This window comes from Pinus tabuliformis, chromosome 8 (assembly GCF_031772625.1).
Source record: "Pinus tabuliformis cultivar Carrire ecotype Pingquan chromosome 8, CPIR1, whole genome shotgun sequence".
NCBI lineage: Eukaryota > Viridiplantae > Streptophyta > Pinopsida > Pinales > Pinaceae > Pinus > Pinus tabuliformis.
Window position 1 is genome coordinate 2,071,140,520 of NC_142294.1, and position 72,089 is coordinate 2,071,212,608.

General features: G+C 39.3%; 1 protein-coding gene across 3 annotated transcripts; it reads right to left on the bottom strand.

Annotated features, from left to right (window-relative positions):
- Positions 1 to 17,751: 17,751 nt before the first annotated feature.
- Positions 17,752 to 52,488, bottom strand: LOC149244788 (thiamine phosphate phosphatase-like protein). 3 transcript variants are annotated; one of them, XM_089375001.1, is made up of 7 exons: positions 52,057 to 52,488; positions 51,756 to 51,877; positions 24,627 to 24,828; positions 24,062 to 24,198; positions 23,837 to 23,952; positions 18,258 to 18,303; positions 17,752 to 18,041 (listed from the first exon to the last, which is right to left on the bottom strand). In XM_089375001.1, exons 1-5 carry the CDS (start codon positions 52,474 to 52,476, stop codon positions 23,838 to 23,840), a joined length of 996 nt encoding a protein of 331 aa, XP_089231127.1. In that variant the 5' UTR covers positions 52,477 to 52,488; the 3' UTR covers positions 17,752 to 18,041; positions 18,258 to 18,303; position 23,837. The 3 variants fall into 3 exon arrangements, with proteins under 3 accessions (XP_089231127.1, XP_089231128.1, XP_089231126.1); XM_089375002.1 differs by lacking the exons at positions 17,752 to 18,041; positions 18,258 to 18,303 and adding an exon at positions 21,603 to 21,621; XM_089375000.1 differs by lacking the exons at positions 17,752 to 18,041; positions 18,258 to 18,303 and having other exon boundaries at positions 23,329 to 23,952; positions 52,057 to 52,484.
- Positions 52,489 to 72,089: the final 19,601 nt, after the last annotated feature.

Below are 72,089 nucleotides of genomic sequence, written 5' to 3' on the forward strand. Positions count from 1 at the left end.
GAAATCTCTCGTAATTGTTGGTTTCTTCCTTTGCTGATAGGAGTCTTTTGAAGTGTTGAAAGACCTCTTCCTTAATTTCTTCTTCATATTGATGAATAGTTTGTTGAAGAAGTCGTTGACTCCACGGGTGCTTTTGCTTCAGCGAATATTTGGTATCTTAACAGTTTGAGACATACATTAACTAGAACAAAAGAAGACAAGATTGTCGAACTTGAAACTCTTTTGGGCCAACAACAATCACAATTTGAAGAGTAATTACACTAAAGAACTATTGATATACAACAACAACATAAAAAATGGAGGACTTAGAGAAAAAAATGAAAAATGAAAAATGAAATGGAGAAAATTCAACAGGTTTCTGCTAGTACCATAATAGGGACAAATGATCAAATTGAGTAATTGAAGTTGCAAGTCAGAGAACTCTAACGGAACAATATTGATATCAATATTTTTAAAGAAGTAGCTCTTAACGTTATTGAACAACTTCAGCTTGCTCAAGAAAGACACAAAATTTGTTGGCCATTTTTGGAGAACCCTATGGAAAAAGTTACAAACCAATCTCAATTTCAGTTTAGCATACAAACAAATGGGAAAACAGAGGTGGTAAACAAGAGTCTTGGAAATATCTTGAGAAGTTTGGTAAGTGAATATCCCAAGTAGTGGCATCAGGTACTTGCACAAGTTGCATTTGCATATAATGATTTACCTAATCCAAGCATATGCTTAATTCCATTCCATAATATATATGGAACGCATCCTAAAGGATTTTATGAGTTGAGGAATTTGGGAAAGCATGAGATGAGAAGTGCAGATGGTGAGGATTTTGTAATAGCTATATACGAATTACATGACAAATTCAAGTAGCAACTCTAAGAAAGTAGTAGCAAGTACAAAAAGAGAGCATACATGAAGAGAAGAGAGTTGAATTTTGAAGTTGAGGATTTGATATTGACACACCTAAGGAAAGAAATATTTTCCAGGGGAGAGCAAACCAAACTAGAGCTTAAAAAGATTGGACCATGTAAAATTTTGAAGAATTTTTCTTCTAATGCATATGAAATGGAGCTTTCAAGTAATATTGGAATCTCTACAATTTTTAATGTTTCATATTTATAACCTTTTAGGGGAGTAAATGTAATTTCGATAGATGCACCTAAAAATGATGAAATTCAGATTATAGAATACGAGAAAAAACTACCTAAAGCACCTCAAAGATGGATTGAATCAATCTTCGATGAAAAGGTAGTAAAGAAGACAAGGGGCAAGGAATACTTTCAATACATCATCTGGAAGGATACTTAATCAAGTGGAAGGATCAACCACTTGAATATGCTATGTGGATGACTTAAGAAAAAATTTCTCAATATGATAATGGTATTGAAGAAATCATGAGCAACATCCCATGAATAATTCGTTTATCCCTTGTAGTTTGATGTAGAAGCATCATTTTTAATTGTAATTTTCCTAAATTTATAATAGTTCTAAAAGTTTCTAATGTGTTTACAAAGAGAGAAATTGGTTTCTCTCATAGTTATGTAATGAAATCAAATATGATTATTTCAGTATGTAGTTAGAAAAGTTTTTTAATTTTAGGGGTAGATAGGAGATTTGTTGTATTTTTATAAATTTAAAGGATATGAGTCAATCATCCTAGGGGTCGAATCGGCTCCTCATGTATTTGTATGAATAAAACATTTTTAGATTGAAAACACCGATAAGGAGAAGGGGATGTTAAGGAGGTTGTGTATGTAGATGTGACATTCTTTAGATTGTAGACTCCTTTTTGTGTGAAAATTATCCTTTCCGATTCAATTACAGTTTATCTCTATACAAACAACGTAGACTATGTCCATGTGTTTTAGTATGAATTCCTTTCGAAAAGTCCCTAAGTTGTATGCATTTGGGCTGAATTGTTGAGTAAAGTTACATGTGGAGGAGTTAATTGAATGGATCAAAGAGTAGATCAAAGGTAAAGAGATCAAACTATGGAAGCACAAAACCCCTAGATATCCATTTTCTTTAGCATTTGGTTGATAAAAATCCCCAATCCATTCAAAACTTGATATTTAATCTAGACCATAAATTGTATCGATATCAATAACTATCTAGTAGAAAATTCAATATCCAAAAATCTGAAACTATTTGTCTAGGCTTTTTATTAAAGTTTTTCCAGAGTTCTAGACATCCAGATCGTGGTCCCCATGTTGCTAGCTCATCATAATTGATGTGGAAGGTGACATGGACATGATGTGGAAGCTAATTTGGCAAGTGAAGCGGAATGTGACATGTCACAAGTGACATGGAATATAGATTCCACTTTTCCATAAAGTTGATTTATTAAGAAATCATAGATTTCTACTAGTTCTAGATTGGAGGTTGCATATCGAAAGCTTTGGAAAAGCTTATGAATCTAGATACCAAACTTTTTCAAAGCATTTTAAATCATTTCCAAACTTTTGAATATGGATAAATAGAGGACCTTTGAATCCTCTAGTTTCTACCTCCAAGTTCCGCCAAAGAGTTAATGAATGGGAAAAATCCAAATTCAAATTTCTTAGCCTCAAACTATGTGTTTTCCAACATTTGAAAAAAGTAAGATTCTAGTGTATAGACCCAATTTTCTAACATTAGGTTAATTTTCCAACATCTAAATGTTTTAAATCTTCGACATCCAGATCTAGGATTTTTCCAAGTCACAAATGAAATAATTTTTGGATTCTAGATCCTTTGGACTTCCATATTTTATTAAAATATGGGAAACAACCTACTAAATGACAAACAATGAAAAGGATATGAAATTGGTGTGATTACTTGATGGATCTGACCATGTGGATTTTATTAATCAATGGAAAAGGCCAAACATAAAGAAAAAAGGAGAAAATGAAGAAATTTGGTATTTAATGGATCTGTAGGTTGCATGACAAGGAAAATATTAGAGATTAGGGAATTTGAATTGGCTTGATTCTAATTGGGTTTTTATCACTAGATGCCTAATAAAAGCAAAGATTCCAAACCACCTAAGAAGAGCATAGGTTCTTGGTTGGCACACGAGAAGATGTGGTTAAAAGTATCATGCCCCAATCATTCATTGGAAAATGAAATTGAAGTGGTTGCATCTTTGTCCATTGAATTTTATTTTCATCTTAGTAGATGTAATGTAACTAGCCATCCCTCAATTGGGTCACACTACTATCTAGTCAACTCTAACCATATAGATGGTGAATTTCCTCATATAAATTGGCCCTCATGACCATAATAATACAATGAGCCCATTATTTATCCATGTCATGAGGGAACAATACAACCTGCTATTGTATGCAACATACACATAACCAAGAAAACAATATACATAGGCATAAACAAATATAAACCATGGACAACATGCATATATGGAAGAGAAAATAATAGAGTATATGAAAGAGGTATTTACAAAAATACTTATCTTCTGGTAGCAGACCTCAAACAGACCCCAAACACTTTTCCCAATTATAGACTCCATTGATTAGCTCTCTTAGAAGTGGGTCACCTCCAAGTTAGGGCAATGACTGTTGCTTTGCAGCTCGGGGAAAAATTACCTCATTTGGACAACCTTCCTCATCCAAGGAAGACCTCTTTTCCCTTGGAAGAATTTAATTTGGTCAAGCAAAAATATTATTTTTAATGGAAGACCCACAAGTACAAAAATATGCTAGCAACATAGCATCACATCAACACATCTTCTATTCATGTACTGGTTCGTACAAGACTGAAATTGCAGGTCTATCTTCACATGTGCGAAGGAGAAGAAGGGTCTTTCTGTTGACCGAACTTATCTTCTATTTTGGGACATTGACCAATGTTGACTTCTCAATCTTGGAGCTCGTTTGACTTCATTTCATCTGGGAATTTCTTTGTTTTGGAAGGCCAAGTTGTTTGACAATGAGAGCGAAGTTTTCTGGGCTACTTTGATTGTTGTTGAATGTTGACTTTGATCACAAAAATCTGTAGTTGACCACAAGGATTCTCTCTCCTTTGACCGAGTTGTTTTGGAATTGTTTTGCCTTGACTTTTACCAGCAAAGGAGGTTGAGTTCCTTGAATGTTGACTGAGATGCTTTCGAGGCACTTTGACTATTGAACGTTGACTGGTTAGGGCATCTTTGACTGTTGTTGATTACTGTTGACTTTGACCAAAAATTGCAAAATTTGACTGTGGATCATATTTGACTTTTTTACTCATCTCTCATTGGATATTGGTTAGTTTAATTGACTAGTTAAAGTTGTTTTCCTTTAACTCATTGATTTTGGAATATTGTATCAATTTGTTGAACATTTGATGACAATCTAATAGAAGAAGGATTTTAAAGGGTTTTCCCCCTTGTGAGGTTTTCCCCTGGTCTTTGACCAAATCTTATGTCCCTTGTCATTGATCTTAATTGTATTCTATTGCATCTTGGATTCGTTGTTCTATCTACAATTGCTCATTGTTATTGGAAGATTAAATTTGTTTAAAAGTGATTTCTAATTTAAGAAATAATTGAGATAAGTGATTGTACTAAGCATATAACATTGGAAAATTAACAAACTCCATTAGGGAAAAGGCTTAACAAAAGCCAACTATGGCCCGTAGTTAGTACCAAACATGGTCAAGGCCATGGTACCAATCCCTAGCAACACTCCAACCTATAGTCCCTCATTCCCCATCAATGTATGTAGCCCAAGGTAGTGTTCCCCTTCTCTACCTTTACAATCCCGTAGGCTACACCACTACCATTCTAAGGCTCTATCACAAATCGGCCAAGAAGTATTAGGGTCTTGTGAACCCAGAAGATCCAACTTTCCTTAGGGGTCTCCAAGAACCCTCTAGACCCCAGACATAGATACCTATCCCTACACTTCTCCCTCAAAGGCTCTATCCTACCCCAAGGCAACCCAAAGAGAAGTGCACTCGTATCCAAAGCCACTCAAGATCCTTACGGTATAGAAGCCAGACACTCTCTGGATCTCCTTAGATCAAGCCCAGTGGTCACACTAATAGAAAAATCCAATTCCTTGAATGGAAGAGGGGTAGTTAATTATAAGCATGGTACCCTTTGACACACGAAACCCATTAAGGCCCCCATTTCCCCTCTTTAAAACTTAGGATTAAACATCCTTATAGTTTTATGGAATTATGATAAGAATGCATTTTAACATTAACCCACTTTACCTTTATAACTTAGGATAGGAATAAAATAATATTTTCTTGACTTATCTCCCTTGCTAAGCCTAACTCACTCACCTTTCCCTCTCATGGAGTCCTAGCCCCCATACTCTTTTCATCCCCTAGTTTGTATTTGTGGTGTTATTGTTATTAATCTAAGTATGTTTACGTAATACATCTACTAGACTTGTTGGCCTTTTAACACATAGGTTATCCGACCAAACCACACATGCACTCTAGCCTCAAAGCACATGTATACACTAAGTTGCAAGCCCAACACACTTATACACACAGGCATGCAAGCTTCAACACAACCTAGCTTACTAGCCTAAGTATCATGTGTACATATACACTTACAATTCAATGATGAAGTCAGAGGTATTAAAATGAAAACAAATGGATTTGCCACAAATGAATTATTCATGCAGCTATCAACAAAAATAACCCTACTTTGATACCAATGCCACACAAAGGATTGAATAACTCCATGGATTAAAATTGTTTATCAATGTGAGCCATATATAAATGCATTGAGAGATAACTCTTAGTTTCATCTTCTAAAAGGTCTAATGACTCTTGATATTCACCTATGACTCTTCATATTCCTAAATTAATATTTATAAGATACCATAATCCCAAGGATTAGTTAGATCCTATGAGACCCTATATGACCTTAAAAAAATGATACAACCATTAAAAAAATAAATTCATTTTAAAAGTTGAGGCCAACTAAACCAAATATTATTTACGCTTGAAAAACAAGTTAAGTAATTTTCAGACTTATATTAGCTTAGAAATGTCATTTCAACAATATTTCACAACAAAAAGACATTAATGCCTGTTAAAATGTAAATGTAATTGTCCACAATTTAGAGAAATGGTGTTGAGACTGGTTAAAATGTTATCGTTGTATGATATTTTTCATTAACTTAGAAGTACCTTGAAATCAATAAAATGTTTCAAGTTGGACCAAGAGCGAAGGAATTGAACTATTAAAGAATGATAGGAAAATCACATGATGGAGAAAATATTTGGTAATATCACCTTTAAAGAATGGTAGGATATTCTCGTGATGAAGATAATATTTGGTAATATAACTCTTAATTGTTGAATAACTACCAAGTATCTACAACTTTTAGTTATGGAACTCTCTTGATTGTAATGAAACATTTGAAAATGTAGCTTTAAAAAGGCACATAGAGGAAAAAAAAATTGGCATGTTTGAAAGACTTATAGAATTAGTTACTCATGCAGGAGCATTAGGCTCAGAGATATCATTGTATTTTAGTAGACATAAGGGGTCTCTTGTTTTAAGGAAGTTGGCTTCCTGAGTACTAAATTAATGTAGTTTTAATTTTTTCAAGTAAGTTTGTGAGAGAAGCTAGAATAGGATTTAATTGAGTATTGTGAGGCATATTTGTAAATGTTCTCGAATGTTGGAGAACATGAGAGAATTAGGATGGTTGAGAGACTGAGAGATTTGAGAATTAATTGTAAAAACTTAGATTAGGAATTAACTGATGATTTTGTGGATTAGAGATGATCCTTAGAGATAAGAAGAGATTTTAGGACTTTGTTGAGAAGGTTATGGATCTAAACCAAGAATTGGTTATAGAATCCTTTTGTATAAATGTAAGCCTAAAAGGCATAGAAAAGGGTTAGCTAGTTAGGAATAAGTGCGAGATTTAGATAGGTTTGATTGTAAGCCTACAGACAGGAAAGGGAATTGGCCACTGATACAGAAGATCAGGGCAGAGAAGGAACTTCTATGTAAATAATTGAGTGTTAATACAGAGAACAGATCCTAAATTTATATGGTGTGTGAATGTGCATTGATTGACTAGTGATTTATAGATTATGTATGAATCAGATTAAAATTGTGTAACAAAGAGTTGCAGGTATAAGATCAATGAGAAGACAGTATTGGAGAACACCTAATATACAAAAGAAAAAAGAGAGGACAGTGCACAGAGGAGGAAAACAATAACTGGAAGTGATTGAACAAGTCCAGGAAGGATAAACGCACAAGAATGATATAGGCGAGTGTTGGGTGAATAGACCAGAACACTGGAAAAGTCGCATAAAGATGAAGTAAAGGGAAGGACGAAGAAATTAAGTATACATGCACATGAGCCGTTGGATCTATAAGATCAATGGACAAGGTCGTGTGCAATGGACGACCAAGATTAAGTCGTGCAACATAAAGTTAAAAGATGAACGACGAAGATTAAAACCAAGTGTTAGCGGAAGGACGGAGCAATTTTCGTAAGGGGAAGTGGTTTCTCACACAGCCTCAAAGCCATAAGCAGTATTCCCAAAGATGGACCCAAGAAAGTTATAGACAGTGATCTAATCCAGTTGAAGTCTGGATAGATCACAGTCGTCCATTTAATGGCAATCAAATAGATATCGCGTGGTTAAAGTGCACGGGATTTAAATTGAAAACCGGGCACGATGAAGTTTTATACAACAAGGTTAAGAGCTCATTGAGTTTCGGCAATCAGGACCGTTTGTCGAGGGATGGATCGGACATGTGCGTGGTTTAACTTTCCTGGTGGACCTGATGGGTTAATTAAAAATAGTTTAACTTCTTTGAGTTCCGCGGAAAATGAGTTAGAGTTGGTGATACAACGCGATAACCGTTGATCTAAAGAAGCGGAAATTGATGGTGGTGGTTGAATGTGATAAGGAGAACCTCGATATGTGTGCAAAGGTTTGTGAAAAGGCGGAAAGGTAAGGTTAAGTGTGGTTTAAGTGTATTTCTATTATACAAAGGTTATAATAGAAATAAAGCGGGGTTAATGTATTAGGGGTTAAGTTGAGTTAACCAAAGTCTAAGACGTGGTATGGTGAATATGCGCGGGTAAACAGACTTAACCAAAGCTTATGAAAGGTTATGAAGGGTTGTGCTCAAAGGTTTATTAAAATCTAACCTTGAGTGTGTTTATGAAATATTTCCACTTAAGACTTAAACTTTGATAAAGTGGGTTTTCATATGATGAAACGATTCCGCTTAAACATTTAATTAAGGGGCCTTAAACCTTTAAATGTGAAGGTTTTCACCATGGATCTGGTGATTAATTCTTGGGACCAGTGACATGCAATTGTATTTGTATAATGTGGGTATTGTTAGCTTAGGCTGGCATCAATTGGTATCAGAGCAGAATAAGGAATTATGTATGAAAGAATTCTTTGAGAAACTTAAACAAAGTTATGTTTGAAGGTATGTATGCAGACATGAGGTGATCAGATATAAATCTGATAAACAGTAGGCACACAGAGATAAAGTGTAGCAGAATGTTGGAAGAATTTGTAGATGCAAAGAAACAAAGAACAATCCATTCAAAGTGCAGGTGAATGGTAGAACAATATCATGCAAAGGTCTTGAAGATAGAAGGTGAGAAGATTGCAACAACCTAGATCAAGGAGTGCTCAATTGGTTCCAAAGGAAAGAACCAGAGAGATGCCAAAAGACTGAGCTCAAAGGAGAGAAGCTTAGTGAGGTATCATGTAGCAAGAGGGAGACTTGTTACTGCAGAGGTATTGTTGCAACTCACAAGAAGATCATAAAGGCAATTACAAAGGAAATCTTGGTGAGGTAAGTGGCAGTAGGAAGGACTTGCTGTTGCAGAGGCTTTAGTATAACTCATAGTGAATGAGTGAGGAGCTCATGAAGATAGAGATGACTACTGATAGTCATAACAAAGGTAAACAATGTAAACTTTGAAATGGAAATTATCAACTCAAAATAGGAACTTTGGCCAAAAACCCCGTAAAAACATATAAAATAGTGTTAAAAATGAAAAGTGGGAACTTTGGCCAAAAACCCCGTAAAAACATATAAAATAGTGTTAAAAATGAAAAGTGTGTATACTGGAACGATGGTTTTCTTTTTTAGGGTCAATTTTGAACATGTTTTAAAAATGGCAGTGAAAACAAAATTTTCGTGCAAAAAACACCCTCAAAACGAAAAGTGTTGACACTGGAATGATGGTTTTTTTTTTAAGGTCAATTTTCAACATTTTTAAAAAATGTTAGTAAAATTGAATTTTTATGTGCAAAAAAAAAGTTGTGTATGAGGAAAAAAAAACACACTAATGTTTTTGGTAGAACAACAATTTTCTTTCTTAAGTATAAATTCAAAATGTTTTAGAAATGACCATAAAGATAAAATAATAGCATCTGAAATACATTAAAATTCCCGCCACCCCCATACGTCATTAAGCTGTCGGGGTGGGGTGGAGGGCTATCCGGAATCGCCCCGCCACCCCCACACGTCATTAGGCCACCAGGGTGGGGCAGAGGGCTATCCGGAATCGCCCCGCCACCCCCTGCCTCCGCCCCACCCCGGCGGCCAACGGCCCGCAGGGTTGGCGAGGCAATTACGGGAATCACCCCACCACCCCCGCAGGCCATTGGGTCGTCAGAGTGGGGCGACGGCGAGGTGATTCCCGGAATCACCCCGCCACGCCTGCGAGCCGTTATGCCACCGATGTGGGGTGGAGGTTGTCTGCAGCCCTCCGCTCCACCCCAATAGCCCAATGGCCCACGGGGATGGCGGAATGATTCTTGGAATCGCCCTGCCACCCTTGTGGGCCGTTGGGCCACTAGGGTGGGGAGGAGGCTATCCACAGCCCTTCGCCCCACCCCGACGGCCCGCGGGGATGATGGGGCGATTCTCGGAATCGCCCTGCCACCCCCGCAGGCCGTCAAGACGTCGGGGTGGGGCAGAGGCTGTCTGCAGCCCTCCGCCCCAACCCGGCGGCCCAACGGCTCGCGGGGGTGGGGTGGATGCGCTGTTGGGCTGTCGAGTTGGGGAAAAGGATGTTCGCAACCCTCCACCCCAGTCTGGTGGCCCAACGGCCCGTTGGGGTGATTCCCCGCCACCCCCGCGGGCTGTCGGGCCATCGGGGTGGGGCGGTGATTCCTAGAATCGCCCCGCCACCCCCGCGGGCTGTTGGGCCGCCGGGGTGGGGGGGTGATTCCCGGAATCGCCCCGCCACCCCCGTGGGCCGTTAAGCGGTCGGGGTGGGGCAGAGGTTGTCCACAACCCCCCGCCCCACCCCAGTGGCCCAAAGCCCCGCGGGGGTGGCAGGGTGATTCCCGGAATCACCCCGCCAGCCCCACGAGCTTTTGGGCCATTGAGGTGGGGTGGAGGTTGCCCGCAACCCTCCACACAACCCCGGCGACCCAATAGCCCACGGGAATGGCGGAGTGATTCCCGGAATCGCCCTACCACACCTGCAGGCCATTGGGCTACTGGAGTGGGGCGGAGGTTATCTGCAACCCTCCACCCCACCCTAGCGGCCCAACGGCTTGTAGGGGTCGTGGGGTGATTGAATCACCCCGCCACCCCCACAGGCTATTGGGCCGCCGGGGTGGGGCAGAGGTTGTCTGTAGCCCTTCGCCCCAGCCTAGCCGCCCAATGGCCCGTGGGGGTGGCGGGGTGATTCCCGGAATCGCCCTGCCACCCCCACATGCCGTTGGGCCGCCGGGGTGGGGCAGAGGGTTGTCCGCAGCCCTCCGCCCCACCCTAGCTACCCAACGACACGTGGCGGTGGTGGGGCGATTCTCGGAATCACCCCGCCAATCCTCCAAGTCGTTGGACCACTGGGTGGGGCGGATGGCTGCGGACAGCCCTCTACCCCACCCTAGCGGCCCAACAGCTCACGAGGGTGGCGGGGTGATTCCCGGAATCGCCCCACCACCAGCGCGGGTTGTTGGGCAGCTGGGGTGGGGCAGAGGCTATCCGGAGCCCTTCGCCCCACATTGACAGCCCAGCGGCCCGAGGGGGTGGCGGGGCGATTCTCGGAATCACCTCGTCACCCCTGCAGGCCATTGGGCCGTTGGGGTGGGGCGGAGGGTACCTCCGCCACACCCCGACTACCCAATGGCTCGTGGGGGTGGCAAGGTGATTCCCGGAATCACCCTGCCACCCCCACGGGCCACCTCTGCCCCACCCCAACGGCCCAATGGCTAGTGGGGGTGGCGAGGTGATTCCTGGAATCGCCCCGCCACCCCCACGGGCTGTTGGGCCGTCGGGGTGGGGTGGAGGCTGGGGGTGGCAGGGTGATTCCCGGAATCACCCTGCCACCCTTGCAAGTTGTTGGGCCGCTGGGGTGGGGTAGAGGTTGTCCGCAGCTGTCCGCCCCACCCCGACGACCCACGAGGGTGGCGGGGTGATTCCGAGAATCGCCACACCACCCCCACGGGCTGTCGGGGTGTGGCGAGGGCTGTCCGCAGCACTCCGCCCCACCCTGGCGACCCAATGACCCGTGGGGGTGGCGACGTGATTCCCTGAATCGCCCCGCCACCCTCGCGGGCTGTTGGGCCTCCGGAGTGGGGTGGAGGGCTGTGGACAGCCTCTGCCCCACCCCGACAGCCCAACGACAGCCCGCCACCCCCGTGGGCCGTTGGATCATTCGAGTGGGGCGGAGGCTGTCCACAGCCTCCACCCCACCCCCGTGGCCCAATGGTCCATGGGGGTGGCAAGGTGATTCCAGGAATCACCCTGCCCTCTGCCCCACCTCGGTGGCCCAACGGCCCGCGGGGGTGGCGGGGCGACCTTGGCAACCCAATGGCCCGCGACGGTGGCAGGGCGACCCTAGTTGCCCAACGGCCTGCGGGGGTGGCGGGGTGATTCCCTGAATCGCCTTGCCACCCCCGTGTGTTGTTGGGCCACCAGAGTGGGGCAGGGGTCCACAGCGCTCTGCCCCACCCCAATGGCCCAATGGCAGCCCGCCACCCCCGCGGGCCATTGGGTCATCCAGGTGGGGTGGAGGCTGTCCACAGCCTTCACCCCACCCTCGTGGAATCACCCTGCCCTTTGCCCCACCCCGGTGGCCCAACGGCCCACGGAATTGGCAGGGCGACCCTGGTAATCCAACGACCTGCGGGGGTGGCGGGGCGACCCTCGCTGCCCAACGGCCCGCGAGGGTGGCGGGGTGATTCTCGGAATCGCCCCGCCACCCCCTGCAGACTGTTGGGCCTCTGGGGTTATTATTATTGTCAAGCTTCAAGGGGAAAACAAATTCAAGGATGCAGCTTACATGGTAAGACGTTTAAAATGTATATTTGATTAATGTTAAAAAATTCATTTATGTACAAGTTAATTTTACTTTTACTATTCCATGTTATAGGAAAAAGTCAAATATTTTTAACCATAAAGATCAACTATTTATAAATGATTGTGAGTTTATCCATATTGATAGTTGGGCAAAAGATGATAGCTATATGTCTATGATTTTTAATCAGGTAGATGGAAAGAGTCATAGCTAAATATTGACTTATGATGATGTTGTGAGAAAACTAACATATGAAGACAAAGAAGCAAAAAGAGAAATAGTTAACATTTATCAAAAACCACATTTATTGATTAACTATCTTATAGGCATATGTTCAAATGAAAGAGATTAGGTTCTAGATTTATTTTCTAGCTCAAGTATGTTTTATTATATAGAATTGAATTTCAGTATGTTTTTTCTTAATTTATATGCCATTGTACTAATTTACTTCATTATTTATTTTATTCTTGATAATTATGTACAACACTAGCATGTTTCCTTCAAAAAGAAAGAAATTGCATTGCCATTGAAAAAGATTCAATACAGTGCAATTTTATTCAGCAAAGAATTAATGCTCTTCAATTTCTTCTAGATGCAATGCAAGAAATTGAGTTGAAGAAAGGGGACTTTAGTGAATCACGTGCGGCAAAAAAGGCAAAGGAACCCCAACCACCATTACACAGAATGATTGGAAACATTGGGAGATTTGCAGACATCAAAGATCCATTAGAAGAGAAAAATGAAGCAGAAAATATTGTAGAAGAAGACAATGATGAAACTCTAGAGGACGAAGAGTTTGGATTACGTGACATTGTTGATTAAATTTAAGTTATGCTTGGAAATTAAGCTCATTTTTTGTAACTATTAATTAGTTATACTTGTAATGTTTTGACTTTGACATTTTATGAGAAGAATAAACACTCAATTAAGGTTTTTATGCGTTCAATATTTGTATTATGTGATTTTTACATTAATTTTTAGGTTAATCAATTTTTTTAATAGTGATTATTATTATTTTTTTGACATGAAATTCATTAAAAAAACACTATAATTTAACCATTTTTGGTTAAAATTTTCCTATAAAAATTATGATTTTTCCATGACATTTCTAGCAAAAAATTACAAAAAATTATCGAAACGTGTAGTTTTTTTAGTTATATTGATGTTAAAAATGGTTATTTTTATGTCAATTGTTAAAAATTATTGTTTTTTAGAGACAATTATTTCATGTGGATTGAATAATTAATTAACAATGTATAAATATGTCGAATATCGAAAATTCAAAATATCGACTTTCTTCTTTAAATATGCAAAATAGTAAAAACCTCACTACAAAAAAAAATTAAAATTAAAATAAAAACAAGAAAATATAAAAAAGAAGACCACTTCAAAAGTTATTAAATTTAGAAATAATTATTTACATTTCATACATTAGAAAATTTAAAATAAAAGAATAGGTCTTTTAAAAAAAGGTCTGATGCAAAATTACCACTTTTTTAAATTATCATGAAAATCACTACCATTCTAAAACGCAATGTACATAAAAAAATTTAAAGTGCCAAAAGCTATGCTCTAAAAAAAATGTGTGTGTTCTGCATCACCTCTTTTCAAAATTGGGTCACTTTTTTGTTATCTCTATGAAATGGGTAACAGTTACAGTCCCTGTTTCAAAGTTTACATTGTTGGTAGCAGGGGTTCAGAGAGAAGCCACAATAGAAGAAAGAAAGATGCCAAGGAAAATGGCAAAAGAGAGGAGATGAGTCAAGAGATATTTGACAGATACATTGCAGAATTGAAAGCAGGTGTGGATGCCATAATAACTCTACTAGAGAAATGTGAAAATGACCAAAGTTATGGTTGGACTGTGAAAAGAAAGAAGATAAAGTGGAAGCTGTTGCAGAAACAAATAAAGAGGAGAATGTATAACAAATTAACAGAAGAACTCATAGCATCTGAGTTAGAGATGAAAGATGACTATTATAGACCTGAGCAAGAAGATTACCTTGTTGAAGAAGGAATAATTGATGATTTTCTGAACTGTTGGACAAATTCATATCAGCAAGAGGATATGAAACCTTGTATATTTGAATCTAATAATTTTCATGTGATTACAAGTTTTGCAGAAGACGAGCAGTCTTTTGAAGCTGTCAAAAGTAGGGAAGAGTATCTTTCAGAATATAAATACTCTGAAGTAAAGAATGATGGAGAATGTCTCTTGAATGAGAACAGCAGTGAATTATGGCAGCAGAAGGAATTTAGTAATACATTGATGTTTGAAGTTGTTACACCACAGGAACAATTTCTTGTGAAAGAAGGAGATGAGATTCAGTCTGAAGAACTGATATGTGAAGAAATAGTTGACACTGTTGAACCTTGTAATTCTCAAATTGATAATTTGTGTACAAATGCAGGAATTATAAGTGATGATGAAGTACTTATGAAGTGTCAAAGAGAAATTGAATTGTTGGAAAACTCAAAGTATGACAGTGTGATTGCAGATGGAGTTCATTACAGTGGACAAGAGCAGAAAGACATCATTGAAACAAATGGTGTGAAAGAGAAACTTGCTGACAGTTTCGAGAGTCCTTTGGAAGATTCTTTAAAGAGGTTGAATCAACATTTTGATGTGTTGATAAAGGAGGAAAAATCAGATCAGTGTACTGAAATGTTGCCAAAAGAAGAAGAGGCACTGAGGCCTTGTGTTTTTCATTTTAATATTTGTTTTGTGAGTGCAGGTTTTGTTGCAGATGCTGGAGAAAATTTGGCACATATGAGAAACCAAGTAAAGATGGAAGAGGAAGGAAAATATGCTGGAATTGATGAACAACATAGTAATGTATTTGAGAGGAATCAAGTACAAGGGGAATTGGAGGACAATTTACTTTTTGAAAGTAAATTTACAGATATTGAACAGAGGTTGTTTGGAAAATCACAAGAGGGTAAGGATGAAAGGGCGGTAGTAAGAATTCGACAACTTCAAAGAGAAGATAATGAACAACAGGCTGAAGATGAGTGGACAAAGTACGTCAACAAATGGCAGAGTATGTACCAACTCAAGGATATGCTAGAGATAGAGATTGAAGAATTATGGCAGTTAATGATGAAGCAGTCCACATTGAAGAGATTGACAGCAGCAGGAAGAATGATCAATCCGAATTTGAAACTGATTGACAAGGAGAGGAAGATGAAACAGAAGATAGCAAACATATAGCAACAACAAAAGTGCAGAGCGTTTGGACAGTTACAAATTAAAGTTTGGGACCCTGGAGGTTTTCTATCAACATATGAGAACACATGATCAGGAGATCATGAATGTTTTCAACCTTGAGAGTCTGATGCAGGAGCATTAGGCTCAGAAATATCATTGTATTTTAGTAGACATAGGGGGTCTTGTGTTTTAAGGAAGTTGGCTACCTAAGTACTAAATTAATGTAATTTTAATGTTTTCAAGTAAGTTTGTGAGAGAAGCTAGAATATAATTTAATTGAGTATTGTGAGGCATATTTGTAAATGTTTTTGAATGTTGGAGAACATGAGAGAATTATGATAGTTGGGAGACTGAGAGATTTGAGAATTAATTGTAACAACTTAGATTAGGAATTAGTTGATGATTTTGTGGATTAGAGAGGATCCTTAGAGATAAGAAGAGATTTTAGGATTTTGTTGAAAAGGTTATGGATCTAAACTAGGAATTTGTATAGAATCCTTTTCTAAAATGTAAGCCTAAAAGGCATAGAAAAGGGTTAGCTAGTTAGGAATTAGTGCGAGAGTTAGATAAGTTTGATTGTAAGCTTACGGGCAGGAAAGGGAATAGGCCATTTATACAGAAGATCAGGCCAGAGAAGGAACTTCTATGTAAATAATTGAGTGTTAATACAGAGAACAGATCCCAAATTTATATGGTGTGTGAATGTGCATTAATTGACTAGTGATTTATAGATTATGTATGAATCAGAGTAAAGTTGTGTAACAGAGAATTGCAGGTATAAGACCAATGGGAAGACAGTACTAGAGAACACCTAATATACAAAATAACAGAGAGAGGACAGTGCACAAAGGAAGAAAACAACAATCGGAAGTGATTGAACAAGTCCAAGAAGGATAAACACACAAGAATGATATATGCGAGTGTCGGGTGAATAGACCAAAACACTAGAAAAGTCGCATAAAGACGAAGTAAGAAATGAAGTAAATGTGCACAGGAGCCGTTGGATCTATAAGATCAATGAACGAGGTCGTGTGCGATGGGCGGCCAAGATTAAATTACACAACATAAAGTTAAAAGATGAACGATAGAGATTAAAACCAAGTGTTAGCGGAAGGACGGAGTGGTTTTCGTAAGCAGAAGTTGTTACTCACGCGACCTCAAAGCCATAAGCGGTATTCCCAAAGATGGACCCAAGAAAGTTATAGACTGTGACAGTTGAAGTCCGGATAGATCACAACCATCCGTTTAATGGTGATCGGATGAATATCGCGTGGTTAAAGTGCACAAGATTTAAATTGAAAACCAAACACGATGAAGTTTTATACAACGGGGTTAAGAGCTCGTTGAGTTCCGATAATCAGATCCATTTGTCGAGGGATGGATCAGACGGTAATCGCGCACGAACATGTGCGTGATTTAACTTTCCTGGCGAACATGATGGGTTAATTAAAAGAAGTTTAACTTATTTGAGTTCCGCAGAATATGAGTTAGAGTTGGTGATATGACACGATAGCCATTGATCTCAAGAAGCGAAAATCAACGGTGGTGGTTGAACGCGATAAGGAGAACCTCGATATGTGTGCATAGGTTTGTGAAAAGGCGGAAAGGTAAGGTTAAGTGCAGTTTAAGTGTATTTCTATTATATGAGGGTTATAATAGAAATAAAGCGGGGTCTAAGACGTGGTATGGTGAATATTTGCGGGTAGGACAATAAACAGTTTTTGAACTAAAAAAATGTAACCAACATAATATAACCAACAACAGTTAAGAGAAAACAGTTTCCAGACAATTATTGAAAAGGAACAGAATGCAATTGTAAGAGGTTTGACTTTTTTGGAGGGAGAGAGAAATCTAATAAAATATCTCTGAGCACACAAACTATTTTCTAATATCCTGTAACTGTCTATCTATCATCCTGTTAAATTGCTTGAAATAGTGAAAGAGCATTCTCTATTTTTATTCCACAAGCATGTACACATATATGTTTCTATTGGTATTGATTCAAGCAGGCCAATAAATCAAAGCAAGCTTGCAGACATAACTAAGGAGTACATTGTAGAAACGAGGGCATACGGTTCCTGAATTTGTCAATCAAAAGAGCGCAGAGGAATTTTGGACGTTTATATATACTTCGAGCATCAAAGGTAGAGACAAGATGCATGCATTTTCGAACAGTAAGAACAGACAAATCATACAGGTACTTCTAAAGAATAAACTCTCTCTGTTTCATTTATAAAATAAGCACAGAACCTCTATTCGAATACATACAGTCACAAAACCTCTGTTTAAATATACACATAGTCCATGCAATAACGTTGTACAAGGTTCGATGGGGTATCACAGCAAACGGGTTTAGAAACCCTAGTCGTAAATCCAAATCTACAGTAACTACCCATAAAAGAAACAATGCAAGTCTAGCGGACCTCGACTACATACTGTTGGTCGATCTCAAGTCATCACAACAAGTTACTGTAACCCTAGCCTACGACAAACAGAACACAAGTGATAAGAATAATAAGGAACGACCCTACCCGGGTCTAGCCAGTGCACTAAGAAGCCGAGACCAAAACCCTCCAGAACGAAACCACCTGCAACGACCAACGTCAACAGAAATTTGTGAGTATTCTATCGTAGAAAAAGAAGAGACAGAAAGAAAACAACAAAACAAGGATTCGAACTTACCTTACAGAGACAGGGCACCTACATTGCAGTCACCTAGGGTCACTTCGCTCACGAAGGAGCAAGTGCGTCGGTTAAACAGTGTGAAAAGGAGAAAGAACTGATAGTAGGGAACGAAGACTTACCTTGACATTGCGGAGAAACTGAAGCCGAAGACCTTGAGACCACAACCTGTCCACGGAACAGAGGAATGTAACCAGAGAACTCAACGAATAGTTGCATAGAAGAATTCAAGACAAGAGGAGTCGCATAGCCCAGCGAAATAACTAATATCAATTTTGTATACAGAGAAGTTCCAAATCCTAACAAGCAAACTATTATCCATAACTCAACAAAGATATTAAGCGCCATACAGAGAAACAAACAACGGAAAAACTAGTGTCAAATAAGAGTTCATTACCAGACGAAGAAGCTGATAAGTTTCCAGGTCAAGAGCCGAGCCAAAACACTAGACGCAACGTAACATTTCACAGAGAAAACCGCACAAAAGAACCATATTGCAGAACCCTCAACCTCAACATTTCGACGAGCAAAATGACCGGGAGATAGGGTTTGCGAACCTCATACTGAAGCGGGAGTGACAATTCTAAGGACTGGACACTTGTCCAATAAACATTAGCATGGGTACAAGACATAAATGCGAAACCCAACCAATAATTAAATCATTGTAATCAATCGTCAAATGAACCAATATCACATGTAATCAACTGCTCATCATTAAATCCATTCATAATCCTTTTATTAACGTTGGTAAGTGTGACAAGGGGGGTTGGACCCATCAGTTTCACCATGGATCTGGTGATTAATACCTGGGACCAGTGACATGCAATTTTATTTGCATAATGTGGGTATTGTCAGCTTAGGTTGGTATCAGTTACGCTAAAACTTTAGAAGATATATCATCTATCCAAGCTACTATTATTAAGAATTGGAAAGTACTATAGTTGGTTACCCAATGGCTAAGTTAGCCTATCTAAGTAAATTAAATTGTGAATGCAATATGCTTATTAAATTGGTTAAGCATAAGCTAAAATCATCTACATCAAGTAATTACTTAAAAGTCAAAGCCTTCAATGTTGAGCAAAGGGTTATGGATAAGCCCAACCTTTTCTTATTAATGAAAAGGAATTGATTAAAGAAAATTTTGGGGGCTAATATTCGTAGATGGGCTTATTTTCCATCTTTTTCCTGAAAAAAGGATTCACTACTTTCCATTTTTTTCTAAAGTGTTTTGCGTAGATTATATAGTATAAAATTAGTTTACCTTAAAACCGCCAAAATTTATAGAGACTATATAAAATCATTAGAAATTTTAATAAAAGTCTTAATACTTTTATAAAAATATAGCCAAACATTTTATAGTTTGCATACTAGGGACTAACAAGATTCACCAAGGTTTCTAACTTTTATATAAATTTCTATCATTAAAATTTTCCCTGGAATTGAGGTATCTTCAACTAAATGTGGGGTATTGTTATAAGAACTAGAGAGGCACACATCGTCTTGCAAAGCCTTGAGTGGCATTTCATCAATTATGGGTATAATCCTAGTGGGTTAATTATGAACATTATCATTAAGTGGTTAAAATTAGAAAATCATCTTATTTGGGCCAATTGTGATATGTGCAAATGGATATTATCCTAATAAGTCCTATATAAAAAAATGAGTCTCAAGTCATGTTGTGTCATTGAAACCATGATGTTTCATTGACATTGTTGTGTTAATGAAAGTATGTAATGGGGTTAAAATATGATATAAATGAAAGAAGATTTGGTTTAAGAAATCATAACATTGTGACTTTGGGTTTAATCAATTTAATGTCAAAGGATTTGTTGATTTTGATGTTGGTCACTCTGCTATTAAACAAAGTCTTTTCCTCAAGATACTTGCATGTTGTGAAAATATTACACTCTTAAAACAAAGGTAAAGTAGGTTATGGCCATTTCCTTAAGAGAATTCATGATTTCTAATTTCTATTGTGAGGCACTATTGAGTATTGAGTATTTTAAAAGAGTAAATATTGAGTATTGAAAAAAATAAAATTTATGTTGAAATCTTATGATTAACTTGTTATTGGTTTGACCCATGAGGATTTTGATCCAATAAGATAATTATAGGCATTGCACCCATAGTAAATTTGAAGATTTATTTTGACATAATAGTCACCATTATGAACACCAAAGTCAATGTGAAGACATTTTTTTTACATATGACAATTATTTCACATACACATCTAGCAGTGTCATGTGTGGCGTAATGAGACTAGATGCCCATCCATTCTGGTTATGTATAGAGCCTGTGATTCTCATTAAATCTCTTTGATTTATGTGTTTGTGGAAGATTTGATCTTTCTAAGACAATGATACAACTTGTCAAATTGACCACTACACTGATGGTAGTGTGAGTAGGCATGCTTGCGCAAAAGTTGGATTGTGAGCTAAACTTTCTTCTATTTTTTCCCAGAAAGGTTCTTAATATGTAAACTAGGTTCAAAACGGAGTGTTGGAAATGAATTGTAACACTTAATATTATTATTATTAGTAAATATTGAAATTGTGTGGCCTTGATCTTGAATACATCTAATAGTTCATTTTTTAAATTTTGTGAAAAAAAAATAACGATTAAATAAATATTAATCTTTAAAAGCAATAGATTAATAAATTGAGTAATTCAAAACATATTTACACAAACTCTATCCAAACATGTCCAAACATATTTACACAAAAGACCTTTTGCACAAGAGCTAGAGGATAATAGAAATGATCAAAATCCAAACAGCAAAGTTGGCCAACACAAAGCATGATATCAAAATTAGGCAAAAAAAAATTATATTGATATATTATAAGAAAACTAAATGACACGCCTATCCACAAAAACGACCTAACTATCTAAAATTTGGCAAATTGACATTGAGAGGAAGCCTTATGAATAATAACTATTAGATATAAAAATGATACCAGTCTTTGCTTTTGTTAAATTATAACATCCAACAAGTGAGCACAAAAGGTGAGATACGGTCACATCTGAAAGAGTTAAGAACAGAGAAAATATGAACATGTCATTAAATGATTAAAAAGATTGCGGCATGTGTATGAGGAGACGTATAAATAAGAGTCATCTTCTGTAATTTCGTTAAGCATAATAATTAAAATAGTTTAGTGTTCACCGTTAAAGACTTGTGACCATTGTGCTTCCTCCTCGTGGTCTGTTCTAACATTAAATTGCGATAACATTGAAATAGGGTACATTGATTTAGAGAATTGCCTAGCAATATGATATGCTAGACAACGAATGTACTGAATAGAAACTTCTCTCTGGTGGCCAATATCAAATGCAACAGTCTCAGCCCGCTGTACAACTTCACATTACACAGATTATTGTTCATTGCATAACCTGTAATCATTTAGAGAACGTGGACACTCAAAGCAGTGTACTTGGAACCCAGTAGTGTAAACAACACTTCCTCTTCCTACATCAGCATGCTGGTCTCTGTAGCAAATTGCAATTATAAATAATAAAAGTGTCTTTTACACATCCATTCTATAGATAAATACCAGACATCATGAAGATGGTTTAGAAATTTTAAGATTCACAATCCTCCTTTTACCCTTATCATCCTGGAATTATTCATGTCAAACTTGGCTAAAATTCGTATAGTGGTAAAAAAACTCCAGATTGTAGTCTTTTTTATTATATAATCCCAGCGATTGGCCACCCCAACTTATCCTAGTGCCATGAATGGATGGCAATAAGATTCCCCTCGTGCCAGGTATGATCTGTAAAGCATCTAAAGCATCTGAAGCCGTCGAATAGGCTTTAACTATCAGCAACAAATAAATAACATGCTCTCGAGCTTTAATTGAGGCGGCTGTATATGCCCACCATTTGATTTTGCCAATAATAAAAGTGTCTTTTACACATCCATTTTATAGATAAATACCAGACATCATGAAGATGGATTAGAAATTTTAAGATTCACAATCCTCCTTTTACCCTTCTCATCCTGGAATTGTTCATGTCAAACTTGGCTAAAATTCGTATAGCGGTAAAAAAAAACTCCAGATTGTAGTCTTTTTTATTATATAATCCCAGCGATTTGCCACCCCAACTTATCCTAGTGCCATGAATGGATGGCAATAAGATTCCCCTCGTGCCAGGTATGATCTGTAAAGCATCTAAAGCATCCAAAGCCGCTGAATAGGCTTTAACTACCGGCAACAAACGAATAACATGCTATCGGGCTTTAATTGAGCGGCGGCTGTATATGCCCACCGTTCGATTTTGCCTTGCAAATTGCCATGTTGACATAAAAAAACCTAGGCAACGCATCATAAGTTAACGAATTTTCTAGTGAAAAGCAAACGAAAGAGTTGCAGCCGGACAGTTCGTTCAAGGACAAGACGAGTAGCAGAAACATTCTTCCCGCAGAACACGAAGGGGTCACAGGATAATTGCTGTAGAAACAAGAAGCTGAGGCAAACTAGCAAGCTGATTTCCTTCAGAAACTCTGTATTTCAAAGGCTTTTTGTACATTAACATATGTTGGAGGTTTTCTCTCCAGCGTAACAAAACTTGTGGATGTGCCTTTTATTTTGATATCTTGTTCTTACTGTCTCTAGTTTAGAATTAGGAGATCTGTAAGGAACGCCACTGCACTTTAACAGACCAAGAAGCAGACGATAAAGCCATAACAAGAAGAATCCAAAAGAAAATATTCTCTCTGTAAAAGTACACTATCCCATTTGAATTGCTGGCTGTAAGCTGTGGTGTTGTCCTGTGTCCATAGTTGATTTCTCGTTCAGAAGTTAGCAGTCTGTAGCAGAGCTATGTTGCACAGTTTTGCAAAATATAACAGAGGTTTCTTGCACAGAAAAAATAGATTATGCAGCTACATTTCAATCTATCCAAGAATCGCACAGGTCATAAGGTTCAAGTCAAATGGCTGCGAATAATTCATCACTCCAGTTTCTGAGTCAAATGCAGAAAATTTTACAGAGAGAATGCCAGTCTACCAACAAACTTCAGTCCCAACTAGAACCAACAAATATATAATTCTATTCGCATTCAGACCAGCATTTTGTAATTGAGTTCCTGACCTAAAATGTCTGGTTAATATCTTTGTAAATTAGTCACTGCAACATTAATCAAATCTCTTTCCAAAATATCTATGAGAATGCATTACAAATTTACAGCATATAAATAGCAAAGATCATCACAAGAGATTGTATTTCTAAGTGGATAAGAACAAAAGAACAAGTTGTACGTTATCTATAAACAGTTCAATAAATCCTGTAAGTTTCTCTACCTTCATTGTCTTGAACTGTTTATAGGTTTTATTTCAGGTAGGCAAAATCAGAAGTTTTGACTTTTCCAATCTAATTGAAAAAGACGGTATATTTAAAGCCGTTTAATCAGGCTTATACATCAACAAATAAAAGAAACAACATGCAGCTTTGACCAGGCATTCCATGCGGGTTTGCTGATTGATACCGATAAAAATTACAACAGTTTACCTTTGATTATAGCCTATTAACCAGTGAGGTTTCCTTAATAAATTTTTGCCTTCTGAAAACATTAGAAGGTTACCGAGGTAATCATATGCATAGCGATATTCAATACATCTAATCAGATAAACGTCGCACAGTGTTGCTTTAATAGTGATTTATATGTATGCATCTTCTCGACAAGAGGCATTAATTCCTACCTCAAGGCATAAGCAAACTAGAAAGGCAATCTTCAACATCTTTTGCATTGCTCCAGCTATGAACTTGAGCTTTAACAAGATCAGGGTTCTGACCAAGAAGTTTCGAAAGTGGGTACCTGAAAATAAATATGGATTGTTCAAACTTCAGACCAATGGAAACAGCTATAAGATACAAAAGATTGAAGAATTTTATGTTTGTAAGTGCAAACAAATTAGTAGCCTGACTCTTGTCTTGCAAGGACGTGATCTTCACTCCCCAATTTCAATGAAGGGCAGAAATCTCCCCGGCCATCTCCCAGATAAATGAAGCGTTTCTTGGATTCTGGAAGGAAACTTCTTTGAATGCCATCTACTATTGCTCCCTGCAACATATGTTAGAGTAAATATTATTATTTCATACGTAGGCTACAGGCATGATCTAAGACGAAGCTGATCACGAGGACCTCTCCCTATTTTATGGTGTTTTAATTTTTTAGCAAGTATGAAAACACAGATTCTCTACGAGCCATGCTAGCATGGGAAATAATAACGATGGGTTTTACCAGTTAATCAAACAATTCAACAAACCTTCCTTACACAAAAATAATTTTCATCTTTCTCCTATAAACAACAGCTGAGCAACCAAAACATAAATAGCAATTGTGTGTACCCACAGTAGAGTAGGTATTTTAGAGTTAATGGGAGGCCAATAATATCATTTGTGCTACCTAGATTAATCATTAGACAACATCCTGCAATTCACAACAACGATGGATAAACAAATAGCTGAGGAAGGGCAATGATTTTTCACCTTGCACATATTAGCAGGGCAAAGTTCACATCCATGTGCTGCTACAGTATATGAATGGTAAGGGAATATTCTTAACCTTCCATCATTATCAACACTTGCTGGGTTTGTGTGAATCTCGCTGAAATATTGAAGCAGATCATAATTTTCAAGAATGGTTTTGATGTAAAATGAATTTGCATCGCTCACTATCCTTAGATCACATCTGCACAAATACAAAAATTATAGCCACTCTTTAGTCCAAAGAAGGAATTGTGTTCTGAAAATGCCTGAAAGCTTAAATTGTTCCATCAGGACTGCATATGTATTACACGTATGTATGTATGTACGTGTATCCAAAAAATTAGGGTGGATATATGAATAGTTGAAAAAGGGATGAATTGCTTCTAGTTACTGAAAAGATCAATTGCATTTATGAATAAATTTATTACAAATCGCATTGTGTTAGCTTCTTGGGTTAACTCCATAAGCGTTGACACCATATTTGGGGGTGCATCATGTTATATGGGGTGCATGGTGTTTTGATTACCCTTGGTTATCCCATGATGGACATACACATTGGAGATAGCTTACTCATGGATCGCTACACCTTGACTCAATGCTTTGTGGCACAAATCCTTAAGAGATAGGGGACCTATGTGGCATAGGGACTTTCTTCATGGGGTGCACATATGGAGAGTTTGGTTGCTTGCTTGGAGGATGACTCACCTTGAAGGAGCGTTGGCCATGTAGAAAATCCACGAAATTCTGCTTGCTAATATGAACAATCTGAAAACTAGTTTCTTTTCATATAGACACAGAATTTCTCTACTTATTTTGCAGCAGAATAGGAACAGAAATAAATACAAAACCACACAATTTAACAACACAAATTTTCTAGGGAACCCAACCGGGAAAACCCTCTGCTTGCTTCAGAATTTTATTGATAGAAGTTTAGAGCAATGGATCTCTTACAACACAGTCCTGTTTCAATAGATAAAACAACTTATTCTCCCTGCTAGTCCTTAGCTTGAAATGCCTTGCAAGAATGCTGATCCTGCTTCTTCCTTTCCTTGACTGGCTTAGCTCCTATTTCCTTGCAATGATATCTCCTAAATCCTAGCACAATAGAGGCTCCTATTATTTAGACATTACTTCTAAATTCTAGTGCATCCCTCAAGGAATTCTCCTCTATCAGTCTGCCTTTCCCACCACAAGTTCCTGCACAAATTCGTGCTCTCTATTGGCTTGTCTCACCAACCCATGCTCATAAAACAACTGAATAATTTTGTGCCTTGGTCCTACTTATAAGCTTTTCGAATAGGCTAAATCTGGCAAGTTATTATTTCTGGAAATCGAACTGGTGATTGATTGAGTTAACTGAGCCTAACCGACTCATGTACCTCGTCTAGAACTTGAGACTCACTTGCTTGTCTTTTTCCAAAGATAACTCGCACTAGGAGACAACAATTGAGCCTCCCACTCCAGCGCATCAATTGAACCGCTTCATGAACTACCCTAACTTATAGGGGTTTGTCCTAAATTTTAGGAACTCGTCCTAATTTTTAGGAATTAGCTTCGAATTTATAGGAATTGGTTCCTAACTTATCAGAACTTGTGCATGCTAAGGAAAAACTGCATCTGGTCTCTTTGACTAAGGCACAAGTCAAACAAAGACCTTTCTTGCTACTATTTTCACACTCCCTCTTAGCGAGGAAGGTGCTTCTAGAAGAACCTCGTCCACCTGAATATGTCTTCGACACTACCACGTTCTCCACTGCTGCAACTACACCCTTTGAACTAGAAGACTTCCCTTCTTTCTTCCGTAGAACCTGATTTGAAGACTTGTTCTTTCCCACCATGCTCTGCGAGTCTATCACTTCAGTCATAAGTGCCATGTACCCTGTGTACCTCTGAGGCTGCTTCCTCTGGCTGGAAGTGATACTGGAAGATTCAACTCTCTTTTGATCTCCCTTAACCAAGACCTTTGCCCACTTGGCTCGAACTCTCCCTATGCAGGGAGTCTCTGACTGAGTGGTTGCCTCCACTCGCCCTGGGCTATGCTCCTCATCATCCTGCTGGTTAACCCAACTACCACTAGCTTAGACTAAAACTGAGATATTGGCTAAGGCTCCATCTTGAGAGCTCTATCCTACTCTCGCTCAACCACCACTTCTCTACTCTAAGCTCTCCTTGCCTTGTTACTCAAGGTTGCATCTGTCTCTACTTGTAACTTGTAGAGATTCTTCACCCTCACACCTATCTGCTTCTTACATCTAGAAGCTAAGTGCTAGAGGTACACCTTACCTCTGCTGAAGATGATATCATATCCCTTGTCCTCAAGGGTAGCTACCGAAACAAGATTCTACCTCAATCCTGGAACATCGAGAACATCTCCGAGATAAAGAGGATTATCTGACTCCCTCTGAAAACTGACAGTACTAACTCCTCTAGCTACATATCGACCGTCATCTCCTAGCTCAATCTGAACCTACATGTCCTGCTCCTTCAGGTGGCTGAAACTCTTCTTGTTGTCGTTCATGTGGAAGGATGCTCCTAAATTAATATACCACATGTTGTTGCTCGTTGAGCTTGCCATGCAAGCTATCAATGAGAAATCTTTCTCAAAATGAGAAGCAAATCCATCTACCTCAGTTGATGCAGCCACATGCTAATTCGACCCCTTCTTCTTCCGATTTGGACACTTAGTAGCGTAGTACCCAAACTCATGGCAATGGAAGCACTTGATCTTGCTTAGATCCTTCTTCTTGCCCTTCTGATTGGACTTGGCCTCTCCTTGGCCTTGCCTTCCAAGGCAAGGTTCTTCTCATCCATTGTCCTAACTGATCTACCATATATAGTCCCTCTCCAGATCTCTTCCTAAACACAGTTAGTCCAAAACCTTTCCCAATTGGGAAAATTCTCTGTACCACTGATAGCATCCTAGAAACCATACCAAGACTTGTGAAGTCCCAGTAAGGCCAAACTCACAAGGTCATGATCAAATACAACTATGGCCACACCACCCAGTTCATCTCGTACCTGAGTGAACCTTGACAAATATGTGACGATGGGCTCATCCTTGCTCATCCAGATACTCCTCAACTTCTCCTTAAGAGCAAGCTTCCTGGTATCATTGGTACATTGATATAGTTCTAAGTAGTTTTGAACTCTCATAAGTTGTCTTCTTCTCATGGATATGACGAATTGTATGATCTCTGACCCCTTTAGAATAATCCTCCTTGCCTTGATATCATTCTTAGTATGCTAGGTCAATTGTTCGGGATCTTGTGGTGGTGGTATGGCCTGCCTCACAAATTATCCCACCCCATTATCCTCCAAAACAATCATGATCCTTGCTTTCCATGGAACGAAGTTAGAGGCTCCCTCTAAACAGTGGTCTATTCTCAACCCTTGGAATGCCATTCTGCCTACTTAGAGAGCTCTCCAACACCTACCCACTAACAATCTTGTAGTCCTTCACAAGAGGTTGTACTTTAGGGCACAATAAGGCAACTTCTAATAGCACTCTAACCTGTACTTAAGTTGCCCACCAACCTGTCCAAAAGACTTCACCACTTAGCAATGCATCAACATGGAAGAACAACAAACATACCTTAGAAAGATGACTTCTTTTTGCCCTTCTTAGGTCATGTTCTGTGGTTGATCTCTAAAATCTTCTGACCCTAGTAAGGACACTTGTCCACTGTGCACCATTCCTCCAACTCGGCCTCTAAACCTCTCTCAAATTTGCAATGTCCCCTCTTCTAACTAGCCCAACTCCTGTGCAGCCTTATGAGATTACTCAGCCCCCATCTTAACTCCCTCTTAGGCCTTATGGCCCTCCCAAACTAGAGCTACAGGAGCCTGGCCCCCTTCCCAAAAGACAATCATTGTGGCCTAGTTAGCACAGGAACATACCACAAAAAAATTGCACAGAACGACCCAGAATTCGTCCTCAACCACTCGGCTAGCTTTCTCCTCAACTCAACCTGTACATGTCATAAGAAGAGACACAACATAATCTTCTTTTCCACTTCGGCTAGACTCCTAGAAGCTACAACTCAAACGCAGAGGTCTTCTCCTTAGATGCTTGCACTCAACTTGTGCTAGTCTTTATTCTATTCCCTGCTCTGATACCATGTAAAAAGTCCACGAAAATTATGCTACTACTTGAATGAAAAAAATCTGAAACTAACTTGTAACCCAAGACACATAATTTTCTCTACTTGTTTGCAACGGAATAGAACAAAATTAAACACACTCACATGATAGCAAAAAAACATAAAAGATTTCTAGGGAACCCAACTGGAAAAACCCTCTGCTTGCTTGAGAACTTTATTGATAGAAGTTTAGAGCAATGGATCTCTCACAACACACTCTTGTTTCAATAGAGAAAACAACTTATTCTCCCTGCTAGTCCTTTGCTTGAAACACCTTGCAAGAATGCTGATCCTACTTCTTCCTTTCCTTACCTGGCTGAGCTCCTATTTCCTTACATTGATTTCTCCTAAATCCTAGCACAATAGAGGCTCCTATTATTTAGGAATTACTCCTAAATTCTAGCACATTCCTTAACGAATTCTTCTCTATCAGTCTGCCCTTCCCACCACAAACTCCTGCACAAACTCGTGCTCACAAAAAACTAAATATTTTGTGCCTTGGTCCTCCTTAAAAGCTTTTTGAATAGGCTAAATCTGGTAAGTTATCATTTCTAGAAATCAAATTGGTGATTGATTGAGTAAACTGAGTCTAACTGACTCATGTAACTCATCATGCCCAAATTTAGAACTTGAGACTCACTCGCTTGTCTTTTCCCAAAGATTACTCGCACTAGGAGACAGTGACTAAGCCTCCCACTCAAGTGCATCAGTCGAACCGCTTCATGAACTATCCTAACTTATAGGGATTCGTCCTAAATTTAAGGAACTCGTTCTATTTTTTAGGAATTAGATCCTAACTTATAGGAATTGGTTCGTAACTTATAGGAACTTGTGCATGCTAAGGAAAATTTGCTTTTAGTCACTTTGAGTACGGCATATGTCAAAGAAGGACCTTTCTCGCTACTATTTTCAACAGGTCATCTTGGAAGAGAGTGTTGAACCCTATGGCATGGGCACACTTGATTCCTTGCACAGAAGCTTGTATTGACTTGAGCATCCATGGGTTGAGGAGTGATCTTGTTGGTAGGGTGGACCTAGAGGTACATATGGCTTAGAAGGGAGCATTGAGCATTGGAGGCATTTGGAGGAGTGTTGGACCTTATTGAGGAGCATTCAGGCTTGGACCCTTGCTTATTAGATGTGCATAGCTTGGAGCTTGACATATGTAAGAGTTGGAGCATTTCACGTGCGGGCCAATCTATTTTTTAGTAATGTTGCTTGTAGTAGACAGGGTCCACTTGTTATTGTTGGCCTCCCTCATCTTTCATATAAGTAAAGGAAGGAGAGAGTCTTTCACCAAATCATTATTCTCCACTCTTGTAATCACATACTTGTGTTAGATGTGAGAGCTAGAGTGAACTAGTCTCTTTGCACTCTTCATCATTTATATTCAGCTTATTTTATGTTCATGATTAAGTAGATAATAATATTTGTTACGAATGTTGATTTGACATAACATTGAAGAGAATTTGTTAAGTGATTTAACACACATTTAGAAGATAAAGGACCAGATTTTCTGCTGCAATAGTCTACTATAAGATGTCATTTTCGGATCTCTTATATGCTTGGAAGTGTTCCCTAAGGGCTGAAACTTTGTAGTATTGATATACACTTGACTGATATTTTATTTAGTGTTCCACGGGGACGCGTCCCCAGGGTTGGGTGCACGCACCCCTCGCACTCGGGACGGGGAGTCTCTTGGGGGTGCGTTTCCCCACGCACCCTTTTTGGGGAGTCTTGGGGAGATGCAAGGGGGTGCGTTTCCCCAGTGTGGGGGTCTAGACTCCCCAAAAAGGGTGCGTCTGGGTGTCCCCCTTCAAAAAGGGTGCTTCTGGGTGTCCCCCTTTAAATTTGTCTAATAAGACCCAAATTAATAATTAAAACTAAATAGAACAAAAAAATATTAAATAACTAGAAGTCTAAAACCTAGGCTCAAACTCTGAGTTATATAAATTTATTGTTCAAACTTTGAAAATATTCTAGTATGCTTTGCTTTCAATTTAGATTCTAGAATGATGAATTTAATTTTTAAATCAATGTAGATTGTAGAATGATGAATCAATGAATGATGAATGCTATGGATCAATGTATTTGAATATTTCATTATTGATTTTTATTTATTTTATCGAATCTCATGGTATGTATGAATAATTCAATAATGAGACTTGAGTATGTCATATGAATGATGTATTTATCAAAATGAATGATGAGGATGGATCAATGATTCAATTGTCTATTTAATATTTTTATTCTTTCATTATTGAACATTGAACAATGAATATGAACTTGAATTATATATATATATATATATATATTTATTAAATTATATACTTCGACGTCTCCTCGCACCCCGGAAATTTCCCTAAAATTTGAGGGTGCTCCCACACATCCCCCCTGTGCGTCTCCCCGCACCCGTGTCTCCCTGCACCGGAGTCTTGGTGGAACATTGATTTTATTTCCTTGAACTGCCTGTTGTAAATTAATATTTCAGCATCAGCCCTAAGGTTGTAAGTTCACAGAAGACAGATAAAGGAAACCTCAAGGCTGGGATGAAATTTCTGAATTTGCAATAAAAGTCAGATTCTCAAAATTTCAACGCCTTGCAGCTCAATACATTGTATTGAATACTTCAAATAGACAGAGACTAATAGATGGGAACAATGTTTAGTGTCTTTAGACTGTAAAAATTTTGACAGCCCTCACCAAAAGTTAACCTTAATAATGCCAGAAAGTATGCATGGTTTGCACTGTTGTAACTTGTTTCTTAAGACTATCTATAAGTTTAATTTCCAGTTTTCAGATAAAACTATTCTAGTTTTGGTCATAAATTATAATGGGACTTCTATGGCACATAATGTTTGCTATCCCAACAAGAAAACTTTACATGCCGGAAGCACAATTGCAATTTGTTGATATTTCAATTTCTTAACTATTATGGATCTAATTGCCTGCTACACTTTTTGCATGCTAAATTGATTTCCAATTAGGTTATGTACACCTTTGAAACAAATTGTGTACAACTTCGCAAGGCATTTCTCCAAAAACTAAATCTATTTTTCTGCTAAGATGCTAGCTTGTCTTCCACATGGCCCTCAGTAATTCTTCTAGACTGTGTAAGCAATGTAAGAGCATATTCTTTGTACTCAGTGGTAGCATAACAAATAGGTGTGCTGTTCAAAGTTATTACAGCAGACATGTTTTAGTCGAGTAAAAAATAATAGAAAATCATGTTCAGAAACTTGTGTTTTGAGGTGAGCTAATTTTAGGAGGAACGCAAAGATCCCTTTCTACAGAAGCTGAAATGTACTCTTTCACACATGCAGTGAAATTGTAAGTGGATGCACTTACTCAAGAAGGGATTAATGATCTCTATGATTCTCGATGTTGTATTTGAGATTGAAGTGAGTGGTATTCTGCTGTTTTTTATTGTTTTCCTTGCATTATGTGGTCTTAAAGGGCATAGTTTAATGAGGTGACTTTTTGGCCTTTTCTTCGCCGGAATCTGGCGACACGATTCTTGGTGAGATCATAATGTTTTGTTGTTTAAATTGCATTTTGAATGTAGAAATGGATTCAGCGCAACGGAAAACCCCTAGGGTATTCTGATTGTGAAGACTTGACTACTTAAAACTACAACTTTTCCCAATTTGACTGGATTTTGGGAAGAATCAACCAGAAAAGCTCCCTGGAAAAGGATCAAAAAGCTGTTCGTTAGACTACACCATCCTAACGTGGGTCGCCATTTAATGGGTAGGGGTACAAGGTTGCAATTTTTGGGTAGAGATGGCCAGAAACCCTCAAACAAAAGATGAGGTAGTTTCTTTATCAAACTAGTTTTCAGATACCGTAAGAAAGCTGGAAGCGAAGAAACCTCGGCTTAAACAATGCCTAGGCCTTGACCCAAGGGAGATCTCACAGAGCAGGGGAGAGAGCCCATTCTTAGGACTAAGAAAACAATATTGAAGTTTAAACTGGAGAAGAAGTTGCATATTTCAGACAGGTAATATACTAATATCACATCAACAGAGCTGTTATTCACTCCTTGATCTTAGATGTATGTGCTTCTTGGCTTTGAAAATTTGATTCATTCCATCTTTGGAATCCAGTTTCTTGTAATACTTATTCAAACGAATGTGCTGGGTAGGCTTTAATAAATTGTTTTAATGAAAGAATCCCATTCAAATGTTTGATGGTGTTATACATTACTGCTGTAATAGGGCCGAAAGCCCGAAACATTCAGCCTGCTGCAATTGAGTTTTGGTAGTTCAGGAAAACCCATACAAACCTATTATTTTTGGAAAATCAAGCCAAGAAAAAAAGAAGTGTCAAGTATTGATTTTTCACACTTGTAGCAGATGACAAAGCAAAACTATTATACGAATAGAATGATTGTAAGCCTACTCAAGGACTAAAACTATTATATTCAGTGCACCTATAACCACCATGATCACACACTTATTATCAATTAATGAATGTTAAATGTTTCAACTTTCCCTGACATATCATATCCAACTTTTTTGGAAATTTGTCATATATGTTCCCACCTGTGTCTGTTTCGGTTCCGGTATCCATTTAAGTGCAACTTAGCTACCTGTAGATCCTCCCTATCACCACCATAAACTCTATACCAGTGTTGTGAAAAGCGCGATCGGGATTAAATCGGCGCGGGGAACGAATCGGAAAAAATCGGAAAAATCGGAAAAAATAGGGAAAAAATCGTTTGGTACAAAAATATTCATTTTTTTTCAATTTTTTTAATATCTAAACCATCTACAACATAAAATAAATACATTGACACATAAATATGATAAAAAACCTAATATATAAGATCGCGCGCGCCACTGTCCAAATGAGCAACTGAAAAACCAAAAAAAAAGTTTATAAAATTGTGCTGCTCCGACCCCGCACGATTTTTTCCAGTAAAAATCGCGATTTTTTGAAAAAGCGCGATTTTTTCAGTAAAAATTGGCAAAAAAAAAGTAGGTGATTTTTTCGTATAAAAATTGCGATTTGATCGGCAAGCTGAAAAAATCGCGATTTTTTCATTAAATTGCGATTTAATCGCGATTTTCACAACACTGCTCTATACTGTATGAGACTATGGCAGCCACACAATGACTCTGAGGCCTTTCAACAACCTACAGCTAGCCCTTAGCTCCCTGTTCTAATTTATTCTGCACCTCATATCTATTCGTCTTCCAGCATAATTTGACGGTGTTATACATTACTGCTGTAATAGGGCTGAAAGCCCGAAACATTCAGCCTGCTGCAATTGAGTTTTGGTAGTTCAGGAAAGCCCATACAAACCTATTATTTTTGGAAAATCAAGCCAAGAAAAAAAGAAGTGTCAAATATTGATTTTTCACACTTGTAGCAGATGAAAAAGCAAAACTATTATACGAATAGAATGATTGTAAGCCTACTCAAGGACTAAAACTATTATATTCAGTGCACCTATAACCACCATGATCACACACTTATTATCAATTAATGTATGTTAAATGTTTTCCTGACATCTCATATCCAACTTTTTTGGAAATTTGTCATATATGTTCCCACCTGTGTCTGTTTCGGTTCCGGTATCCATTTAAGTGCAACTTAGCTACCTGTAGATCCTCCCTATCACCACCATAAACTCTATACTGTATGAGACTATGGCAGCCACACAATGACTCTGAGGCCTTTCAACAACCTACAGCTAGCCCTAAGCTCCCTGTTCTAATTTATTCTGCACCTCATATCTATTCGTCTTCGAGCATAACAGCTGCAACAATCCACTCAGCCTTGTTCAGTTACAACTGCACCTTCATGCACATGTCCAATGCTTTATTTAAATAACCACTTAAATTGTCTGTCTTCTTGGCATGCCTTCAAGCTGTCCACTCAGTACACTTTGGTGTTGATTCGTGGGGTTGACAGAGTCCATAACTTCATTCATTGGGGCATGCCTGGGCACTAACCACACTTTCGTGGCTTCTGATACTTCTTAATTTTCCAATACGAATCATCTCTATTTCATCCCTTCTCCCTCTGCTGGTGTTGTTTTCAAGCTGCAGTGGATGCTCCTGCTGCATGTTGGTTGCAAGAAATGAGATTCAATTTCCCAAAAGGCATGTATGCCAAATTTATTACAAGGCACATTACAAGGACAAAATACCAAGAGGGATCAATGTCTTCGAGACTTATGTCATGTCTTTTTGAGAAATTATTTAAAGAGGATCTGTGAAATCAACTGAGAACAAAAGCTTTTGTATCCAGAGGAAAAAATCGAGAGTTCAATCCTTTCACATAGAGGTTCAAGTATTTGTCTTTTAATTGTTGACACCTAATCTTCATGATTGGGGGAATTTGTAAATAAATAAATTAGGAATGTGAACAGTCATCGGGAGATGAACTGAAAAATCACTCCTAATGTATATAACAATAAGCTACCTATGGAATAATAGACGAATTAGTTTTATTGCCTTTGGAGAGTTACTGCCTGGCCTGACATGGTATCAGAGCCAGTTCTAAAAATAGTTGTAACTCCCTTCATTTTTGCCTCTGTCATTCTGTCCACTGAGCGCTGCTCTGCCTCTGTCCTGAAATAATTTTCCACTGTGCTCTGCTCCATATTCCATTCCCTGTCACATACAGAAATTGTTTATTGTGTCCCACGTGATTGCAGATCAGTTTCACTCTCTATCTCTCTTTCATCCATCGTAACAGTATCTTCAAGTGCGTTTTGTTGTCCAATCCCTTTATTCCTGCTTCCTTCAAACGATCCCAGGTGCCTGTAACGGTAAGAGGGCCGTGAGCTTTGATCACATCGAAAACAGCAGTGCTGATCGTTATGGCTTGCTCGGGCGGGAGTCTTGTATCAGCCGGCTTCATCTTCGGCTTCGGTTTCTTTGCAAAATACCTCACTGCTGTGGCAAACATTTTTACTTCGCCACTTTGAATGAGGATTTTAAATTGAGAAGAGCGTGATTGTGGAAGATTGTCATTTCCAATACTCCTCTGCTATCCATTCCCTGTATGAAGGCCATGGAATATTGCCGACAAAAACGGTGGTGAATCGTGATTTATGTAACGAGTTGCAGCTGCTTGAAGATTTGAAGCGGATGAGGAAGAAGGCGATGGTATCGTATGGTATCGTATGATATCTCACTGCTTTGTGCTATGGTATCGTATGGTATATCATTTCAATCAGCATCTGGAACCTGAAGCGTATGCGACCTGAAGCGTAGCATCTGGAACCTGAAGCGTATGCGAACTGAAGCGTAGCATCTGGAACCTGAAGCGTAGCATCTAGAACCTGACATGGATTGCTCGCACTGATAATTGGATTGCTGTGACACTAGTAGATTCGGGTCTACGTCGACGGAGTTTGCTGCAAACCTTGTAGATTTTGGATATGAGAAAATTTCAGTGACAGGCTGCAACGAAGGTTTCGACAACAATATCAAGTAGAGCTATCTCAACTTGGTATATGGCTGTACATGTGGTCAACACTATAATCTTTCTGAGAAAAATATTTTCTTTATAGAATCTAACTGAACACTTTGTCGCAGAGCTGTAAGATAAATAAGTTAAGCATCTCCAACATGGAAGATCGATGTTTTAACTGACAGTGGTTGAATCTAAATTTGAATTTGCGCTGATTTGTTATGTTAATTCAATACAAAATATTGGAGATTTGTTTATTTTTGGTATGCGAACCTGACATGGTATGCTAGATGCTTTTATCTAACATTTGAGGGATTTGAACAAAATATAGTGCATAAAGTTGTAGCGTAAGGAAGAGATTTGAAATCCTTTGAGAATGCCTTTTTGAGTGCAATTTCACTGTATATCAGCAGAAGTATTTTTTACAGAATGCATTCAATCATCTCTATGGTAGGAATAGTTCTCACTGGCAAGGAGAACTATCCTGAATGGTCCTGGATGATAAAACACACCCTCATCTTCAATGAGTTGTGGAAAGGAGTGTGTGTCGGAGAAGGAGACAATGACCCAGTGCAGCCTACATTAGACAAAGAGCTCGTCATTTGGGAAAACAAGAACAACAAAGCCTATGCATTAATCGCAGCATCTGTAAATGAAGAGGTGAGTCGCCATATTTCATCATATTCAACTGCCTTTGAAGCTTTACAAAAGCTGAAAGAACTCTATGACTCACATTTTGCACTTGAAATTGTTTAGCTCATGATTAAACTCTTCACTCTAGAACTGAAAAATAATGATCCTCTTGCTCTTGCATCTGAAGTAAAGTCTATAATGCATGATATCAAATCCACTAAGGTTGAGCTGGATATCCCTCTTATTGCTTTTCTCAAGGCACTCTATCCTACCTACTCCAATTATCTTGAGTCTTTACAAGCAAATGGAAATCTTAAAGATATAACCTTTGACTCTCTTGTGAAAAAGTTTGCTGAAAGAGAGAAAGCCTTTGGAAAGAAGACAGCCCCTGAATCTTCTGAAGAGACTGTGTGCCTTGCCCATAAAGAAAAGCATCCTGCTCAAGATTCTACAAGAGGAAGAGGTGGACGAAGAGGAAGAGGAAGATACTTCAGAGGCAGGGGGGGCAGACATTCTCAAGGAGAAAAGGCAAACTTACACTGCATTCGCTGCAAAAGAAATGGATCACATGATGCCTCTACATGCAAGCTACCATGGGACAAAATTGAGCAGAAAAGAAACCAACAGAAAGGTAAAACTGATGATACAGACAAAGGTAAAGCACCTGAATCCGCTCACTATACTGAGGCACAATGTAACATTGGAGTAAATGAAGATTTGTTTAATACTTCACTTGCTTCTTCGAAAAATGATTGGTTGCTTGATTCAGGAGCAACCTGTCATATGACTCATAGAAAAGATTTTTTTGAAGATTTCACTGACAATGTTGATGGAGCAATATACTTTGCAGATCAGTCAAAAATCAAGCCATCAGGGCTTGGCACAATCAGGCTTAAACTGCCTGGTCTTCCAGACTTTCTTCTGGATCATGTTCTATATCTCCCACAGCTCAAGAGAAACTTGCTGTCCTTGGTCCACATCCGCCAGCAAGGTCACTCCATTCATATGTTTGATGGCAAGCTTGAGGTAAGAAAAGCATCTGACCACTCACTTGTCATGAGGGGAATAGAAGAAGAAAGACTTCTCAAACTGCAAGGAACCTCTGCTCATGCACAACATTTCTCATATATTTCTCATCATGAAGAAGGTACGCTTCCATCAAGTTTATTATGGCATGCTAGATTTAGACATTTAAACTATGACAGTCTCTGCTCATTGAAGAAAAATGGTGTTGCTGGTTTGCCTACAATTCCTAGGAAACATAAGCAATGTGATGCTTGCATTCTGGGAAAGCATAGCAAACAGTCTTTTCATGATTCACATTCAAGAGCACATAGGAAGCTTGAACTCATTCATTCAGATTTATGTGGTCCAATGCCTGTTCCTTCTGCAAATGGAAATAAATATATCATGACATTTATTGATGATTACACCAGAATGTGTTGGGTTTATTTATTGAAGAACAAATTTGATGCCTTTCAAACATTCAAGATTTTCATAAATGGATTGAAAATGATGCACAATCTCATATTGGGTCTATTCGCACTGATAATGGAAAAGAATATACATCAAATGAATTTGAAAACTATCTTCGCCAACATGGGATCAAACATCAAACAACTGTGCCTTATAATCCCCAACAGAATGGTGTAGCTGAAAGAATGAATAGAACAATCTTGAATATGGTACGATCCATGCTTTTCTTCAAAAATGTAAAGATAATGTTTTGGGCTGATGCTGTTCTATGTGTTGCATATATAAAGAATAGATGTCCATCTAATGCTATAAGAAACAAGACTCCTTATGAATTGTAGTATGGACATGTTCCTTCGGTAAAACATCTCAGGATCTTTGGTTCCACCTGTTATGCTTTGATACCAAAGGTACATAGAAACAAACTTGGTGCTAGAAGTCGTAAGTGTATCTTCCTGGGGTATTCAAACACCTCCAAAGCATACCGCCTCTATGATGAAGTAAATAAAAAGTTTCTCGTATCTAGAGATGTAATTTTTCTTGAATCATCCAAATCTGACAATGTTGTTGAGCGGCAACTTGATCGCTTGGATAGATTCGCAAAAACGAAATCATTTCAAGAATTTGATAATCAGATTCCACATCTTGAAGGGGGGATTCCTATACTAGATCAACATGTGGAATCTTCTTTTGAAGAACAATCTCCTCTGCATGAAACTCCAACAACGGATGATGCTTTAAGTGATGTAATTGATAGAATTGGGAGACTCAATCTTGATTCAGTCCCAACTCAATCAACACAGCAGCCTGGACCATCTCAGAAAGGTCCCCCAAAGTGGCTGACAAAGACACTTGAAAGTGTTCATCCTGATGAAATTGGAAAAACAGGAACCAGAAATTCAAACCGACAAAATGGAGGTGATGTAGATGACTCTAATTCACCTGTTGATATGGATGTTACTTATGATTGTGAATTGAACTTGTCTACAGATTTTGAACCAACTTCCTTCAAAGAAGCTGCTTCTCATGATGAATGGAAAGAAGCGATGCAAAAGGAGTATGATGCCCTCATAAAGAATGGCACTTGGAAGCTGGTTGATCCTCCATTTGGAACCAAACCAATTGGTTGCAAGTGGGTCTACAAGAACAAGTACAAAGCTGATGGCTCACTTGACAAGCACAAAGCTAGGCTTGTGGCAAAAGGTTTTGCACAGAAGGAAGGGGTCGATTATGAGGAAACTTTTGCCCCCACAGCAAAATGGGCCACCATCCGGACACTCTTTGCACTAGCAGCTCAGAACGGTTGGAAAATCCATCAAATGGATGTAAAAACTGCATTCTTGAATGGAGATCTAAAAGAGAATGTTTTTATTTCCCAGCCTGAAGGATTTGCTGTGAAAGGACATGAACATAAAATATGCAAACTTGTGAAGTCCTTGTATGGCCTCAAACAAGCACCGCGAGCCTGGTATGAAAAACTAACTGAGCATCTTCTGAAACTCAACTTCAATCATTTTGATCTTGATGATGCAACTTTATTTGTCAAGAAAGTTGGCAAAACAGTTGTGTATCTTGTGGTATATGTAGATGATCTTTTAATGACAGGGAACAATGAAAGCTACATTGCATCCATAAAGAAGGAATTGGGGAAAGGTTTTGAAATGACTGATTTGGGCTATGTTCATTACTATCTTGGCATTGAAGTAACCCAACATCCAAAATCCATATTTCTTTCTCAAAAGAAATACATTGGAGATTTGTTAAACAGATTTGGCATGATAGAGTGCAATCCTCTTTCTACTCCAATGGAACAAAACTTAAAGCTCACATCTATTGAAGGAAAGGAATTTGAGGATGCAACAAAGTATAGACAGCGTGTAGGAAGTCTCATCTACCTCGCTACTACCAGACCAGACATTTCATTTACTGTTGGAATCCTCTCCAGGTTCATGCAAAAGCCTTGTGAGGGACACTGGTCTGCTGCAAAAAGAGTTCTAAGGTACTTGAAGGGAACTCAAGACCTTGGAATCAAGTATACACAGGTGGACGACTTCAGCTTGATTGGATACTCTGATTCAGACTTCGATGAAGACAAAGAAACTGGGGTATCTACTTCAGGATATGCTATGAGTCTTGGATCAGGAGCTGTCTCTTGGAGATCACGCAAACAATCAGTTCCAGCAGATTCCACAACAGAAGCATAATACGTGACAGCAGCTGAAGCAACGAAAGAAATTGTGTGGCTCAGGAAAATTCTTGAAGATTTGCAGGTAAAACAAGTACAATCAACTCCACTCATGATTGATAACACCTCTGCAATAAAGTTGGCCAAGAACCCAAAGTTCCATGATCGAACAAAGCATATCAATACTAAATATCATCTGATTCGACATCATGTTGAGGCCAAAACAATCCATCTCCATCATTGTTCCACAAATGAGCAAATTGCAGACATCTTCACCAAAGCACTTGGAAAGGAAAAGCTTGAACGATTTAGAATGATGCTTGGACTCACCAACATCCCTTCAGATTAAGGGGGGAATGTTGACACCTAATCTTCATGATTGGGGGAATTTGTAAATAAATAAATTAGGAATGTGAACAGTCATCGAGAGATGAACAGAACAATCACTCCTAATGTATATAACAATAACCTACCTATGGAATAATAGACGAATTAGTTTTACTGCCTTTGGAGAGTTACTGCCTGGCCTGACATTAACCATAAGGTTGAAATCTTTTGCAAGAAGGTTTGACACGAGCATAGCCTTCATTCTTAGTGGGATCATAAAAAATGGGTATGGTTTTGAAAAGCTATTATCATAGATATGTTTTAGACGAGCAGATAACAATAACAATTATGTTTAGAAAGATGTTCTTTTCAAGGTGAGCTATTTCAAAGGATTGGACATAAAAACACAGTAGAGATATATATTGAAGGATATGAATTATATGTCTTCAGACAGACAACCAGGGATATTTGAGATAAAGCTGCTTAGTTTTATGTTATTATTCATTTCTACCAGCATTATAAAGTACATGACACAAAATATTTACTCACGTTAATGAATAGTTGGTTATTTCTAGTAGTTAGTTTTTTTCAGTGTTCCACAGGGACTCGCCCCCCCCCCCCCTAGGGGTCTAGTTTCCTCGCTCCCCCGCGCTCCGGGGACTTGGGGACTAGAAGGGGACATTTCCCCACGCTCCCAAAAATGAGGAAACTCAGGGGGACGTGCCAAGGGGGCGTTTCCGTTCCTTGAGGGGGCGTTTCCTTGCTGTACAAGATGTTTGTACTGGCACTGAGATTTTACCGAGATATCCCAGGACTGCTGTGTATAACATAGTCCCTTCATCCGAGATTTTCATCTTCTAATCACTATTATATTGTGCTGTCCAACATGCTTAAAGTGCTACAGAAGAACCACCGAGATCAGATGTCAAGACTGTTATAGACAGCCTTGGATTTACCACGCTGTCATCTATAGCTACGTGCCATTAATGTGGGACCTTGTACCTGAGTTTATAACTTTGACTGCGGCTGCCACACCTGTCATTTTTCAGCGTGAACAGTTCTTCTTTTGGCTGTAAGTTACATGTCTCTTAGACTACGTAGAAGTTTCCTTGATCTGCGTGTAATTTCCCTTCATGACTGTGTTTTAAATTTCTTTCCTTACTGCGGCTATATGACAACGGATCTGCGTGGCTGCCATCTATGCCTGCAGCTGTATCATGTCAATGGATCTATTGCGTGGCTCATCCTCATCAGCAGCGTGGATCCTCATGACTGTGTATGACTACGTGGTGTATTATATGAATGCCCAACATATATATTCAATGTATATATTTCCAGCGTATATGCCATGTATGGACTCCATATTGCATTAACGTGGTTCCATATTCATATGACATGAACAACATTTGACATGTGAATAGCGTCTAATATATGAACATCGTTTGTATACATATCACACCATGAATAGCCTCATGAACATCGTTTAATATCTGAACAGCGTTTGATATATGAACAGCGTCTAATACATATCTCACCATGAACAGCCATGAACAGTTTAATGCATATCTAACCATGAACAGGCCTACGCTATGCTTTGCAGCTTTTCAATTCAAACCATATTGGCAAATTGTCATAGTGGACTCAATTAATAAATTATATTTTATATTTATAAGTTTTTAAGACCCTGACGCTCCCCCACGTTTCCTAAAAAATGGTAGGGAGCTTTTGCATAGGCCGCTCCCTCGCCCCCTCGTCCCGGAACCTTGGTGGAACACTGGTTTTTTTCCAGTTGTGGTGGCATTTGCTAGCTAGTAGCTAGGACAAACTACTTTCATTTTGAGTGAAATGTTCACTCAAAATACATAAGCTAAAAGTCTTATACACTAATAAATTAGAAATTCATGAAAATCGGTTAAACTAGACAAATTTAAGACTAGGTACTTCTAAACACAATAAAAACACCAAAACCCAATGCGGTGTTAGAGAATTGGATTGATTTTGGCTTTGATTTTGAGCTGGTGAAGCTCGGCCTCCAATGTAACTTCATGCTTGTTAGGCACCCACATTCACACCATGGTTTAAGAGACTTGTGATGTCACTTTATTCACCGCAACTCACCTGCTCATAATTCACCATTCACGAGTTTGCTTGTAAAGGTCATAATAGCTTAATGAACTATTCAAATCACCACTCCCAAAAATGTGTGTGGGGTGAAGAGTATGGGGTGTGCAGTGAAAACTTACTGGTTCACCTCTATGTGCCCTGAAGAGAAGGGAGACCCTAATCATATACGCACCATCAATAAAGTTAGACACTTCATTGGCATTCCTGCTGAAATTTGGGCATGCCAGGAATCAAACCGAGGACTTGCCCCTGCTCGAAAGGTTACTACCACTCGTTTGATAGCAAGGTGCACATTACCATTTCCAACATGTGGACTATGTGTGACTATAGTAAACTGCGAATTCGATCCGAAAGAGACAATGGTTTGGATCAATATTTCCTTCATATTTGGTGGGGAAACACGTGACTTAACCCGGTGTGGGTTCTAAATTAACCTAACCCTGTTTAACCTGGGTTCTGGGCGCGTGCTTCAAGGTTGTATCCACTGGAAATTGGGGTTTAGGGTTTTACTGTGGTTCGTTGTGATGTGGCCGCGATGGAGGAGAGAGGCTACATGCGTGGCTCATTTCCTTTTCCGTGGTTTTGTTGGAACATGCCCTGTTCATATTCTATGCTATGGTTCTGTCAAGCGTGCTCGGCTCGTCTGTGGTGCTGTGGTGTGAGGCTTCACTTGCTTATTATATTTCCTATTCGCTCAGATTTGTTGTCTATTATATACTCTTTACTGGTACTTTGCTCTGTTCTCAAGCGTTCTTGTTGTGAGGTTTATTCTCCGGTTCATTTGCCGGTTAAGTAGGCCTGTAGTTGATTTTCCTTTCTCTGTGCTCTGGTAACTATTCAGTAACTGTTTGCCTTGACTAATTCTTTAGGGTCTTATAGCTCTGCTCCAGGAATGCTCCCATTCTTTTCCAAGGTAATTTGTTGTTTCAATTTCAATTTCCGCTTACTTTGTAGATTTTTCTAACCCTCTGGCTCCTTGTGAGCAAATGGGTTCTTCTCATTCTAGTTCGTTGTGGCTCTGGCGGAGTTCTCCTTCAGGTATTTTCTCTTTGCAAACTTGCTTTCCTTCTGCTGTGTTGTATCTTTGTATTTCTCTACAACTTTTAAGTGATCCTGTTCTGATTGCTATTTGTGGCAGGTGCGAATGGAGGCTTCGCTCAATTGTCTCCCAGTCTCGGCTTCTTATGACAGGGTAGGGTCTTTCCCTTTTCCGTTTTCTGGAGAAATGAATGGAACCCTTGTTCAGTTTCGTATTAAGTGTTTGAGTTTTAAAACCCCTAGTAGGGTTTGGCCAATGTATTCTACTTGTGGTTGTTGGCCCTTATCGAGTTCTGTTATTTCTCTTTCGGCTCACTGTAGTTAACCCGAGATGGGTTTTGTGGTTGTGTCCTCCGTTCACTGTTTGGAAAGCCTTGGTGGCTCTGTCGAATTGTATAAATATTTTTACAAACCCTGAGAGGGTTCTGTTGTAATTTATTCTGCTTGTAGTTTGAATACAATGACTCTGGAAAACAATTCGAAGTTCTATAAAATTTTGAAATGAAATTTGTTTATTTTATGTACCTGGATTGTGTATGTCACTGGAATGTTGTTCTTTTGATGGCGAAAAGGCTCGCTTCTGATTTGGTTGGAAATTACAGTCAATATGCTTCTACTTTGTGTGTTGTCCTCTGTCTGGAACGAACTCAGAAATTTGGAAATTTGAAAAGAAGCAATGCAGTAGATATAAATGAATTATTCAGTTTTATTAATGTATTCAGATGTTTGTATTTGCTTCACACAGCACACACGCCTATTGTCTTCTCTCCTCTTCTCTCACTTTCCTCACCCTCTCCTCTCTGTTCTAGAAATGATTACGAATAAATCCATTTCTGTTTCAGTTACATATGGTTATTTTCTGGAACTATATTCCAGGTTCCCTAACTCATTTTATTTCCTTAACTATTTCTAACTTAATTTAACTAATCTTAATGACAACTTGCTTTTCAGTTACATATGGTTATTTTCTGGAACTGTATTCTAGGTTCCCTAACTCATTTTATTTCCTTAACTATTTCTAACTTAATTTAACTAATCTTAATGACAACTTGCTTTGGCTGTTCCAGCCCTACCTACCATTGAAATTTAAAATAAAAATTAACAGAAATTAAATTTACCCTTTCCCTGTCTAGCAGGGAAACAAAACACTTCCAGTTGTTGCCTAGTCACTGGATGCTCCTGCATCAGGCTCCCCGGGAAATTTTGTTTCATGGCTCCTGTCCATGAGTTCCTCAATAGAGTACCTGGCTTGCTGGATCTGAGTAGCATCCAACCAGGAACTGTCCTCAATAGGACGGTCCTTCCATTTGACTAGATACTGCAAATATTCTTTCTTTTGCGTCTTCCCGGTCACCCGTGTATGCAATATCATTTCCATCTCTAAAGGCTTTGCTAGGGGCATCTGTCGAATCCATTTTTCCTCCTCTTCCTGGGTAGTCCATGTTCGTCTCTCCGAACTGTCACTGTCATTCGAAGCAACATAAGGATATAAATTGGCGACATTAAATATAGGTGAGATTCCTATATCCGGAGGTAACTACAATTCGTAAGAATTTGCAGAAAACTTCCGAAGGATTCTGCAAGGGCCAATTTTCCTCATTTTCAATTTATTATAGGTGCCCCTAGGAAATCTTTCTTTGCGTAAATGTGCCAAAACCAGATCTCCTACTTCATATTGTACTTCCCGTCGCTTTAAATCTGCTTTCTATTTATACCTTTGGCTGTTGTCCTGTAATTTCAGTTTGATCTGTTCATGCAGATCGTTGATTGTTGTTGCAAAATCTTCACCATTAGCACTCCTGCGTTCCAATTGTCCCAAATCCCATAGCTCATGGATGCCCCTTGGATGCATTCCATATAAGATTTGGTAAGGGCTTTTGCCCGTGCTTCTGTTGGGTGAATCATTGTAAGCAAATTCCACTTGAGCAAGCACGCGATCCCATTGTCGAGAATTTTCACCAACTAAACTTCTTAGTAAATTTCCCAGACTTCTGTTCACAACTTCTGTTTGTCCATCCGTCTGCGGGTGATAAGCTGAACTGAAGTTTAATTTGGTATCCAACTTTTTCCACAGGGTTCGCCAGAAATGTCCTGTAAACTTCACGTCTCTGTCTGAGATAATCGATCTCGGCAAACCATGTAATCGAACTATTTCAGAGGAGAAGAAGTGTGCTACGTGAGTGGCATCACTTGTTTTCCTATATGGAATTAAATGTGCCATTTTTGTGAAACGATCCACCACCACCATGATGGAATCGAATCCTTTCTGAGTTCTTGGCAAACCTAAGACAAAATCCAAGCTGACAGAGTCCCATGGTCTGCTAGGAATGGGAAAAGGTGTATACAACCTTGTGTTTTGACTACTTCCTTGAGCATGTTGACACATTTTACACCTGCTTACAAACCTCTATACATCCCTTTTCATTTTTGGCCAATAATAAAAGTGACTCAATTGATCTAGAGTCTTATTTATGCCAAAGTGTCCAGCCATGCCTCCACTGTGTTTTTCCTGGATTAAGTTCTCCCTCATTGAACTTTTCAGAACACACCACTGTCCTCCCTTGATCAGTGACCCCTCCTGTATATTTTAGTCCAGCCAAGGATATATCTCTCAACTGTGGATTCTGGCAAGCTACAAAAGCTTCCTTGAAATCTGTATCTGTCTCGTACAAGTCTTTCAGATGCTCAAACCCAAGTACTTGTATTGTGCTTTCTTGCATTATTAAACTCCTTCTGCTCAACGCATCTGCCACTTTGTTGGCTCATCCTTTAACATGTTTTAAAACAAATGTAAAACTTTGCAAGTACTCCACCCATTTCGCATGCTTATGATTCAATTTGTGTTGTTGCATAATATACTGCAACGCTAAATTGTCTGAAAACAAAACAAACTCCTTGGCCAACAAATAATGTCTCCAATGCTTTAAAGCTTGGATGACTGCATAAAATTCCTTATCATAAGATGTATATTTCTGTTTTCTTTCATTCAATTTCTCACTGAAATAAGCTACCAGTTTATCCTCCTGGCTGAGTACTGCTCCGATGGCTACTCCACTAGCATCACATCGAACTTGAAAAAGTTTACTGAAATCTGGTAGCCTTAAGACTGGTTTTTCTGTAATCTTCCTTTTCAACAATTGAAAACTATTCTCTGTCGCTTCTGTCCAACAGAAAGGCTGATTGGCCTTCTTCAAAGTTTCCACCATAGGTGAGCAAATTCCACTAAAGTTTTTAATAAATTTCCTGTAAAAACTTGCTAATCCATGAAAACTCCTGACTTCAAACAAATTTTTAGGAGATGGCCAGCTAACTATGGCTGCAACCTTCTCCAAATCCATTTTCAATTCATTTTCAGAAATTACAAATCCTAAGTATATCAACTCTCTTTTGAAAAAAGTACATTTCTTAAGATTTATCAGCAACTTGTTTTGTTGTAATCTTTCCATCACATACCTGACATGTCGCAGATGTTCCTCCTTAGTCTTGCTGAAAATTAGTATATCATCTAGATACACAATCACGAACTTGCCAATAAATTCCTTCAACACCTCGTTCATCAGACGCATGAACATACTAGGAGCATTGCTTAAACCAAATGGCATAACCAGCCATTCATACAGGCCTTCGTTAGTTTTGAAAGTTGTTTTCCATTCATCTCCTTCTCGTATTCTAATTTGATGGTAGCCACTTTTTAAATCTATTTTTGAGAAGTATGCTGCCCCACTCAGGCAATCCATCATATCGTCCATCCTAGGTAAAGGAAACTTGTACCGGATAGTGATTTTATTTATAGCCCGAGAATCTGTACACATTCGCCATTCTCCTCCTTTCTTAGGAGCCAGAACAGTTGGAACAACACATGGGCTTAGACTTTCCCGAATTAATCCCTTATCCAACAATTCCTGTACTTGCTTTCTAATTTCTTCATTGTCCTTAGGACTCATTCTGTAAGCAGCTTTATTCAGCAAACTAGCCCCTGGAATAAAATCGATATGGTGACTGATGCTCTGTTTTGGTGGCAGTTTGTCTGGTAGATCATCTACCACAATGTCATTAAATTCTTGCAACATGTCTTGTATCTCTACAGGTAAATCAGCAATCTTCGTATGTAATACTACTGTCTTCGCCCTTTGCACCACTACATAGCTTATATCACTGTCTTCAATCTGCTGTAGGAACTCTTTTCCTCCCATCAGTAGTGTCTTCACTCCACTAGTCTCTACTGCATTTTCTTCCTTCAGAGGAACTAATGTATGTTTTACTTCATCTTTCACAAATTTATAACAGTTCTTTTCCGATCATATTCCCAAGGCCTACCCAATAGGATATGGCACACATCCATAGGCATGATATCGCAAATTACTTTGTCTTTGTACCTGCCAATATGAAATTCTACTTCACACTGCTCTTCAACCAACAGCTGGTGTCCTTTCTGCAACCAGGACACTTTATATGGTGTTGGGTGCTTCAACCTTTTTAACCCCAATTTCTCCACCATTTCTGTAGCTGCTAAGTTATCAGTGCTTCCGCTATCTATAATCAGCTTACAGCATTTTCCATGGGACTTGCACACAGTTCGGAATAATGCTTTCCTCTGTGTTGAATCAGCTTCCTCCTTAGCTGGTTTCAACAAGACCTTGTTCAGTACCAAGGCTTCACCTGTCTCAACCACATTTTCCACCTCTTATGGCGGTGCTTCTCCTTCTTCTGGTTGAGCAACATATGCTCCCCGTTGTCCAGTCTGTTCACCTTCAGGACATTCAAAGGATCTGTGCCCCCATCTGTGACACTTGTAACACTGGTAGGCATTACCTCTACCTCTGCCATTACCTCTACCACGCTGGTATGGCCTTCCCCCTCTCGTGTTACCTTCTCTTTCCAACTATCCTGAGGTCTTCGAGCTACTGCCCTCTTCATGACTATTGGTAGTTCTTCCTCTACCGAAAGACTATCCTCTTCCTCTATTGGAACCACATCCCCTTCTTGCATTTTGTTTTCTGGTAATTTTCTCTTCTGCTTTCAAAGCATTTTGATATGCTTCCTCCACAGTTCTAGGAGATAGAATACCAATCTCATCTAAAATTTCCATCCTCAAACCATTCACGAATCTTGTTGTTTTCTCAGGAGTATCTTCCACATATCCAGCTCTCAGATTTACTTTATAAAATTCCTCTGTATACTCCCTCACAGTCATTGTTCTTTGCCTTAGATTCTGGACCTGTCTATAAAGAGTAATTTGATAATCTTTAGGTAAAAACTTATTCTTCATTTTCGCGATCATTTTGTCCCATTTCTTAATCAAAGGCTTGTTCAATCTTCTCCTCTCTGTTTGCACACTGTCCCACCATAGTGCTGCATGTCCTTTCAATCTAGTAACAACAAACTTGATCCTTTTATCCTTACTAATCTCCTCATATTCAAAATATTTGTCCATCGCACTTATCCAATCTAATAATGCTTCAGCAGACAGACTCCCATCGTAATTAGGAAGTTCGGGCTTAGGCTTGCTGCTAACCATCATGACTGATTTTAACACTTTGAGTTTTGGTCCATATTCATCTGATTCATCTGTTGTAGTCACATTCTCTTCTTCACTGTCGTCACCACCCTCAGGATCTCTTCGTCTTCCTGCTTCTACTGCTGCTAATCGTGCTGACAAGGTTCTAATTTCTTCTTGTAGCTCATCATCTGCTGCTCTTCTTCTACCTCGACCTCTCCTTCCTACCTCCATTTTCACTGAAGAATAGGACTATGCTCTGATACCAAAAATTGGTGGGGACACGCGTGGCTTAACCCAGTGTGGGTTCTAACTTAACCTAACCCCATTTAACCTGGGTTCTGGGCGCGTGCTTCAAGTTTGTATCCAATGGAAATTGGGGTTTAGGGTTTTACTGTGGTTCGTTGTGATGCAGCCGCGATGGAGGAGAGAGGCTACATGCGTGGCTCATTTCCTGTTCCGTGGTTATGTTGGAACCTGCCCTGTTCGTATTCTATGCTATGGTTTTGTCGAGCATGCTCGGCTCGTCTATGGTGCTGTGGTGTGAGGCTTCACTTGCCTATTATCTTTGTTGTTCGCTTGGCTTTGCTGTCTGTTATATACTCTTTACTGGTACTTTGCTCTATTCTCAGGCATTCTTGCAGTGAGGTTTATTCTCCGGTTCGTTTGCCGGTTAAGTAGGCCTATAGTTGATTTTCCTTTCTCTGTGCTTTGGTAACTATTCAATAACTGTTTGCCTTGACTAATTCTTCAGGGTCTTATAGCTTTGCTCCAGGAATGCTCCCATTCTTTTCCAAGGTAATTTGTTGTTTCAATTTCAATTTCCGCTTACTTTGTAGATTTTTCTAACCCTCTGGCTCCTTGTGAGCATATGGGTTCTTCTCATTCTGGTTCGTTGTGGCTCTGGCGGAGTTCTCATTCAAGTATTTGCTCTTTGCAAACTTGCTTTTCTTTTGCTGTGTTGTATCTTTGTATTTCCCTGCAACTTTTAAGTGATCCTGTTCTGATTGATATTTGTGGCAGGCACGAATGGAGGCTTCGCTTAGTTGTCTCCCAGTCTCGGCTTCTTATGACAGGGTAGGGTCTTTCCCTTTTCCGTTTTCTGAAAAATGAATGGAACCCTTGTTCAGTTTCGTATTAGGTGTTTGAGTTTTAAAACCCCTAGTAGAGTTTGACCAATGTATTCTACTTGTGGTTGTTGGCCCTTATTGAGTTCTGTTATTTCTCTTTTGGCTCACTGTAGTTAACCCGAGATGGGTTTTATGGTTGTGTCCTCCATTCGTTGTTTGGAAAGCCTCGGTTGCTCTGTTGAATTGTATAAATATTTTTACAAACCCTGAGAGGGTTCTGTTGTAATTTATTCTGCTTGTAGTTTGAATACAATGACTCTGAAAAACAATTTGAAGTTCTGTAAAATTTTGAAATGAAATTTGTTTATTTTATGTACCTGGACTGTGTATGTCACTGGAATGTTGTTCTTTTGATGGCGAAAAGGCTCGCTTCTGATTTGGTTGGAAATTACAGTGAATATGCTTTTGCTTTGTGTGTTGTCCTCTATCTGGAACGAACTCAGAAATCTGGAAATTTGAAAAGAAGCAATGCAGTAGATATAAATGAATTATTCAGTTTTATTAATGTATTCATATGTTTGTATTTGCTTCACACAGCACACACGGCTACTGTCTTCTCTCTTCTCTCACTTTCCTCACCCTCTCCTCTCTGTTCCAGAAATGATTACGAATAAATCCATTTCTGTTTCAGTTACATATGGTTATTTTCTGGAACTGTATTCCAGATTCCCTAACTCATTTTATTTCCTTAACTATTTCTAAATTAATTTAACTAATCTTAATGACAACTTGCTTTTCAGTTACATATGGGTATTTTCTGGGACTGTATTCCAGGTTCCTTAACTCATTTTATTTCCCTAATTATTTCTAACTTAATTTAACTAATCTTAATGACAACTTGCTTTTCAGTTACATATAGGTATTTTCTGGATCTGTATTCCAGGTTCCTTAACTCATTTTATTTCCTTAACTATTTCAAACTTAATTTAACTAATCTTAATGACAGCTTGTTTTGGCTGTTCCAGCCCTACCTACCATTGAAATTTAAAATAAAAATTAACAGAAATTAAATTTACCCTTTCCCTGTCCAGCAGGCAAACAAAACACTTCCAGCTGTTGCCTAGTCACTGGATGCTCCTGCATCAATATTGCATAAATTCATGAAAGTAAAGCTAAAATGGGAATTGCATGTATGAAAGATGTAATTCAACTCACCCTAAGGAATGCGCTGATTTGATTGCTCTGATCATTTCTAGACAAACAGGGATGGTCTTGAGACTCTGCTCAATATCACTCACAGTTTTTCCCTGCTGATGCAGCTCCAACATCATTCTATCCTGGAATTCACATGGGTGTCAAAACATTATTAATTTTTTATACTAAAAAATAACTGTATTTTTTCTGATAACATCTTCATGGAATTATTTTGATGTTTTATTGGTTTCCAAAACACCGCATGTCTTCTTTTGTGTATTTGTATGCAAGATAAAAGTAAGGACTATGGCAGAAAGCTCACCATTAGAGAAGTCCATGGAAGCACTCTCATTAAAGAATCCATCAATTGGGTAGCCCCGAGCTGATTGACCACCCATGGATCACTGTTGCAGTCGATCAGGGTATGATCAAAGTCAAACATAATGACAGTGTCCATGCCTCTAATCGACCGGCAGTGACTATCCAAATACTTTTTCTGCAAATGCGTTATAGAGGAATGAATATTAATACTGCCCAGAAATTTTGAATATGCCCTAAGGCATATGACATCTGTCCATGTGCTATTGCCATGGTCACGATGAAAAGAGGGAAGAAACGATCGGTTCCCCTTCCATCCATGTGTTATGTAGAAATCTTTGGAGCGGCATCCAACGGCACGTGGGCAGTCTTCCCACTTTGTTGGAGAGAGGGCCCATCGTAGGAGGATTTGTGTACGCGACATACTTTCCCTTTATTGGGAGGTGCAGGCTGCAGCGAGCGTGACTATGGCTGGGCAAACTTAAATCATTAACTGGTGGATAGGGATGTAACCTTCAAAGCTGTTTTCGCTCTAAGTTTGTGACTATGGCTGGGCAAACTTAAATCATTAACTGGTGGATAGGGATGTAACCTTCAAAGCTGTTTTCGCTCTAAGTTTTGGACAATTTTTTTTTGTAGCGTCATTTTTATTCTTTGCAATTTGGAGTTATTTAGATGTGCTTATGTTGGTTTTTTTTTTAAATTAAATTGCATAAAGGCATGTAATATATTGATGTTTTTGAATATGTAGGTAAGGAATGAATATGTTATTGTTATTTTTTTTAAATCACAGGGTGAAATTTTTTATATTACATAACGTATATTATTTTGAATATAACTATAAAAATGGATATGGAGATGGGAATGAATGAGTAAATGATATTTTAACGTTTATGAGACTAAAAAAAATCTATAAGATTATTAATTTTTTTGTTTTTTAATTTTTGTATTTTAATTATTTTTTATTTAAATTGACGATGAGTTGACTCATTCTTCTAATAGTCTTCTCACTGAAAAGACAATGCCAAGAGACCAATGCTAACATATTGTTCCCTGATGTCTTTGAAAGCATCACATTCCAAAATGAAATATTTTTCTGATTCCACTACCCCAGAAGCACCAAAAGTACACACTCGTTCTTCCCAAGCTTCTTTAGGTCTTTTCCACTGTCCCATTTCACACCAAAGTTTATGCAAGTTAGTTCTTAACTGAGCAATAAGAATCTTTGCTCTCCACGGCATGCTAGCTCCAATGTACTCTTTTTTTTGGATATCGCAAGTGGGGTTGAATTCCTCAACATAATACTTCTTCTTTCTACCCAACTATTTTCCACATACGCTTACAAAACTTCTCCATAACAAAATTCTTTAACTCCTTGCTATTTGTGGGACAAGCATTGAGGTAAATATTCTATTTTTGCATCCATTTGTTGTTTTGTCCCATCCCTATTTTCTTTATTTTATTCGTGCCTTCATTGAAGATACTTTAGTGGAAACGAGCTTTCACTCACTTTGATATTTATTTATTTAATATTGATATAAATTTGATTTTTTTAAATAGTAATGTATAATAAAAACTTAACATAGAAATATGTCATTTTTTTCCCAAGAAAAAAATCGTAATTTCCATTATCAAAAAAGAAAATTACATGTTGTATCATCTGCATAAAGATTATGCTAATATCAGAGATGGACCAAGCCATCTATCCAGTGTCACATCATAGTTCAAAAAGGACCATAAATATTTACATAAAAACCATATAATATAAACATGATAATAACATCATAACAGTCAAAAATATTTATCAAAAAATAAAACCAATCAAATGATCATGGAAGATCATTCGGTACATCTCCCCCATCGTGCTCGATGAATGGCCTATGGAAGAACTGATATATTTCATGTTCCTGGTGTTCTTGAATTATCCACTGCCCCTTGGGTTGTTGCGCGACTTCCTTGGAAAGGTTGTCAGAAATCTTGTTCCTTTCCCTGTATATGTGCAAGCAAACAATAAAATCAAAGTGTGATTTTAGTGTAATGACCTCATCCAATAATCCCCTGAGTGTGTGCACGTGACAATGAGATGCAGAGTTGAACCAATTGATGACAATATTTGAGTCCCCAAAGATCTGTATCCTGTTGCAATTTTTCTCAAGTGAAAAAATGAGTAGGTGTCTGAGGCTGTTTAGTTCTGCATAATTATTTGTGCCCTGCCCTAATCCCATTTTGAGCTTGTAAAACTGTCTTTCTGATATGAATAGGATTGCTCCTCCCCCACAACTAGTGTCTTGGGCCGATCCATCAAAATAAGCCCATGGGAATGTTCTATCAATAACTTCAGGTGTAATAGTACGGGTAGGTTTCAATATTTGTTCCTCGGGTACTAAATGATATAGTGCTTCAATGTTATTGCATATAGATGTCCACTGAATGAGGGAGTCCTGGAATATGATCTGATTCCTGGCCAGCCATATACCCCAGCAGACAAGTAGGGGGAGATTTCGGATTTTTTTCTTGTACTGCTGAGGTCCACCATGTTTGCCAAGCAATGGTGAGTTGTGCCCCATTCCATATAATATTGATGTCGAGGGAGATATATATTTGATTCCACACCTGCTTTGTCGTTGGGCAATGAAGGAAGAGATGGTCTATGTCTTCAGCTTGTTCCTTGCAAAGGCAGCATCGTGATGGTCCATGTATAGCCTGACGATTTAGGTTATCATCAGTAGGCGCTTTGTTTGATAATATGCACCACATGAACAACTGAGATTTGTGTGGTGCCTTAAGCTTCTAGAGGGGTCACCACCACCATACAACCTCCACCGGTTCCTGTTCCGATATAAGGAAAGTATATCCATCCCTGGGGGTATAACGACCGCGAGGGGATGCAGCCCAAATGATTTCATCCTCTCGATCAGTTATTCTGACAAGTGACTCATCAAGTGCCCCAATGTACCTGGTCCAATCGTTTCTCCAAATTTCCGGTAACATGAGGTCCTGTGTTGATAACCAAGCCTGTGAGAGCCATGTAGTGTTTCTCCCATCTGCAATTTGGGAGAGCTATGTGATACCGACCAATTCAAGATACTGTCTGAGCGCCAGTGGTAATATGTGCACGTTTCCATATCCCGACCATGCATCAATTCCAAGGTGTACATGCTCACCAGATCCAATCCACCATGCCAATCCTCTTTTTATGACTGATATGGAATGAGTAATAGCTTTCCATATGATGGAAGAACCAGTACTACCCCTGTTCGACCTACGAACCCATTCCATAACTATAAGAGGGTATATGTATTTGTGATAAACCACCTCTTTCCATAAGCTATCTGATGTTATTATCTGCTAGCCCATTTTGTTGCTAGAGCCGATGCAAATATATTCAAATCCTTTATGCCCCAGCCTCCCCATTTTTTGGGCTTTCCAATTCTCTCCCATTTCACCTAGGAAAAAGTCCTTCCAACATGCTTCCCTCTCCATAAGAATCTGCGGCATATTTGTTGTATTATGTTGGTGATGCCTTTTGGTATCCAGGCCAGAGCCATCCAGTATACTGGTATAGCCTCTAGTACTGATTTAATTAGTACTAATCTGCCTGCTCTAGATAGCCATCTCTGTTGCCAGATGTTGATGCGCCCTTCAATTTTTGCAATGAGCCAAGTCCAGTCTGCAATGTGGTAATCATTTGGTTTGAGTCTGAAGCCAAGATACTTGAGGTTGACCTCCAAGTCTAGTCGTGTGAATTGAAATTGTTGTAGAGCATGTCTTTGTTCATTTAGTAAACAACATACATGCATAATGGTTGATTTGTTGTAATTGGGCATCATTCTTGTAGCTTTACAAAACAGGGAAAAAATATGCTTGAAACAAGTAGTGTCCCGAATAGATCCATCTAAGAATATTAGTACATCATCGACAAATAAAAGATGTGTAAGATAGGATACATATGTCATCTTGACCCCACTTAAAGACCCGGATGCTCGGGCATTGGATATGAGCCGACTTAATCCTTCCATGATCAGGAGGAATAAGAGGGGTGATAATGGACACCCTTGTCTGAGGTCGCACTCAGCATGGAAAAAATTGGATGCAACCCCATTGATGAGTATGCTATATGATGCAGATGTGAAGCAACACATAATCCATTTTATGAAAGTATGTGGAAAGCCAATGTGGGTAAGTATAAGTTGAAGGTATTTCCAGCATGCTCTGTCAAATGTTTTGGAAAGGTAATTCTTGAGAATGATACTTTTGATGTTCTTGAGCTTAATGGAATGTAGCCCTTCTTGTGTAGTACCAATGGCTTCATGGATCTGTCTATGATTGAGGAATGCAAATTGCTCCTTGGATATCTACTTGGATAAGATGGGCTTGATGCAGATAGCAATGATCTTGGATATGATTTTGTATATGCAATTGCATAAGGATATAGGTCGATAGTCATCAAAAGTCTGGGGGTTATCATCTTTGGGGATGAGTGCTATAAATGTAGAATTAAACCCCTCGTGCATCTTCCCAGACAATCTGCAATCCTCGATAGCCATGAGGAGATCTAATCCAATATGGTAAAAAAAGGTAAGATAAAATTCAATAGGCCATCCATCTGGTCCAGGGCTTTTGTCTTTTTTGAACCACTTCAGAACAACTTCAATCTCCCCCAATGTGACCGGATTGTTCAATTTCTCCACATCCTCCTCATCCACAAATCGAGGCATTGTCCTAGCAATGCAGAGTACTTCTGCAATGGTAGCTTCTCGTGGGGCTCTAAACATTTGGGAGAAATGTCTAGTGCCCATATCCGCAAGCTGACTAAAGGTGTTGGCCTCCCTGCCATTTTGATCTCTTAAACTCCATATCATATTGATTAATTTCCTCCCCCTGGCACATTGCTGGAAGAATTTAGTATTTTCATCCCCGACCTGTAGCCAAATGGCTCTGCTCTTTAATCACCAAGTCTCCTCTTTCTGTCTTAAGAGTTTAATCTTTTCTGCTTCCAACCTGATAAGTTGTTCCTTCCTTTCAATGGATATATAACTTGAATTGCTTGTGCCCTCCATCTCATTAATTTTGTAGAATTTCCTGCAAATTCTCTACAAATATACCTCTGAGATCTATGTATACAATCTGACTGTAGATTAACTCGATAATGCAATATACCAAAGCAAAATACTATAATCTACTTCTACTATCAAACTTGCCGAAGCTTAAAGATCTAGCAGAATTAGAGCTAAACACATATAACCATAAGAAGAAGAATCAATAAACATGAAACACAAAAAATACTCAGGGGAAAGCCTCAGCCAAAAACCCCACTATCTGTATTGTCAAACAAGGTGGAAATACATCAGAATTACACAAAGTCTTAGCTCTCACAGCTAACCAGCTCTCAATACAATCCTCCTGGATGCTCACAGGCAAACAAGGCTTCTCACAAACCTTCTCCTTTGCCCTCCAAGCCTCCTATTTCCTTGCGCTGTTTCTCCTGGGTGATCCTACTGTTACCAAGTGTAACACTAATCACTCACATTGATCTCACACCCTGTAAAACTGCGCAATCCTCAAGGAACCTTACCTTGACTGCATGCATGAGTTTCCTTTATAGGAGAAAACATGCAACTGATAGTACACTGTCGTTGACTTTAATCTCAACTGGGTCTTTCTCAGAATAGACATGCATGAGTTACTGATGAGAGAATCTTTAGTTATCTGGAGTACACTAGTTGGATGCATGCATGCATTAACTGACTGAACTCACAATTAGTTCCTCAAACAATTTGGAACTAATTTAACTGGACTTAACTCAGTAAAGTAAGCTAACTAATTACAACTCAAATACAACTCAATCTTATCTTCCTTAATTAAGGGATAATATCCTTAATTTAAGGGATAACTATTACATGACTTCAGAAAGAATTCTAACTTGAATTTCTCCAACTAATTAACTCAAGATGAATCAATTAATTATTTTTAAAGCAGTTGGTGAGACTAAATTCGAATTTAATTCACAATTTTAATTCAAGGACAAATTAAAATTGGAATATTCTTGATTCTATTTTAACATTTCTTGTTGCTATTTTCAACACTCCCTCTCAACAAGAAAGTAATTCAACACGATCCTAATCCTGAACCTTTGGAATGTTTTGCATGCAAAACTTCTCTATAGTGTTGTTGCTCCAGCAACTTCAGAAACAAAAAACATCCAACCTGAATCAAAATGATGCCTTTGTCGTCAAAGTCTCTAACTACTATTGCCTCTGTCGACTGAAAACTTTGTGCTTCTGTTGACTCAACCTTTCTGCACTTTTGTCAATCCTTCTCTATGCTCTTCAGTATCTGACTGCTCTAGCCTCTGTCACTTTGATCTCTGACTGCATCAATCCCACTGATTCTTCCCGCTACTTTGTACTTTGGGCTCCCATAGCAAGGTACGATCCATGAGATAAAACCTCTCAATGGACCTTGCCCAATTTAATCCTTCTTGGGACTATCACTTCACATCACCCCACCTCACACCTGGAGGTATGGCTGCATGTGATCCCTCTGTTGACTCTAATTGTGGCTCCTCCACAATTGTCTGAGACTTCTTCTGGGACTGCATTTTGAGAGGTAATTTACTCTCCCTCTCAACCACCTAGTCTCTAACGTTTGCCTTGCTCTTCAAGGCTTTGCATGCATCTTGAACCTCAAGAGCATATAGGTTCTTGACTTGTGAACCGATCTGTTTCACTTGTATCGTGGTGATGTGTCTAAGGAAAACCTTTCCCTTACTGAAGACAACATCGTAGCCTTTTTCCTCCAACATCATGATCGATACCAAGTTCTTCTTCAGTCCAGGCACATACTTCACATCGGTCAAGGTGATAGGAGCTCCATGCTCCCTCTAAAAAGCAACCGTGCCCACTCCTGAAACACTATACCTTTCTTCATCACCCATCTCTATGCGCATCTTGAGGTCTTTCTCCTCCAAGGTACTGAATAAAATTTTATCATCGGTCATGTGGAATGAGGCTCCACTGTCAAGATACCAAACACAACCCATCATCGATGACACCATGCATGCGATGAGGGTAAAGTCCATTTTGAACTGAGAGGCTAATGCCTCACCTTCCGAGGATCCCTTCTTTGACTTCTTCGATGGGAAATTAGTCACATAATGTCCCAACTCGTGACAATTAAAGCATCTCACTTTAGACTTGTCACCCATCTCTATTTTTTTTTTAAGTATGATATGAATTCAATTTGCACCTGCAACCCTGAACTTCAAACTTCGAATTCTCTTCTCCGTATACTATTCACAGCTCCGATAAACTTAGCTCTGATAAACCTAGCTCCGATACCATGTAGAAATTCCTGCAAATTCTCTACAAATATACCTCTCAGATCTACGTAGAAAATCTGACTGTAGATTAACTCGATAATGCAATATGCCAAAGCAAAATATTATAATCTACTTCTACTATCAAACTTGTGGAAGCTTAAAGATCTAGTTGAATCAAAGTTGAACACATATAACCATAAGAAGAAGAATCAATACACATGAAACACAAAAAATACTCAGGGGAAAGCCTCAACTAAAAACCCCACTATTTGTATGATCATAGAAGGTGGAAATACATCAGAATTACACAAAGCCTTAGCTCTCACAGCTAGCCAACTCTTAGTACAATCCTCCTGGATGCTCGCAGGCATACAAGGCTTCTCACAAACCTTCTCCTCTGCCCTCCAAGCCTCGTATTTCCTTGCACTGTTTCTCCCGGGTGATCCTACTGTTACCAAGTGTAACACTGATCACTCACACTGATCTCACACCCTGTAAAATTATGCAATCCTCAAGGAACCTTACCTTGACTGCATGCATGAGTTTCCTTTATAGGAGAAAACATGCAACTCATAATACACTGTCGTTGACTTTAATCTCAACTGGGTCTTTCTTAGAATAGACATGCAAGAGTTACTGATGAGAGAATCTTCAGTTATCTGGAGTACACTAGTTGGATGCATGCATGCATTAATTGACTGAACTCACAATTAGTTCCTCAAACAGTTTGGAACTAATTTAACTGGACTTAACTCGATAAACTGAGCTAACTAATTACAACTCAATCTTATCTCCTTAATGAAGGGATAATCTCCTTAATTTAAGGGATAATTGTTGCATGACTTCAGAAAGACTTCTAACTTGAATTTCTCCAACTAATTAACTCAAGATGAATCAATTAATTATTTTTCAAGCAGCTGGTGAGACTAAATTTGAATTTAATTCACAATTTTAATTCAAGGACAAATTAAAATTGGAATATTCTGGATTCTATTTTTAACATTTCTTGTTGCTATTTTCAACAAATTTCTGCTTCAATTTTCAGTAGTGTAGCATTGTCTCTTATATTTTTCCCTTTTGCCCATAATATGGTCCTATGCTTGATCTGAGATAAATTACTAGATATGACTATGGCCGGTGAGGAGTTGTTATCTTGGCCACAGTGAATCCAAGATTCCTTTACAATATTATGCAATTTTTCTTCCTCAAGCTAGGCCGAGTTAAATTTAAAAGGAGAGTTTGGCTTACAATTGGAGTTCATGACTTCAAAAAAATAGGGAAGTGATAAAATATTCCCCCAGTTCCCACCCATTGTCTAATTCTATCCAAACGATCCACCAGTGGTGCTTTAATGATAAATCGGTCCAATCTTCGGGCCAGTGCATCCTCGCCTATTCTCCTATTTCGCCAAGTAGGCTAGATCTTGGCCGTGTCTATATTCAGGAGGCTATGAGAATCCAATAGGTGCTCAAAGTATTCAGTCAGGGGATCAGTCTGTGCTCGAGAGCCCCATGATTCAACATGTCCCAATGAAAATGATCTGGATTTAAGAAGGAACGTAATAGATTACAGAGATAACCATAAATATAGAGATGCGATAACCATAAAAATAGAGATGCAACGGAAATAATACTTCATTTCATTAATGGAGAATATTGAAATATGCTTACAAATAGAAATAAACCAGCTAGGGCGATGGTAGCTTATCTCTGAGAAGAGATGTGTCGGCTACATGCCTCTGAACTGTTTCCAACTGTGTTACAATGAGGCACGAAGGCCTATTTATTGTTGAGAAACAATGGAAAACCCTTCACATCCTGAAACCTAACCCTAGAAGATGAAACGCCAAATTGTGGGCCCCGTTTGGGTAAATTGGTACATCAATTTCCCGGGGTCGTAACTTTGGCAGACGATCTCCATTTGACGCGTACGATAGCTCGTTAGAAAGATCTATCCGAGTACTACCACTTTGGGAGGCAACATGGTCCATGGACCCATGTTGCCCCAGAATCCCAAAAAAACGTCGTTTAGGGCCTCAAAACGGCTCCGGAAGTTCAGGACCCGAAAAACTGCTAAAAATAGTAAACTGTGCTACAATTTAGGAAACTGAAAAGACTGAAAGAGACAGTTGTGGGGGTCCAAATGGGTTGGTGGGTGGCCACCAACATCCACCTGGATCAGAAAAGTTCAGATCTCCGCCAATGATGATATTGTCCTTATCCATAAAAGATGAAGTCATCAGTTTATCCCAGAAGCCCACACGATTATGATAGGGTCCATATATATTTATCAAGCGAAGTGGGGCATCTAGTTCAATAGATGTGATGTCTGCACCCAATACACCTTCACTTCCCCATATGTTTTCAATCTTAATAGTTCTGTTATTGAAACCTATGGCGCATCCCCCTGATCGACCTCTCACATCAAGTGTATGGAATGTCCAACCAGGAAGAATGGATGTCAGTAAGGTGTTGATGGCAACACCCTCTCCCAATGTCTCTTGTAGGAATAATACATTGATCCTCTCAGATCCAAAAAGTCTCCTAAGTGCCAATTTTTTGTCTGGGCTGGCCAAACCCCTACAGTTGAAAGATAGGTACTTCATGGGGTAACCAATTCAGGGTTGCCTTGTGCTCTAAGAACCCGGTCAATGGAAGTTTGTATGCTCATCACCACCTCAATCCCAGCCCTCTGGATGGCCTTAGATATATTTGATTGCCTGCCCTTGGGAATTTTCTGAGATTTAGGGGGAGGGTCATCACCCAGGCCGAAGGTGTGATGTGGCTTGGGGTGGGAAAGGGATCGAAGATTGTATCTATGCTGTGAGCTATTGCCCAATGATTCATTCAGAATGTAATGAGGGCATACCCTCAATTGTGGTAGGATCAGTAGCCGAGATAGTGGGGGGGGGGGATGCAACAGGACATGTGATGGGACTCAAATTGCATGCAGATAAACCCAAACCCGATGCAACAATTGATAAATTGGCATATTCAGAATTCAAAACATTACAAGATGTGGGAGGAGAGGATATGAGAGTACCCGGAATCGGACCAGTGCCAAAGGGGTGAGATCGAGTGACCCATGTGTGGTGTAGGTAAATCTCCTCTACGAACATAGGTGATCCCTCTAGCCCAAGAGTGGGTCTAGCCGCAAACAGAACAACCTGATGTAAACTTCCTTAGACAAGAATCGAATAAAAGGGCCTACCTCTTAGAACGCTAATCCGCTTGATGGTGATCTTGCTTCTTTGCTCCAGCTTCCTTTCATTCTTTCTGTTCAAATACCTTAAACAAATACACAAGTTACAAAAGCAAACGTGATAACATACAATCGCATTCAATCTACTTAAAAATTCAAGGAATCTTAAGCCATCAAATGTAATATGGCGCTCAATGTAGGAAATAAACCATTAGTTGTATTAACAAAACTTCAGAAGGAAATACAACCAAAGCCTTGACGTTGTAAGTCTCCTCTGACGTATCTGGGATACAACACCACTAGTAGCATCTCATGGTTAGCCTCAATAATGGAAGTTTAAGGCTTCTTCCCTTTAGTTCCAAACCAAACCAAACAAACTGTTCTCCATTCACAAACATAAACTAGAAGGCTAAAGCTATAGATATCTTGCTGGTTATTCAAGCTCGAAAAAGACTAATTCAACTTGGAAAAGGAGGAGTTTATATAGCTTTGATGGAGGGGAGAAGGTTCCTCTTATGATGGGAGAGGGCTTATATCTTTGGTTTGTTCCATCTTAATAGGGGAAAGGAGCCCAAACAGACTCTCTCGGCACTATCCATCCCAACCATTTACCAGACTAACGTTCACGAAGCTTCTAGACTTGGAAGCTTCAAATCCATTTTTAAAAACTTGCCAAAAGAGGTTCGGCGTGAGTGATGAAGGGCTCACTTGCGCTATTCGGTGCTGGGCCTAGTTTCAAACTCTGCAAATCGGTGTGGGGAAGGAAGTAAGCACTAGCACTGGTCTTGAAAACTGAAGATTCTTGGGGAATGATGCAAGAGGGGAATGTTATGCACATGAAGAGGGATGTAAAGGCATGCTCTTCATGATGGGAAAGCGTATAGGGATCACTGTAGAGATCCTCCAGAATTGAGGAACGAGGAGTAGAGGGACAATGACAAAATGTTGTGTAACAGATGCCCCCTAAAGCGTGAAGGTCGAACTAGAGTGAGGGGTGAAATGCTTTACAAGTAGATGCGTGGAATCGGAGATGGTTGTCGGAAAACCTGCAAGCAAGCATAGATACATATACATCACTGAAAACTCTGATAAATGATACATGAATCGTGGTATGGACGTAGCCATCCAAAGAAAGATCATGTAAATGGATCCAAGGTATGGGCGCAACCATCCAGTAAGGAGGATCATATCAAACCCAAGGTATGGTCGTAGCCATCCAATAATGAGAAGGATCACATATAACAACTCATGGTATGGTCGCAACCATCCATCTGAAAGAGACATGTATATCAGCATGATCATGCCACATCGCCTTGCAACCTAGACTTTAGTAATCTAAGTCTAGGGTCTTGCGCTCCAACACAACCTGATCAAAGTACAAATTCTAACATGTAAATAGATGTGTCGAAGTTGAACATGCTAGAAAGTCGCTTGATTACCGGTTAATGATGTGAACCATTAACAAGCGTGAGTGAAACCACCAATAATGACAATGGCTCTCAAGGTACCAACAGCACAATCCACAAAATGTGAATAAGGAACTGAAGTCGAAAAACCGTGAAATCACCCGATCGAAAGCTAATGAGGTGAACTTTTCGTCAAATGCGAAGAACTTGCCATTAGGGCATGCAAGCTCTAAGGTACTACAAAGGAGTCTCTCGACCAACTTCCCAGATAATGTGTTGAAGTTGACAGGAAGTGACCTTGTCGAAGGAGGGCTATGATGTATCCCACATCATCGACGTGAGACAAAGGGATACAATGATTATGGATGATACAAAGAATCATGAATGAGTGTAACTGCAGAAGGATAACTCTTGAACATATTGGTGACACGACTCTGGAGTTTGACAGCTTTTGGATCCATAGGATCGGAGGTCATGATGACGTGGTAGAGATCAAATGGAAAGGCAAAAATGAATGGCCCAACCCAGGAAAGTCAACGATGAAGTGTGGATATCCCAACTCGACACGAAGCAGAAAGTGTCATGTTCAAGAGTGAGTTGCCGACATAACTAATAGAATTTTCCATTTTCCCCCACCATTTCTGGCAGGTACCCCAATTATTTTTTATCGCAAGCTTGAAGGGGATAGCATGTGCTTGCACTGTAAGTCCATCCTTCAAATGAATCCGACCTAGTAAGATTAATGAGCCCTAGGAAGGAGAAGCTCATGTTCGTCATGGTGACGAATCCGATGTCGTTTAATTTTTTAACGAGTCCGACAAAGGTGTAACTCAATATCTTTTTTATATTTATAGAGTTTGAAAAATACACGAAAAAGAAAACTCCAAAATGTCTCTTTTCGTACAGTTGTGTCTCTTGAGCCCGAAAAAGTAGAAACAATACTTGAGAGAGCCGCTTGACCATGTTAGTCAAGGAGTACCTTTTTTCGTAAATAGTTTATCCCAGCTCTAAAAAGGGGTAAATGTATACTGGGTAAAAAACGTTTCGCAACCTTTAACGAGTTCAAAACGACAAGAGCTTGGCAATATTTTCATGTTTTAAGAGTCGGAAAAGTGTTGAAAGCAGACCCCCCATTTTTCTTCTCTTTAACGTGTCAAAAAGGGAAAAATACGCTGCGATCCTTTCATTTGAGTTTTTACGAGGCAAGAAAAGAGCTTAAACACGACTGCAGCACCATCATCAACAATCGATCACCTGTCACTGCACAAGAAGCAAACACATTATCCGATTTCTAAGGTAAAAATAGGAGAAAAATTCTTTTAAAACCATAAAATATCATGAAAAGTGAATAAAAAGGGGAAAGTAAATCATTTTTTACCATTTACCTTTTTTACCTTGCTTGGAGCAATTTTTACCCATTTGTGCCCTAAAGTTTTAGGAGCAGATTGTGGTAGATCTAGGAGGTCAGTCGACGAACTGTCAATTGCAGGTAAGAGTTGAGACCCTAAACTTCATTTTCATACCCGTTTTTCCTGTTTTAACCATTTTTTGGATTTTGTGAGGAGATTTTGGCAAAAAAAAATTGCCCTTGGTCAGCGTGAGATCCAGGTTCGGGATCGCGCCGATCGAGGGTTAATAGCACAAGAACTTGCACTGTCAGCGCTACTGTTTTTAAAATAGTTGTGCCAACGTAGAGAGAAAAAAATCATTTTTGCCCAATTTCTTTGCTGCAAATCCGAAATTTCTTGATCCAAGACTGATGTTGACTTGAATGCATGATGTTTGCAATCAAAATACAGTGAAAAATGGTTGATTGGAAAGAATGTGAGCACGAGGCAATAGATGCACAGGAATTGACAAATCCAAACTGTCTAGATGCTCTGAGGAACTGGGGGCTCCTAGATTTTGTGAGGAGATTTTGGCAAAAAAAAATTCGCCCTTGGTCGGTGCAAGATCTAGGCTCGGGATCACACCGATCAAGGGTTAATAGCACAGGCACCTGCATAGTTGGTGCTATTGGTTTTAAAAGAATCGTGCCAACGCAGAGAGAAGAAAAAATTTCATTTTCGCCCAATTTCTTTGCTACAAATCCTAAATTTCTTGATCCAAGACTAATATTGACTTGAATGCATGATGTTTGCAGGAAAAATACAGTGAAAAAATGGTTGATTGGAAAGAACGTGAGAATGAGGCAAGTGATGCACAGGCATTGGAATGTCCATACTATCTAGATGTTCCGAGGAATTGCGGGCTCCTAGATTTTGTGAGGAGATTTTGGAAAAAAAACTTCATCCTTGGTTGGTGCGAGATCCAGATCGAGGGTTAATAGCATAGGCACATGTTTTGTCGGCACTACTATTTTTAAAATAGTCGTGCCGACGCAGAGAGAAGTCTATGTGATCTGTGACCAAGAGCTAGAGCTAGAGACTTCAAACATCTACTTCATCACCAGATTGTCCCGAAGATGGGAACCAATCAGTCTGTATGGGGTCAGGTCCATTGGGGCAGGTGTGAACATGTTACTTGTAGAACATTGTCCAGAAGCACTGAAATAAAAAAGCAACAAGGTTGATATCATGAGTGTTAATGACCTTGTACTGAAAGTGCTACTCTTGACCATAAACAAAGTTTTTGGGGCTTAGGCATTGCATGAGTCCAGCAAGTCCAAATTCCAGTATGTCATAGACTGCATGGCGCCCACTATCTTCAACTAGGTGGAAGCCATGAAGGTGAACATGAAGTGCCAATTATCCAAAGCTAAGGTAGGAAACTTGAGGCAGTTCGGATATGGTTCTATTCTGGTGACTTTGTTTTTGGAACGGATCCCACTACTCCACTATTAGCTGGCAGAAGTAAACCCCCCATTTCCACGAGATCCACGGATGGTATGATGGAGTGAACTGATGCCTAGAACCAGCTGGGGCTAGCATATGTCATAAAAGCCCACCTTTTTTGCATGGTTGAGGTGTCAGCTGATTGTGGTAGAGGATTAGCCATATAAAGGTCTTGACTTCCTCGTCGATCCTGACATGCGCTCCCAGAGGGAGAAGATTTTGACGATGGAGGTAAGCAAACAATTTTGATTTTTGATTTTTGATTGTTTTTCAAATATATGCATTCGTTACACTTCGTTTTTGTAATTGCAGATGTAGGACCAGAGCGACCAACCGGGATGTCCCCGATTGTTAGATGTGTTTCTCGACAGTTTGAGATCGCTCCTCATCAGGAAGGAGTCGATAATGAGGAGGAGATTGCGTGGAATCTCGATAACCTGACCTAAGGCATCCCAGAGTATGCCCGAATGGCGGACATCCCACGCTAATATCAGTGGCACACAGTGGTAGTGTCAGATCGGATCTGCTAATTATTGACTCAAGTATTACGAGCAATGATGTGCTATCATGAGCACCATGCCGAGTAGTCCATAGTATTACCATTTACAGTTTTGAGGCATGTGAGCCACGGATGTACTGAACACATATATTATTTTTTGGGGTTTTGATGTATGACACTCAAACATTATCGACATATATGTGTGTGTGTGTGTGTGCGCGCGCTATATTTCATGTTTACTATGATATAATGTTTTGATTTTCACATGTTGCGTAAATGTCTGTCTAACATAATTAGCTAATGCATTTGTTAATGTATTCATATGTCTAGGAATGTGATGATACGTGATATAATCAAAATTTCTTTCCAATAGACGAATACACAAATACATTCTCAATATGTGGGGGTTTCTGATGGAATATTGCCCATTGAGTTGAAGAACAACAAGTTGTGAATCAAGGTTAACAATCATTTCCCGAATGTCAAGAGCGATGGCTTCTGACAAGAGTTCGATAACTGCGCTATATTCAGCAATGTTATTAGTTGTTTGACCCAAACAAATACCTTGAAGATCAATCAACTCACCATTAGGAGCATAGATAGCCCATGCTACGGAAGATAGATTTCGTGTACTACAACAAGCACCATGTGAAACCGACGTAAGGTGTCACGGACATCTGCAAAGCAGGTGAAGACATAATAAGAAGGAAAGCTGCTTGAAAAACACACCAAACCAAACTTGCACAGAAATGAATAACACACTTATCTACAAAAGTAACCATGCGAGATGACTCAGGCATACTAATTTTTGAGATACAACCCATTGTGGGGCTTGTCCAAGGGGTTTCCCTCATAATCAATCAGCTCATATGCCCCTTTTTGTAACACGCGTTTGATAATATAAGGCCCATGCCACATGGGTTCGAATTTACTTGCCCCCAGCTTATCATTAGCTTGGTCATATAACAGGACCAAATCACCCTTAGAAAAAGCATGAGGAGAAACTGACTAATCAAAATGGGACTTAACTCACTTTTTATGTGCTTCAATGACTAAAGCAGCGAGACGATGGGTTTCATCTAGTCGTTCTAAATACAAGAGGTGCTCTTCTTGAGGTGAGGTTTTGAGGAGTAGTTCGACAACCAATTTGAGTGAGGGAATTTCACACTCAATCGGTAAAGTTGCTTCCAGACCATAGACGAGATGGAAAGGTGTGAATCCAGTTGCATCTTTAGTCGAGGTTCGGTAGGCCCACAAAGCTGAAAAAAGCATGAGATGCCAATTGAATTTGTGCATCCCAATGGTGCGCTGAAGCATAGTGAATAACACTTTGTTAACAACTTCAACTTGGACGTTGGCCTGAGGGTAATATTGAACTGTCGTGATGCAAGCCCAATGTAGAAGTAAGCTTGACCATCATGTAATCCCGAAAATTGGAGCCATGGTCAGTGACAATGTCTTAAGGCACTCCAAACCTAGAAATAGCGTGATTGAATAGAAATTGCGTTGTTGTTTTACCGTCAACTGAATATGTAGGCATCGCTTCGGCCCATTTGGTGAAGTAATCCACGAAAACGATAATATCACCATGCCCCCCCCGACCGAATGAGGGTTACAGGTCATAAAATCAATGCCCCATTTTGCAAAGGGACCAACTGTAATAATAGGGTGAATGAGAGCGGGTGGGTGCACAGTTTCTGCTGATAAATCTAGCACTCATGGAATTTGCGAACAATAGGGATGCAATCCTTGAAGATGGAGAGCCAAAAGTAACCATCATAGAGGATCTTTTGAGCAGTGTCATATCCAGACAGATGACCTCCACATGTGCTAGAGTGATAGTCATTCAAGACTCTTTCAGCCTCATCGAGAGTTAAACACCGAAGAAAATTTGAATCAACACCAACACGATATAAAGTATCCCCAATGATGTGGTAAGGTTGGGATTGATGCTGAATGCATCAAAGATCATCCTTGGTCAACACAGACTGGAAGGTGGAAGTTTGGAGATACACGATGATATCATTGTACCAAGGGTCTGGTGTGCTAATCAGAAAAAGAGTCTCGTCGGGGAGCTGCTCATCAACACTAGCGGGAAGAGAAGCAGAGGGAAGAGAGCAAATCAACTCAGCGAATACAAGTGATTTCTTGGATTTGGCAATAGTGAACACGAAATCGAATTCCTGGAGGATGAAAATCCACTTGGAATACTTGCCCCCAAGTACTTGACGAGTTAGAATGTAAGTCATGGGGTTACACTCGGAAATCATGGTTGTAGTGCAGAGGAGAATATAATGCCGAAAGCACTGAACAACTTGAAAAACAACTAAAGAAAACTTCTCGACATGAGCATAATGCATCTTAGGATCGAGGAGATTGTGGCTGAGGTAGTAAATAACATGTTCATGACCTTTGTCATCGTCTTGTACTAGCACCATAACAATGGTGTTAGAGGTTGCAGCTAGATAGAGGAAATAATCACGATGATAGTTCGGAGGGTGCAATAAAGGGGAATTAATGGGGACAACTTTTAAGTCATCGAAAGATTTTTGGGTAGCCTCATCCAAAATTAATGAAGTCCCTTGCTTAAGCAACCGGGTGAACCCTGAATCTAGCTCAGCATAGTTAGGCACCAAAAGATGAAGGAAATTCGCTTTCTCTTGTAGACTCTGTAATTGATGCAACGAAGAGGGAGGGGGTATATTAACAATAGCCTCGACTTTAAGAGGATCAAGACGAATTCCATCCTTCAAAACAATGAAGTCGAGGAGTCATCCAGACTCAACACAGAAGACACACTTATGCAGATTCAACCGAATGTTATAGTGTCTATAACGAAGAAATATTTGTCAAAGATGATCAAGATGGTCATGCCGCTTATGTGAATGAGCGAGAAGATCATCCAAATAAGGTTGAACGATGTGTCTAATGTCATGGAAAGCATAAGACATCGCTCTTTGAAATATAGCCCCAACATTCTTAAGGCCAAAAGGGAGCTTCTTATATGCAAAAGTCCCCCACGGACAGATAAAGGCGGTCTTATCTTGATTCGACGGTGCAATGTTTATCTCGTTATAACTAGAAAAACCATCCATAAAGGAGAAAATCTCACTCCCAGCACATTCATCAATGATATGGTCTATAAAAGGATTGGGATAATTATCCTTTGGACATGCAGGATAAAGGTCATGGTAATCAACATAGACCCGAATAGTGCCATGCTTCTTAGTTACCGGTACGATATTTGACACCCAATCTGTCAGTGGGATAGGATAAATAAATCTAGCTTTAAGAGGTTTTTCAACTTCCCCTTTAATGGCAACCACTTTTCTATGGTGCACTGGATGAAGTCATTGTCGAATGGGCTTCGCGTTAGGATAAGTCAGAATCTCGTGCACGACTATACTTGGGTCAATGCCAAACATTTCTTCATACAACCATGAAAAACGTCTCGAAACTCTTGAAAAAGACGAGCATAGAGCTTGATCTCATCAGGAGAACAAGTCACCCCAATATGAACTTTTTCAACGATACCTGGTTTAACAGAAATTTCAATGGGCATCATTTGGGTAATATTACCCATGTCTCCTTTCGACCAAACTTCATGGGTCATAATAGGCATTTGAAGTGGTTGGGTTAGGAAACGAGAAGAGAACTTCTCAAGACGGGTAGACATGATCGTCGGGCCAGGTAAGAACGAGGAATGATGATGAGTATCATTCCATGGTGCTTCCTCCAGAGACATAATTTACATGATACTTTCGTCAGAAGGAAAAGTCTCGGTTAAGGGATCGGGAGAATTCGAAGAACCAAGCCATAGGGATTGTGAATATGCATCAAGAGATGTACTCGAAAGAGTATGACCAATAGGTACTGAAGCTGAAGCTGAAACAATCTCCACATAATTGATCTCAGTAAGGCTTAACGACACGACATCACCCCACGTGTCAACAAGATCAGGAGAGGGAATGACCCAAGGATCATAATTAACCGAGATCATGTTGACTGAGGCAACATGTGGAGGTGGGAGAGGAAAAATACCCATCAAGGTGGGATCTTTAAAAAGTCCAGCCCCCACACTCTCATAAGGAGCACTGATATGCTTCACGTAAGGGACATTGCCATCCAAGGAAGAAGAAGCAAAGAAAAACAATTGGTCGACCTTGACAATTTTCCCTTGATGGGGAAAACAGAGCACGTGAAATATAGAAGAGGCCACAACATGCATAGCATGTGTCCAACTCCATCCGAGTAGAATATTATAATTAAGATTTTCATCCACAATTTCTACTTTGACATGCATTGTCTCGCCTTCCAAGGTAATGGCAAGATTAGGAAGGACACCGAATGGTCGAGAATCACACCCATCAAAGGTTTCCAAAGTGTTAAGTGATTGGTTCAAGGTAGGAGAACTAATTTCCTTCCAACAAGAGACAGACATGATTTACGTGGTGGAAGCACCTTCATCAATGACAGTCATGTGAATTGTCTTCTCATTAATGATCACCTGAATGAGGAAGGCAATCTGATGAGGTAAGCGTCGAACATGGTTTTCCATATCAAAACAAATGAGATTGGAATCAGATGGATCAATACCTCCAATAGCCGACAACAATTATTTATGCTAAGAAGGACAACTTTGAAGGACCACGAGAGCAGACATGGTTGATGGTGCTTGAGCCAAATCCTCAATAATTTTATAATGCTGAGTGGATCGAGCTTTTGGATTATACGAGGACTTTCGCAACACACCACGAGAGGGTGGTTGAATAATGG

Excerpts from the sequence above, each read along its gene's own strand:
- LOC149244788 (XM_089375001.1), bottom strand. The coding sequence starts at position 52,476 with ATGTCGCGTACACAAATCCTCCTACGATGGGCCCTCTCTCCAACAAAG. Across the intron at positions 51,878-52,056 it reads TTCCATGGACTTCTCTAATG|GATAGAATGATGTTGGAGCT; the intron begins GTGAGCTTTCTG and ends TGTGAATTCCAG. Across the intron at positions 24,199-24,626 it reads GCCCTGCTAATATGTGCAAG|GGAGCAATAGTAGATGGCAT; the intron begins GTGAAAAATCAT and ends CATATGTTGCAG.